This window comes from Sorex fumeus, unplaced genomic scaffold (genome assembly GCF_029834395.1).
Source record: "Sorex fumeus unplaced genomic scaffold, SorFum_2.1 ptg000058l, whole genome shotgun sequence".
In the NCBI taxonomy this organism is placed as follows: Eukaryota; Metazoa; Chordata; class Mammalia; order Eulipotyphla; family Soricidae; genus Sorex; species Sorex fumeus.
The window spans coordinates 1,278,985-1,351,073 of NW_026606115.1; the positions used below are offsets into that span (position 1 = coordinate 1,278,985).

General features: G+C 41.7%; 2 protein-coding genes across 2 annotated transcripts; one reads left to right on the plus strand and one right to left on the minus strand.

Moving 5' to 3' along the window:
* Nucleotides 1–5,846: 5,846 nt before the first annotated feature.
* LOC130034103 (A-kinase anchor protein 17B-like) lies at nt 5,847–34,436 on the plus strand. The gene is made up of 6 exons (XM_056125680.1): nt 5,847–5,888; nt 11,670–11,722; nt 26,283–27,053; nt 28,253–28,383; nt 30,532–30,793; nt 32,874–34,436. Exons 3-6 carry the CDS (start codon nt 26,301–26,303, stop codon nt 34,434–34,436), a joined length of 2,709 nt encoding a protein of 902 aa, XP_055981655.1. The 5' UTR covers nt 5,847–5,888; nt 11,670–11,722; nt 26,283–26,300.
* Nucleotides 34,437–40,239: 5,803 nt separating this feature from the next.
* Nucleotides 40,240–49,289, minus strand: PGRMC1 (progesterone receptor membrane component 1). Its single transcript, XM_056125746.1, has 3 exons — nt 48,886–49,289; nt 44,307–44,462; nt 40,240–40,661 (listed from the first exon to the last, which is right to left on the minus strand). The coding sequence occupies exons 1-3, from the start codon at nt 49,208–49,210 to the stop codon at nt 40,558–40,560; spliced, it is 585 nt and encodes a 194-aa protein (XP_055981721.1). The 5' UTR covers nt 49,211–49,289; the 3' UTR covers nt 40,240–40,557.
* Nucleotides 49,290–72,089: the final 22,800 nt, after the last annotated feature.

A 72,089-nucleotide genomic window follows, 5' to 3' on the forward strand; every position in this document is an offset into this window, starting at 1 on the left:
AAAAAAATGATGCAAAAAATGATGCAGCTGCTAGGGAAGATAATATAGAAATTATTAATAAATTCAGGGCCAATGGGCAAAGTTCTTGTCTTACATGCAGCCAACCTGGGTTGGATCCCTGGCACCCCCATATGATCCTCTGAGCACTGACAAGACTGATGCCTGAGTATAGCGGAAGGAGTCCTAAGCACCACCAGGTGTGACCCAAAAGCAAAAAAAATTAGGAATTCCTAACAAATTAACACAACTACCATAGAAACTAGCAATTCCATTTCCGAATGTATATCTGGAATTAATTTAAAGCAGTCTCAAAGATATAGCTGCACCCTATTTTGATAGCAGCACTATTCACAATAACTAGGAGGTGGAAGCAATCCAAATGACAGATGAATGAATAAGCAAAACATGGCATATACCTACAATAGAATATTATTCAGTCTTAAAAAGATAAGATAGGAGGACTGGCCCACAGGTGGAAGCTGTGGGGAGAAGGAGGAGAGGGCAGTTGGGATAGAGAAGGGACCACTATGACAATGACAATTGGAAGTGATCACTCTGGACAAGAATTGAGTGCTAAAAGTAGATAAAACTATATACATGATAACCTTCAGTACCTGCACCACAATCCATAATGACCAAAAGAAAAGATGGGAAGGGCAAGAGAGAGAGAGAGAGAGAGAGTAGGAGTAAGAGAAAGAGAGACATGTATCTCATAGAGGCAGACTGGGGGTGGGGTATGGATTGAGGAATATTGGAGACATTGGTGGTGGGAAAAATACACTGATTAAGGGACTGCTATTGGAACATTATATGACTGAAACCCAAACCCAGTCATGTACAACTTTGTAACTGTTATCTTTTGGTGCGATAGCAACAGCGGTAGGGCGTTTGCCTTGCACGCAGCCAACATGGCCGACCTGAGTTCGATCCCTAAGTCCCTCTCGGAGAGCCCGGCAAGCTACCGAGAGTATCTCGCCCGCACGGCAGAGCTTGGCAAGCTCCCCGTGACGTATTCGATATGCCAAACACAGTAACAACAAAGTCTCCAATGGAGACGTTACTGGGCCTGCTCAAGCAAATCAATGATCAACGGGAGGGCCTTTTATCTTTTGGTGATTTAATAAAAAATTTTTTTAAATAAGAGAAATACCATGCTTGGGCTGGAGTGATAGTACAGTGGGTAGGGCGTTTTCCTTGCATGCAGCCGACTGAAGTTCAATTCCCGGCGTCCCATATGATCCCCCAAGCACTGCCAGGAGTAATTCCTGAGTGCAGAGCCAGGACTAACCCCTGAGCATTGCTGGGTGTGACCCCCCAAAAAAGAAATACCATGCATGCTACATGGAAGTTTGCTAGGTGAAATAAGCCCAACACAAAAGACAAATATTTTGTGAATCCACCTAAGATATATCTAAACTAGTCAAATTCATTGACTTTAAAAGCAGAATGATGACTACAAAGGCCTGGGAAAGGAGAAAAAAAGAAAATTTGTTTGTCTTGCCATCTTGTAGAGGGGAAACTGAGTCTCAGAAGATTATGTCTTTCTTGATTCAAAATCAGGCAATCTGTTTTTAAATCCTACCATTGGAAAAACATTTCCATTTTTAAAAAATATCATGCATGCATAGATTTATGTAGAATAAGTACATTTTCCTACTATAAAAATATAAATAAAATGCACATACTCTTTTCTTTTTTTGTGATGCCAGAGATCTAACCTTGGGCCTCATATATACAAGACAAGTTTTTGACCTCTGGACCCATCCTCAACCAGTAAATGTTTATGTTCTTACTATAAATATATAATACAGGTTTATTAGGTGTGAAGGAAGAAAAAGCTAAAGTGAAAGGGAACTGTAATATTCAGTCCCACCAGTTATAGACCTGCCTGTGAACCTTTTGGTAGAGAGCCAATCAGTTTTGAATGCATATATGCACTTCTTTTAGTTTACTTGAGAATATAATGTATAGGTAAAGGTAAAGGCCCTCCCGTTGATCATCGATTTGCTCGAGCGGGCCCAGTAACGTCTCCATTGGAGACTTTGTTGTTACTGTGTTTGGCATATCGAATATGTCATGGGGAGCTTGCCAGGCTCTGCCGTGTGGGCGAGATACTCTCGGTAGCTTGCCGGGCTCTCCCAGAGGGGTGGAGGAATTGAACTCGGGTCGGCCATGTTGGCTGCATGCAAGGCAAACGCCCTACTGCTGTGCTATCGCTCCAGCCCTATAATGTATAGACAGTTTTGTATTCTGCTTTTCTTCCTCTCTCCATATAATACTTCCCTTTCAAAACATTTCTCCTCATGTCCTCATAGAGACTTTGGAGCTGGTAATGTGGGCTCCAAATTCATTTTAGAGATGAACTGAGTAATAAAATCCTTGGAAAAGAAAAGCATGGAAAAATTCACTGTCACTGTCCTCCCGTTGTTCATCGTTTTGCTCAAGATGGCCTAGTAACATTGTGAGACTTGTTACTGTGTTTGGCATATCAAATACGTCACGGAGAGCTTGCCAGGCTTTGCTGTGCGGGTGAGATGCTCTTGGTAGCTTGCTGGGTTCTCAGAGAGGGGCAGAGGAATCTAACTCGAGTTGGCTATGTCCACCATGTGCAAGGCAAACGCTCTACCCGCTGTGCTATCGCTCCAGCCCATGGAAAAACTATGAAAAGATAAAAGTATGTATTTGCAATGATTCAGAAAGAGCTTTCATTTGCTTATGTATGAACACAAAAGTTGAGCTTCATTTTTTTTACTTTGTTCTATATTTTATTATATTTTGCTCTTTTAATATTTGGACAATTTTGTAGGGTAAGTTTGTTAAGGGGACTGCGTCTATGGAACAGTAGAGCATTTTAGAAAATAGTTCCCAGAATCCAATTTTAGGAAAACCAAAAGTAGACTATTGCTGTTTTAAGCTACAAAAAAAAAAAACCAGAAAAGATATCACAATCACGTGTGCTAGAATATTAAACTGTTCGATTCAAAGTATAGAAATTATCTGAATTCCTTCTCATTTCACAGATGGAAAAATTGAACCTCAAAGAAATTTAAAACATCCTCTAGGTCACTTAGCTGCTGAAAGCAATGAGGACTATATCTAGGTCTCCTGGTTCCTAGAGTTCTATTTTATAAAACTTTGGAAGTCCTTTCAAGTTAATTAAATCTTGTAAGAACTCAGGGAAGTGGGTTAGTATTTTTTGACTTTCTAGCCATTTACTGAAAAGTTTATTTGATATCTGTCAGGCAAAACTGATTTTCCAAGTTTGATTAAATTGATTGAACAAGTTTTTAATCACTCCAACCCTCATCTTCCCCCCCCAAAAAAAACAAAACCCCAGACTATTAAATAGGCTTATCCTTTGGGGATAAGCTTTCTTGTACAACCAGTTTAAAGATCACCACTCCTCACCTGGCATCTTAAATGCCTTTTATATTAGGCATAAAGCCTGTGTTTTCTTAGTTAGATTAAGCAAACACTCATTAGTTGCAGCTCACTGCTTCTCTCAGTAAATGAATGGGGGAGGGGCAGAGCATCACCCCTAGACTTGCATAAATTACTAGCATGCATCTATTTGCCTGTTAGTGTTCCTTCCAAATGACTTCCTGAGATTGCAATCTTTTATCTGAACTCTTTGCTATATGGAATAAGCTGGAATTCACAATGGGTTTCTTTATGCAATTAATTGTGCTGATTATTATCTGAGAATAATGAAATAGTTTGCTAAAGCAACCTTTCATTAGGCTTGCACAGAAAACTCTAATTATTCAAGCCTGTGAGTTGGAATTTTTTAACTTGGAAATTCGAAGTGGGGAGTGGGGGGACTGGGGATGTAGTCTGATTGAGCTCATGCTTTGCATGTCTGAGGCCCTGGGTTTGATCCCCAGTAGACTTAATAAGATTAAATAATAGCACTGTGGCACTGTCCTACTGTTGTTCATCAATTTGCTGGGGCAGGCACCAGTAACGTCTCCATTGTAAGACTTGTTACTGTTTTTGGCATATTGAATACTTCACGATTAGCTTGCCAGGCTTTGCCGCGTGGGCATGATACTCTCGGTAGCTTGCTGGGCTCTCCGAGAGGGGCGGAGGAATCGAACTGGGGTCGGCCCAGGTCGGCTGCATGCAAGGCAAGCGCCCTACCCTCTGTGCTATCGCTCCAGCCCAAGATTAAATAATAGAATTATTAAATGAATGATTAAATACTGTAATAAATACATAAATACATACAAAATTTGAGTGGAAATACTCGAATTCCAGATCTACGGAGTTAGGAGCTCGGGGTTCTTGTCTTTTGCTTCTCAGACTTTCTTTTTCCTGGTATGTATGGCTCTCTGTTTTGGTACATCTTCAGAGTTTGTCCTTTTGAAAAAGTACATCTAATATGGAACTATTTACAGTCACCATAAAAATGCATGTCTCTACCAGTACTAGACACACAAAGTTCTGGGGATATATGAGTTCAATTAATGAGTCACTACCTCAGTTAATGATAGGTAAGAATGGGGAGTGTAGGAATCTGAGGTGTCAGAGACGGTCTTCCTTTGAGAAAAGACCGAAAGTACAGGTTAGCTAAAGTAGAAAGTCTTCTATAGTGAAGGTGAAATTACTAGAAATGAGGCTAAGCAGGTAAGGCCAGATCACCACTGGCATACACCTGCAACACCATGGTTTTTAGATCTTTTCTGGAAATCCAAGATAGACAGAAAGAGAACAGCAAAGCGAGAGATTGGAAGCTGGATGGACATTAAATTGGGGTATGGTGGTAGGGTTACACTTGTGTTTTAGAGGCAGCTCTGGCTTCCAGTGTAAAATGGATGAAAAGAGGTAATTGAGAGGACAGCCAGGAGGTGGAAGCCCAGAGGCAAAGTGCCCAGGGAAAGGAGGTCCTTTGGCATTGTGTGAATAGGGCCTGAGCATAGTACTGGGGAGGAACAGAGACAGAGGGATATTGAGTATAGGACAGAATGAGCAAGCACAAGCGGGCTCTGGCTCAGCTGGGTAAAAGAACGCATGAAATAAGCACAAACTCCTCCAGCAAAACCAACTGAAATTTACCAATCACGTAAAGATAGAACCTTGTGATAGCAGCTAGGTGAGAAATCTAATATGTATCAAACCTAATATGCATCAATACACTCCTGGAGGCGGTGTTGGGGGTCCTCCACGCAGTGCTCAAGATCAAACCTGGTTCTGGCACTGGAGAGCTAGCCCAGAGGTTCAAGAATTAAGCCTGGCACAAGGCTGATCCTGGTTCAATCCCCGACAAATTATATGGTCCCTCGAGCACCTTCCGGAGTAATCCCCGAGCAAAGAGCCAGGAGTAAACACTAAGCACCGCGGAGCATGACCTAAAACAAAAACAAAACAACAAAGCCAACCAACCAACCGGGGAGGGAGGGTGGTAGGCTGCATGCAAGGCCAGAGGCTTACTCTCTCTATTCTCTCTTGTTTTTAATAGCTGTTCATCGAAAATAAACAGGTTGCATGGAGTGGGAGTTGAAGAGACCGAGTAAATTGCAGCCTTGGAGTGGCTGTTCCTTCTTGCAGGATATGGGTGTTGGGGGAGCCTGGGATGGAATCGTCAGGAGCAACCGCGCACCGGGATAAACTTTGGCTGCAGTTTTGCCGCACAAGAGGGGCGGGGTTACTAGGTGGGGTTCTCGAGAGGACGCGATTGGCGCTGGGGGAATCTGAGGGGCGGGACTATTCCATTGTTGCTATTGGCCCTCGCAGCAAATTGAGGGACGGCCGCGGGCCGTGGGGGGGCGGAGCTGTTGAGGGGAGGCCATTGACTAGGTTAAAGCCCACCCAGGGGAGCCCGCCAAGAAGTAGGCTGACTGGGGAGCCCGAAGACAGCAGTGGGATCCGGGAACCCGGAGGCAGCAGAGGTGAGCTGGAGGGTCTTCACTGGAGGGGGCAGGGGAGGAAGGGCTGTCTGGGGCGTTGGCACCTGAGCGATCACCTGCATCTCTGACTTGGATGAGGTCTGGCCGCTTGTCTGCTCACAGTTCAACCCTTTTTACCAACTCTCGGGGAATGAAATCTGTGAACGTCCCGTAGCATCGACCGTTGGAACTGCTGCTGTTGGAAAGTACCACTGCTAGCAACGGCGACCGCGGTAGAGGTCGCGTCGTCGGGGGGACTCTCTCCCTCTGACACAGACGCCACAGAGACTGGAGCGGAGATAGCGGTTTGGTTTCTTATATTCGGCTCAGTGTCCTCCGCTGCGCTCACAAAGCAGGCAGCCGAGTCCAGCAGTGTTTCGGTCCCGACATAGGGAAACTTGGTACCAAGTCGACAGAATCGGCCCAGTGGGAATGAGGGAGGGGATACGGACAAGACTTGGGTGGCTCTGCCTGTGCTGAAAAGCCAGTCGTTTCCCCAGTGATGCGCCCTGGCTTTTCACCCTGAAAACGGTCACACAGCCTGCAGTCCTGCCACGCTAGGGGGAGCTCTGGCCGTCGGGTTAGTCAAGAGTCTCCTGAGTTTAGTCCAGGTTAGTCAAGTTAATTCGGGGTTAGTCAAGAGTCTTCAGATGGTAACTGTGGCATCCAGCTTTGAGTAACTTGAACGTGGCCTTTTGGGCTCAAGTCACGCACTTAGGGCGTTTCCCCGTCTTCAGTCTTGTCTGAAGGATTGAGTAAGCCCGTTTTCAGTCTTAACTAGGAGAGTGGGGCAGGCATCACTGTGAAAATGCAGCAGGGGCTGCAGGTAGGCCGAACTTGGGGTTGGGTGGCAACATAACAGAGTGTGGTGGTGCGGGCAGTGGGCAGGGGGAAGCAAGAGTCATCCTTTGTACCTTTGCTCTCCAATTTTTGACGATTTTATTTAAAGCCATGCCCTCTCCCCCATCCCCACCCCAGACCTTTTGCAAGAAGCTAACTCTGTGTCTGAGGATGGATTGAAAGAATGGATGCCAGCATGGGGCGGCCTAGTCTTAGGATTTTTCTTATCTGGGGTATCTTTTCTAGATCGTGAGGAAGGTCTCAAGCTTAGCCATTTCTTTCCGCCTACCATCCAACTGACTGCTTCTGGGTCTAACTTGGAAACATCGGTCACAGTCACGGTCACGGTCATGGTCACGCTTATTGAAAGTGTCCAAATGTATGCTTCGAGATTGTAGGACTCAATCTTCATATAAAAACACCAAAACCTTCTTTACAGGAATCAGAGAGATAGTATAGTGGATATAACACTAGCCTTGTTGGCACCTGACCCAGGTTTGATCCCCAGCATCCCCTTTTGTCCCCCGAGTTTGCCAGTAGTAACTCCCAGCACCACTGTGTGTGGCCCATAAAAACAACAATAATAACTTTTTAAAGCCTTGCAGGCACTTTCCGCTCTTACTCATACTGTGCACATCATTTTAAAAAAGACAAGTACAAGAGGCTTGCAAGAACTGGGGCTCCAAGGAGCAGGGAGAAGTCACACTTGTCAGATGGTGGTGTGGCTGATTGAAGAGGGGTGACACGGGTCTGGGAGGTGGCTGATGCTATCTTGACATTTGTCAGATGGCGGTGGGGCTGATTGAAGAGGGGTGACATGGTTCTGGAGCTGGCTGATGTTATCTTGACTCCTGTGATTAGTCACTGACTTTTCACTTACATTTAACCAAAGATTGTACCTTCAGTCTGGCCACTGGTCTGTCTTCTGGGCATGATTCATGTGGAAGAGCCTTTGCTCTTTACATGTTGAAAAGCCATTGCTTTCATGTACTATTTACAGCATTAGAATGAAAGATGTGGTGCAGAAATCTGGGGGTATGATGGTGACTATGGTAGTAGTGGTGATGAGAGACAGACCTATTTTCTACTTTTTTTTTCTTTTTGGGTCACACCGGGCGATGCCCAGGAGTTACTCCTGGCTTTGCACTCAGAAATTACTCCTGCTACTATGTAGCTGTTAGAAAAGATGAAGTCATGGAATTTACATACAAGTGGTACTACATGGAAAGTATCATGCTAAGTGAAATGAGTCAGAAGGAGAGGGACAGACATAGAAAGATTACACTCATCTGGGGAACATAAAGTAACAAAATAGGAGACTAACACCCAAGAATAACCCAGATAAGTACCAGGAGGTTTACTCCATGGCTTGGAGGCCAGCCACACATGCTGGGGGAAAAGGCAGCTCAGATAGAGAAGGGAGCCCCAAATAAAGGGTGTTGGGAGGATCCTCCCAGGATGGGAGATGCATGCTGAAAGTAGACTATAGACTGAACATGATTGCCACTCAATGCCTCTTTCGCAAACCACAGCACCCAAAAGGAGAGAGAGAACGAAAGAAAATGCCCTGCCACAGAGGCTGGGTGGGATGGGAGGGGGTAGGGGGGAGGGATACTGGGATCATTGGTGGTGGAGAATGGGAATTGGTGGAGGGATGGACATCAATCATTATATAACTGAAACCCAAGCACAAAAATTTGTAAGTCTACAACTGTACCTTATGGTGTTTCACTAATAAAATTTTTTTAAAAAATTACTCCTGGCAGTGCCCGGAGACCCTATGGGATGCTGGGAATCAAACCCGGGTTGGCTGGGTGCAAGGCAAACTCCCTACCAGCTATGCTATTGCTCCAGCCCATTTTCTACATTTTTCTGTGTGCATTAAATCATATCAAATAAAATTTAATCATAAGTAATATTAAATAACAGATTTTAGGTACTTGAAATAAAATTAAGATACTTTTTGCTTTAGTTTAAGTGATAGGGTTACAATAGTGTTAAAGTTTATGATGTTGATGTGTACAAAATCAGTGCACCCATCCTCATTGACATGCCTATGACCTCCCGCCTCTATTCCTGTGTCACATCTGATCCCATTTTCATTCCCGCACACCTTTGCCCCTACCTTTTGGTAATTAGTTTTGGAATCCAGGGCCAAGGGTTTGTCATTGTTCAATATTGCTTTTCCTTTGTTTGGGAGAGACTTGTTTTAAACATCTAGGTAATTCTACTGCTAAGATTGTCAATGTGTTTACCTTCCCAGAATACTTTCCCATCATTGCTAAGAGAGAACCCCATTTGCCAAGATTTTTCAGCATCAGGTTGCTGTTTCATTTTTATATTTAGGTGCTTCAAAATAATTTTTTTCCTCCAACCGAGGTTTGCTCAGGGATTACTCCTAGCTTTGTGCGCAGGGTTCACTACTAGCAGGGCTCAGGAGACCCAATGTGATGCTAGGGATCAAACCCAGATCAGTCACATGCAAGGCAAGAACCTACCCTCTGTATTATCTCTCTGGGCTTAGGTACTTTGTTTATGGCAAATATATCATTTGAGAATAATAGTCATGAAATATCCTATTCAGGAAAATTGCTGGGGAAAATGGCAATTGACATGACAAAATTTAAAAATCTAACCTTTCCTCATTGTGCCTGCTAAATTATTTTCCAAGTATATTACCAACTAAAATGCTAAAGACAAGAAAGTTTCTATAGTATAAAGAGCAAGAGCTACAACACAACAAAGTAGCAAATAATTTTAAACAAACTATACAATAATATTGAAATGCATAGTGATACTATTGCCAAACACAGTAACAACAAGTCTCACGATGGAGACGTTACTGGGCCTGCTCGAGAAAATCGATGAACAATGGGAGGACCGTGACTGTGACCGTGACCGTGACTATTGACAACACTGACATAAGAACCTTTGCAAACAGTAAATTGGGGTTTTCCACATAAATGAAACAATTTGCATGTATTTGTGTATGTGATGTGTGTACACATACATAGGTGCATGTGTGTAGAGAGTGATAAGCTCCATTGACTTTATGAGACTGTGTATTAGGGAGGATTTATGGATGAATTTTAAAAAATATATAGGGGGAAGTTCTGAAGATATAGAGCAAAGGGCTGGATCACACACTGGTGGAATATTGTGGTGTTACCCAGTTAATAATGTTACATAACGGGGCCGGAGGAATAGTATAGTGGGTAGGGCATTTGCCTTGTGTGTGGCCAAGCCAGGTTCAATAACTGGCACCTAATATAGTCTCTGGCCCACCAGAAGTAATTTCTGAGAGCATAGCTAGGAATAAACCCTGAGCACCACCAGGTGTGGCCCCAAAACCAAAGCATTTTTTAAAATAACGTTACAGCATGTTTTAAAAATAATGTTACATACTTGGAGGAAATGAGTATTTTGAGTGATAAAATACAGCATGAAATAAAATTTAATTGAAAGGAAGCATTCATGAGATGGGAACCCAAGTCTTTGTAAAGGGAATATTTTTGTTTGTTTGTGGTTTGGGAGTCACACCTGAGGATGCTCAGCAGTTATTCATGGCTCTGCCCTCAGGAATTACTCCTTGTGGTGCTCAGGGGACCATCCCCCTCCCCAACCTGCCTCTATGGCTCTATGTCAGGCACTTTCCTTCTCTCTTTCTCTCCCTACCTCTCTCTCCCTTCTTCTAGGGCTCCAGGTTGGACCTCATGTCCTATGGCCTCTAGAGTACAGCTGGATATAACCTTGATGCTCCTGGAGATAACCCTGATGGGGCCAACCCACATATGTACACACACAAAGAGATTAGAAATAACTACCTAAAAAGTAGCAGATTAAACTATTGATCTTGGGCCCAGAGAGAGCTAGCAAAATTGGATGAGCACATGCAAAGCATGCAGAGGTTCTGAATTTGGTCCTGACATTGCATGGTCCCTGAGCAGTTCCAGGATTAGTCTCCAAGCACCACTGAGTCTTGACCTCCCCCCCAAAAAAAACAATAATAGGGGCTGGAGTGATAGCACAGCTCGTAAGGTGTATGCCTTGCACGTGGCCAACCCGGGTTCAATTCCCAGCATCCCATATGGACCCCAAGCACCGCCAGGAGTAATTCCATAATTCCTGAGTGCATGAGCCAGGAGTAACCCCTGTGCATCGCCGGGTGTGACCCAAAAAGAAAAAAAATAATAAAAGGCTAAAAATGCTAACCTGGGGGCTGGAGCAACAGCATAGCAGGTACGGCATTTGCCTCGCACACGGCCAACCCAGGTTCGATTCCCAGCATCCCATATGGTCCCCCAAGCACTGCCAGTAGTAATTCCTGAGTGCATGAGCCAGGAGTAGCCCCTGTGCATCGCTGGGTGTGACCCAAAAAGCAAAAATAATTTCAATAGTACAGGGGTTAAGGTACTTGCCTTTCTTGCCTCCAACTCTAGTTTGATTACCCACACCTGATATCCCCTGAGCCCAAACCAGGAGTGATCTCTGAGAACAAAGTAAGCCCTGAATACCTATGGGTATGGCCCAAAAACTAAAAGAAAAAGTGATAATCTGTATTCCCCTGGAAGAATTTCATAGATATTAGATGGTAGAATCAGCCATTTCAGTATTGGCATTTGGGGTGCAGAGTTCCTCATTGTGCAGATCTATCCATTCAAGTGCAGTGTATGACAATACCCACTCCCACCCCCATGGCAGTGATGTCCTCTTCCAACCCTCTTAATTGTGACAAAACAATCAACTGTTCCTGGACCTGTCCTGATACTCTGGCACACTCGCAAAGCGCTGAAGCAGATTCTCAGAAATTCTACCACTGACTCACAGTGAGTGTGGAAAACTGGATCACTCCTCTGCTACCCAAAGTAACCAAGGCTTCCAATGGCAGGCACCATTTTCTGCCTCAGAATCCAAGTAATTGTCTTCATTTCTGTCTCTTCCCAGACTCAGTTCATTGAGAGTGACTCATTGCAGTAGCCCTCAGAAGATTTTGCTCGGTAGGTACCTCAATTGGTCCCAAAATTCACTGATTTAATATGAATAGCTCATGTGCCTGAAACAACAAACAAGTCTACATTATCATTTCACTCCGTTTTATGGGTCTTTTCCTTTTACTTCTTTTTTTCTTTTTTTTGTGTTTGAACCACACCTGGAGATGTTCAGGGGTTACTCCTGGCTCTGCACTCAGAAATCACTCCTGGTGGTGCTCAGAGAATCATCTGCTGTGCAGGTGCAGCTGGAGAGAGATTCAGGATGGAACAAAAACGTGAAGTCAAAAGAACTTGCTGAAAGACTCTCAGAAAAGAAGGAAGATTATTTGAACCTGAACATCTGGGTGGAGGGTGACCCTTTTTAGGAAAATGGGATCACTGAATGGGATCAAAGAGCAAGTCAGCGGGGCTAGAGCGATAGCACAGTGGATAGGGCATTTGCCTTGCACGTGGCTGACCCAGGTTCAATTCTCAGCATACCATATAGTCCCCCGAGCACCGCCAGGAGTAATTCCTGAGTTCAGAGCCAGGAGTGACGCCTGAGCATCGCCAGATGTGACTCCAAAAAAAAAAAAGCAGAAAAAAAGAACAAGTCGGAGGAGGAAGACAGGTTTGGAGGTAAAAATGAAAAGTTTAGGAATTCATTTATTTGGGTTTGGGGGCGATAGCTAGGGCTTCTGGGAGGCTTTTGGTGCTCAGGGGACTACACAATGCTGGGGATCAAAGATGGATGTCCTGCATGCAAAACTTGCTCTCCAGCTTGTTGAGCTATCTGTCTAGCCCTGAGAGTTTGGGGATTTAGTGACTGGCGGGTCTATCATGTTTCTCTTCCAAAGATTCCAGCTTGTAATATTGGGATGTGCTTGAAATATCACTGTGGAGACATGGACAAGGTAGTTGAATATCAGAGGGAAGGTTGGCTCAGGCTTTGACCTGTATTCCAGTAAATACAAATGAAAGTTATTTTGTTGGCACTATATACTAATTAAGTAGCAGAAATTTTGAAAAAAGAAATGATAATGGTCCAAAATGAGCAGCTCTGCCCACGTGTAAACAATGCTGATGGCTAGCTAAATGATCTTCCAGGAGATCAACTTTACAATATCTAATGAGCCACGCATTCTTATCCATTGGCATAGTAATATACTTTGAGGAAATAGAATTTTTATTTTAAATTAAGGACTGTGCAGAGATTTTTATCACAATGTTCTTTTTCATCCTAGTAGAATAGAAGTACTCTGGGGAAGAGCATTGCTCTTTTTTTAAAATATTTATTTATTGAATCAATGTGGGAAAAGTTACAAAGCTTTCAGGTTTAAGTCTCGGTCATACAATCATCAAACACCTTTCCTTCACCAGTACTCATTTTTCACCACCAAGAACCCCAATATACCCCCTCCCACCCTTCCCAATGCCTGTGAGGCAGATGAATTCTACTTTCTATATACTTTGATTACATTCATTATTTCGACAAAAGATGCAACATTATTGTTTAGAGTTTCCACCCAACAATCAGAACTGCTGAAAAGGCATTGTGAAATAATTTGTTTTCTATAGCTGGTTATGAGAACCAAATGATGTCGCACGACCACAATAGCAGCAGCACGATTTTGGATTTCTGATATTTTACTTATTAAGTCTGGAGGAATTTCTTCCAAGAGCCAGATAGTTATGAGATTGGTTTCTGTGGCTCTGGAGCCATGGTCGTGCCGGAGAGCCGCTTGTGGGGTGCAACTCGTGACCTCGGTAGGGCGTGAAGGACGATGATCATTGCTTTTAAAAATTAATCATTGGAAAATGTAAATCCTCAGGGGAGGGAATGTCTAACCAAATATGTATAAAGACACTATAGAATTTCATCATAAATCAGCTATAGGCATGGCAACAGGAATGTGACTTGACCATATCAATATCTGAAATTGTTATTAAACAGATGCAAAAAGCCAACATTATGGGCCCATAAGGACAAGCATGTTGTTTCTCCCAAAACTTCAATATTTCCTTTTTTTCTTTTTTTGTTTAGCCCTGGCATTGCTTTTTAAAAAATGCTTTGAAAGTTACTGAATCACCATGAATTACAAAGTTATTCAGGATTTAGTTTCAGGCATACAGGATCAAGCACATAGCCCTTTCCCCGTGTCCCTTTCCCTCCACCAATGTTTCCAGTTTCCCTCATGTCCCCTAGCCTGCCTCTATGGCAAACATTTTTTCTTTTTTTCCTTTTAGGCACTGTAGTTGCTGAAAGCTTAGCATGGATATCACTTTCCCTCCTTTTAGCACCCAGTTCTCATCCAGATTGAATACTTCCCTCTATCATTGTATGGCTTTTAACTGTGAACCTCTGTCTCAGGCAGATTACCCATCAGAACATTGCCGCACAGCAGTCTGTCGTGGAGAGTTGAAAACAAAGCTCCTCCAAATGTTCCCACCACTGATTTTGCAATAAGGTATTGGGTAATAGATAGTTTGTGAGGACTTGTATTCAAATAAGTTTACTTTGGGATTTTAGAAACATTGGGAAATACTGCTGCTCTCAGAAACTGCTGAGTAATGCACACTCCTATGTAAAGGCTGATTCCTCCTGTAGGTGGCAACTGTGAGCAGGAACCTTGCCATTGTCGGTCATTTTCTGATGGTGAAAATAAAATACTGAAGACTCCGAGATGTATATTTCCCCGAAATTGGAACAAGTGAGGCAAAAGTGCAGAAGTACGAGGTATTTAGTCACCTGGTCATTTTAAATCCTGATTGCTTCTTTAGAGGGAAGAAGAGAAAGCATAAGTCTCATAGCATTATAATAAACTGCTGCAAGTTAGAGTAAAAGAAGCAATATTCCACGGGACAGATAGATTGCTCCATAGGTGGACAAGGCTGCCTCATGAGCAAAGGGGAGAAGGCAGCTGGAATAGAGAAGGGATCACCAAGAAAAAGATGGCTGGAGGAATCAGTCGGGATGGGAGATGTGTGTAGAAAGTAGATAAAGGACCAAACATGATAACCTCTCAGGGTCTGTATTGCAAACCATAATGCCCAAAAGTAGAGAGAGATCATGGGGAATCATGTCTGCCATGGAGGCAGAAGGAGGGAGGGAAAAAGGGAGGTATACCAGGGATATTGGTGGTGGGGAATGTGCACTGGTGGAGGGACAGGTGTTTGGTCATTGTGTGATTGTAACCCAAACATGAAAGCTTATAACTATCTCACGGTGATTCAATAGAATTTTAAAAAAGCAGTATTCCTGAGAGGAAGGGTCTGGAGAGAGAAGACTTCTACAAGAGAAAAATTTCTGGTGTTACCAAAAGCACAAAGGCCAAAAGAGTGACCTGACAGATCCATTAACTACTTTGTTCATATTTGAAAAATGAGTTTCCTCCCTTGCGAGTCCTTACTAACCTACAGAGTTATAATAATCATATTGGCAGCAAAAGGCCTATCCAAAGCCTCCTATTATTAAGTCACTGTATTTTTTTCCAGTCTTGAGCCACATTCAGCAGTGCTCAGAGGCTACTCCCAGCTTGGTTCTTGGAGCTACTCCCAGCTCGGTCCTCCCAGCTCAGTACTTGGAGGTCACTTCCTGGTGGGGTTTAGGAAACGGAACATTGGCATCCTGCATGCAAAGCATGTGCTCCAACCCATTGAGTTATCTCCCTGGTTCCTAAATTACTATATTTTTGTTAATCTCAGAAACACTGCTTTCACAAAAATAATCCCATAAAGTAGATGTTAGTATGTTCTTTTAAAACTTAGCATCTTATTTTTATTTTATTTTTTTTTTGTTTGAGGAGCACATCCAGCAATGCTCAGAGGTTACTGCTGGCTCTACACTCAGAAACTATTTCTGGTGGTGCTTGAGGACAATATAGGAAGCCAGGGATCAAACACTTGTTGGCTACATGGATGACAAGCACCATACCTACTGCACTACTGCTCCTGCCCCCTAAAACTTAGCATTTTAAATGGTTTCTCCACCCCTTTAAGGATGATTTAACATTTTTTCAAGTCTTGAAAGAAATATCTTTATGATTTACTATTAATAACTGTTTGATTTATATGCCTATTTTAACTTGTTACCTATTTTATATACCTTTCTACCTGGGCTCACATAAAAAAAATTTGGTGAAAAGGGGTTGCAAGTGGACAAAGTTTAAGATACCCTCCTCTAGAGGCCAGGAGCAGTAGTGAGGTTAGGGTATGCCTTGGTTAGGGTATGCCTTTCAGAAAGTTGCCCCTGGTTCAATATCTGACACTACATAGTTCCTCAGCACTGCTGGGTGAGAGCCTCCCCCACCCCCAGCACTGTTGGAGTGACCCAGTTCATCCCTGACACTACAGTCCCTGAGCAACATGGCATACTAGGGTCCTCATATTTAACCTCTAATTGAGTTGGGGTTTTTTGTTGTTGCTGCTGTTGTTGTTTTGGGGCCACACCTGACAGTTCTCTGGGCTTACTCCTGGCTCTGCACTTAGGACTTAACACCTGGCGGGTTTTTGGGAGACCATATGGGATGTTAGGGGTCAAACCCGGATCATCAGCGTACACAGCAAGCACCATACTCACTGAACTATCTTTGAATGCACAAAGCTTGGGAGGCCCCTCTCAAGAAGCCTCGCTTTAATATAGGTAAACAAAGCCTACAAATTAAGTTGCCAAAGAGGCAAACTTGAATCTAGTTTTTTTCCCTGGTGCTCTGGACTTATTCCTGGCTATCTGCTCAGGGATCATTTTTTAAATTAGTGAATCACCATGAGGTACAGTTACAGGCTTACCAACTTTCGTGCTTGTGTTTCAGTCATACAATGATCGAGTACCCTCCCTCCACCAGTGCCCATTTCCCACCACCATTGGTCCCAGCATCCCTCCCACCACCCTCACCCCATCCCCTCCACCCTACCTCATCAGGGATCATTCTTGAAGGGGACCTGGGAACCCTATGTGGTGTCAGAGATCGAACAGGATTAGACAGAGTTAGTGCTTTAATGCAAGCCCACAATGACTAACTTTAATGTTACAAAGCCCAGAGAAAAAAACACAAGGGAGCAGCAGGAGCCAGATATGTGCTCTGTGGTAGAGAACTTCTTGCTGGTGTGAGGCCTTGGGTTCCAACCACTGCAAAAAAAAAGCCTAGTGAGATTTAGAAAGGCAGCCAAGATCTACTCCAAAAGAAAATATTGAGTTGTACAAATAGTCCTTTATTTTCCACTGTTTTAATAAAAACATGCCTCATTCAAATGGCCTTGTTAGCAGTCTGCCAGTAAAATATTTTGGAGAGTATAAAAGCAAGCAAGACTGAATGATGGATTCTTTTCCTTGTAACTGAATTGCTTTTAGAGTTTCTGAGTTATCTTTTCGATCTAAGCTGAGAGGTATCAGAGGAATCTATCTAATGTCTTCTGAAGTGAAAGGAAACCTGGGAATTATTTGAATGCAGAGCCCACGTAATTGATTCCATTTTCCACTTTAGATTAAAACATGCACTTTAGCACCAGAGATATTAAGTGGTTAAGTGCTGGCCTTGCACATAGCCAATCCTGCTTTAACCCCCAGCAACACATATGGTCCCAAAGCACCTCTAGGAGGAGCTTCTGAGCACTACAGGATGCGATGTCCAAATCCAACCCCAAATAAATAAATTAATTAAATGCACTTTATTTTTTTTAATTTTTTTTATTAAAAATTTTTTAATAGTGAGACATAATGAGGTACAGTTGCAGACTTACACATCTTTGTGCTTGGGTTTCAATCATACAATGATCAAATACCCATCCCTCCACCAGTGCCCATTTCCCACCACCACGGATCCCAGTATCCCTCCCACCGCCCATCCTACCCATCCCACCCTATCTCTGTGGCAGGGCATTCCCCTCTGTTCTCTCTCTCTCCTTTTGGGTGTTGTGGTTTGCAAAAGAAACATTGAGTGGCAATCATGTTTGGTCTATAGTCTACTTTCAGCATGCTTCTCGCATCCTGGGAAGATCCTCCCAACAACTTTATTTGGTGTTCCCCTCTTTATCTGAGCTCCCTTTTCCCCTAGTATGTGTGGTTGGCCTCCAGGTCATGGAGTAAAATTCCTGGTACTAATCTCGGCCATTCTTGGGTGTTAGTTTCCTATTTTGTTACTTTATGTTCCCCAGATGAATGCAATCTTTCTATGTCTATCCCTTTCTTTCTGAGTCATTTCGCTTAACATGATACTTTCCATGTAGTACCACTTGTATGTAAATTTCGTGACTTCGTCTTTTCTAACAGCTACATAGTACTCCATTGTGTAAATGTACCAAAGTTTCTTTAACCAGTCATCTGTTCTCGGGCACTTGGGTTTTTTCCAGATTCTGGCTATTGTAAAGAGTGCTGCAATAAACAGACAATTGCAGGTGTCACTTCGACTATACTTTTTTGCCTCTCTGGGATATATTCCCAGGAGTGGTATTGCTGGATCAAATGGGAGCTCAATTTCTAATTTTTTGAGAGTCATCCATACTGTTTTCCAAGAGGGCTGAACCAGTCGGCATTCCCACCAACAGTGAAGGAGTGTCCCTTTCTTACCACATCCGCGCCAACACCGGTTGCTTTTGTTCTTGTGGATATGGGCCAGTCTCTGCGGTGTGAAGTGATATCTCATTGTGGTTTTGATCTGCATCTCCCTGATGACTAATGATGTGGAACATTTTCTCATGTGCCTTTTAGCCATTCGGATTTCTTCTTTGTGAAAGTTTCTATTCATTTCATCTCCCCATTTTTTGATGGGGTTGAATGTTTTCTTTTTGTGGAGTTCAACCAGTACTTTGTATATCCTTGAAATTAACCCCTTATCAGATGTGTAGTTGGCAAATATCCTTTCCCATTTTGTAGACTGTCTTTGTATTTTGGTCACTGTTTCTTTTGAGGTGCAGAAGCTTCTTAGTTTAAGATAGTCCCATTTGTCTATCTCTGTTTTCACTTGCTTGGCCAGCGGTGTGACGTCTTTGAAGACACCATTAGCTTCTATGTCATGAAGGGTTTTGCCAACTTCTTCCTCAATGTAGCTTATAGATTTCGGTCTGATGTTGAGGTCTTTAATCCACTTAGATCTTACTTTTGTACATGGAGTTAGGCAGAGATCTGAGCCCATTTTTTTTTGCATGTAGCCATCCAGTTAATAAAACATGCACTTTAGATAGAAAATTGGCTCCATGGTAAAGTGCATGCTTTGCATTCTTGAGACCACCACTGCATGAAACAGACAAACAAAAATACAAATACTTTAGATTTGTGAGGATAGTTCTCTATCATTACACAGTCAAGGTTGCTACTAGGTTTAGAAGAAAGGAAGAGGAGGTGAACAGATGACTAGAGAAAGTAGCCACATTCTATGCAACTCTGCTAGAAATGTTCTGGCATTGGGAATATGTTAAGTGACATGCTTTGATAAAGTTATGTATACAAGATACTGCTGGAATGCATTGCATGTAAACAAGGCTGAATAACTGTAATTCTTTAAAGCCAGAGTAGTTCTCACTTGCTTCTGCAAAAGTGTTTCCATGAGTGCTGCTTTTATTTATTTTTATTTTATTTTGGTTTGGGGACTACATACTGTGGTGCTCAGGGCTTATTCCTGGCTCTGCACTCAGGGATCATTCCTGGTGGTGCTCAGAGGACCCTATGAACTTCCTGGGATTGAATCCAGGGCACCAGCATGCAAGGCAAGTGTCCTATACTTTGTATGGTTGGGCTTTGGCCCAGTGAGTGCTGATTTTAATCACAAAGTAATAAGAAAGACACAAGTTAGAGGAAGAGGTTGTATGGGAGCACACTGGAACATGAGAATAGTTTAAAATATTTATTAAATTAAATTTTTGATGACTTATGGAAAACATAGTTTTGAAATTCTTTGCTATCAGTATTTATTTTATCCTAGGATTTTTGTTGAGGAAAGCTTTGTTGAGGAAATTAACTGATGCATATGACATTGACTGGTGAAATGATGAGAAAATCTTGTACAAATTTTGCCATTACTCTCCAGTAAAGCACACACATTAAAAACAAATCTTAGAGGGCTAACTTGATTGCTCTAAAAATACATAACGGTGGTTAGGAAAATTGGAAATAATGGTGATGGGAAGGTGCAATGGTGATGGGATTGGTGTTGGAATATTGATTGTAATAAATCAACATAAAAAACTTTATAAAAAATAAATACATTTAAAAATTCAAAAAGAAGAAAATCCATTATAGCATCATTTCAACAATGCTACTTCATATGGGCTAGAGCGATAGCACAGCGGTAGGGCGTTTGCCTTGCACGCAGCCAACATGGCCAACCCGAGTTCGATTCCTCTGCCCCTATCGGAGAGCCCGGCAAGCTACCGAGAGTATCTCGCCTGCATGGCAGAGCCTGGCAAGCTCCCCGTGACGCATTCGATATGCCAGACACAGTAACAACAAAGTCTCCAATGGAGACGTTACTGGGCCCGCTCGAGCAAATCGATGATCAACGGGAGGGCCTTTATTTTATGGTAGATATATTTAATTAATACAATAAATTAATATAAATATCTTATATCTATGCATAAACACAATACTCCATCATACATTCCATTTAAAATAGATCAGGGTCAGGGCAATAGTATAATGGGTAGAAAACTTACCTTGCATGCGGTCGACCTAGGTTCAATCCCTGGCATCCCATATGGTCCTCAGAGCACCACTAGGATAGTTCTTAAGTGCAGAGTCAAGAGTAACTCCTGAGCACTGTTGGATGTGGCACAACTCCCCCCCCAAATAATTAATTTTGGCCTACATTTGTGTTTGAAACATGTTTACAAACAGGAATTGCATGGGGAGAAAAAAACATTTTAAGCCCATATTTAAGGGAAAAGTAGAACCTTTTCCACTTTAACCAGATTTAAGGATTAGCACATGTTTGCTAGTTGCAGAACTATCAAAATTTAAAAAAAGAAAGCACCTGTTAAAGTTGATTATTGGCTGTGACTATGAATATTTTTCCAGAAGCATCTGTCTGTTTTAGTTATAAAATAAATCAGTTATGACTTAAACAGTCTGCAGCTAGATCAGTGGTTGCATGGGGGAGGGGAGGTTAACAAGGGGGTTTTAGAAAACTCTTGGAGATGAAAGATACTGAGGGTCTCCGAAGCAGTACTCAGGGGGTCTGGGGTCACTCTTTACAATGCTTTACAATGGGCTACCAGAGCTATCCTGGGAACCATAAAAAGCCAGCTTTCAAACTAGGGTTTCTATACAAGGCAGATACTCTAGCCCTTGAGCCATCTTCCCAACCCCTCTGCATCTTGAGGTTGGTGTTAGTTTTACATGTGTATCTGCACAGGTCAGAAGTTAGCAAAATGTACACTTTAGGTACATCTGCAACCTAGTGTGCTATAAAAGGTGGTTTGTAGTATATAGATTATGAACCAATAAATCAGATTTGTAAAACACCTTTGCAGCCGCTGGAGTGGCAAGCACTGAGGTGGCCAAGTGGTACTATTTTGATATTCCAGGCTTCAGCTATGACTCACAAATGTTGCTTTTGGGTCCTCAGATGGATGCCCATGGACATTGATAGGGAGGGAAGGCAGATTTGGCTGTGGTGTGTGTGTGTGGGGGGGAATCACATTGTAATAATTATTGGATTTGTAATACTCTGTTTGACCTTGAGTAAGTTGTTATCAGCAGTTGTGAGATGCCTCGTGTTAATGGTTTATTATCACTGAGCTGTTCCTTTTTTTTTTTTTTGGTTTTTGGGTCACACCGGCGATGCTCAGGGGTTACTCCTGGCTCATGCACTCAGGAATTGCTCCTGGCGGTGCTTGGGGGACCATATGGGGTGCTGAGAATCGAACCTGTGTCGGTCATGTTGGCTGCGTGCAAGGCAAACACCCTACCCGCTGTGCTATCGGTCCAGCCCCGAGCTGTTCCTTTTTAATTCAAAAAGATAGCATACAACTAACTAGTGCTTCTTGTAAACATTCAAAGATGAAAAGAAGAAGTCTACAAAGTAAAAAGGAAAGTCATTTTTTCTCCTCTACTGCAGTCCATTTTAAATTGGACATTTTACATTTTTGAAAATATTCTTAACAATTTAGCAGCCACCTTTTCAGACTGTATATAAAGAAGGGTCATGTGTGGTGCGAGTTTATTTTATAGCTTTTACTAATTTATGATGTCATTTTTTGCAGAACAAAATCAGGCTGCACGTTTTAATTCTGCTGCTTGATTTTTATTTTTCCTTAAAAATATGGGCGGGGTGAGAGACAGTATAGGAATTAAGGTGTTTGCCTTTCACATGGCTTACTCTGGTTCGATCCTGCATAGGATCCCCCAAGCATTGCCAGGAGTGACCCTTGAGAGCCAGGAGTAAGCCCTGAGCACAATCAGATATGGCTCAGTCCACTCCAAAATAACAAAAGAAAAATATCAATAAGGGCTGGGAGTGTGTTTCAATAGTAGAGTAGAAAACTTGCATACATGAAGCCCTGGCTCAATTCTAGTACTGTAAAACTGTTGCTCAGTCTCTCAGTCACTTGTGTCTGATATCACTTATATCTATCACCTGTCCATCCATCACCTATCATTTATATATACATATATGTCTGTTGATCTGTCTTCTATGATATCTATATCTGTCTCTTTATCATCTATTTTCTGTGGCTCTACCATTTATCCTTTATCACCTGCATATCATCTAGCATGTCTGTCCATCACCTATCTCTGTCATCTGTCTTTTCATCATCTACTCTATCATAATCTATTATCTGTCTGTAATCTGTATGTCTATCTATCCTATAAATTTATTTACTCTCAATCATTTATAACCTACCTGTCAATATATCTATGTGCCTACTATCTGTCTCTAATATATATATCTAATATATATAATATAATATGTGTCTCTAATATATATATGTGCCTATTATCTGTCTCTAATATCAATCATCTGACATTCCATCTAACTTTCTATCTATACATATGTTATCAACTTGTCACCTATAATCATCTGTCATCTACCAGTCACCTAATATCTTTCATCTATCTCCCTATATATATTAGTATATCTGTCTGTTCATCTATAATCTTTGTATATGTCTAGCTATATCATCTATCATCTTTTTCTTTACCAACTGTCTTTTGCTGTATATCTGTCATCAGTCTCTCATCTATCTGCTTACCAGTTGGTCTATCCATTTTCTCTGTTTACTTTCAATCTCCATCACTTGTCAACCTGTGTGTTTGTTATTCTATCTAATATCTAATGTCTATCATCTGTTTCTCATATAACTGCATACATATGCCTTTCTATCAATATATTATAATCCATGTATCTATATTTTGATGTATCTATATGTATCTATCCTTCATATTTTTAGTAAAACAAATAGTCTTATTAAAAGAAATTTAGAGATGTGATAGGAGAGAAAGAGAGATACATGTTCAAAAGAGAGCACGGGGCTTTGGCATATTGGAAAAAGCATAAGAAAGAGAAATATGTGTTTGTTCAAGAGAGAAGTAGGAAGAGCAGATAATGGTTTTTGGGAAAAATTCATACACAATTTCTCCAAATTGTCTTAGCCTGGAATTCTCTGCCTACATGAAAAACACACAGCAGAAATGCTATTTGTGCTTCTATGTTTATTATTGTCATGCTTTAGAATAGCTTCCCCCCTTCAGTTCTCCCTGTTTTTGCTCTGATGATCAGAGATTGCACACATGTAGTTGTGATATGCTGTCCAGTAGGGCCACATCTTTTGGTGCTTGGGACCTACCAGAACTAAAGCATATGGGGCTCAGGGATCCACAAGATTCTGAGGGGTCTGTAGGTAGCATTCCACCTGACAGTGCTTGGGGTGTGGTTAGGTACCCTTTGCTCACTGAGAACATCTTGCTGACTACTGTAGTTACCTGATGTATTCATCTAAGTTGAAATTTCTATCTTTTAGTTTTGGTATGAGACGGACATAGTAGCTAGTTTTTTCTTGATTTCTTTGTTAATTTGGTTTTTGTGTCACACCCAGTTATTCAGGGCTTCCTCTTGGCTCTGTGGTGCCGGGCACTGAGCCTAGTACTGCAGCATGCATGGCAAACGCCCTATACACTGAACTGTCTTTCTGGACCAGCAGCTAGTTTTTTTTTTATCTTTTTATTAAGGTACTATGATGTCTAAAGTTATTCATAGTTTTAAAAATATTCCCCAAATGCAGTACATCAAACAAAATAGTCTTTGACTCAGATGCCACGCCACTGGCCGAGCAAGTGAAAACAGAGATAAATAAATGGGACTATCTTAAACTAAGAAGCTTCTGCACCTCCAAAGAAACAGTGACCAAAATACAAAGACAGTCTACAGAATGGGAAAGGATATTCACCGAATACACATCTGACAAGGGGTTGATATCCAGGATATACAAAATACTGGTTAAACTCCACAAGAAGAAAACATCCAACCCCATCCAAAAATGGGGCAATGAAATGAACAGAAACTTTCTCAAAGAAGAAATCCGAATGGCAAAAAAGCACATGAGAAAATGCTCTACATCATTAATCATCAGGGAGATGCAGATCAAAACCACAATGAGATACCATCTCACACCTCAGAGACTGGCCCACATTCAAAAGAACAAAAGCAACCGATGCTGGCGTGGATGTGGCGAGAAAGGGACACTCCTTCACTGTTGGTGGGAATGTCCACTGGTTCAGCCCTTCTGGAAAACAGTATGGACGATTCTCAAAAAATTAGAAATTGAGCTCCCATTTGACCCAGCAATACCACTCCTGGGAATATATCCCAGAGAGGCAAAAATGTATAGTCGAAGTGACATCTGCACTTGTTTGTTCATTGCAGCCCTCTTTACAATAGCCAGAAACTGGAAGAAACCTGAATGCCCAAGAACAGATGACTGGTTAAAGAAACTTTGGTACATCTACACAATGGAGTACTATGTAGCTCTTAGAAAAGATGAAGTCATGAAATTTACATACAAGTGGTACAATATGGAAAGTATCATGCTAAGCGAAATGAGTCAGAAAGAGAGGGATAGACATAGAAAGATTGCATTCATCTGGGGGATATAAAGTAACAAAGTATGAGATTAATACCCAAGAATAGCTGAGATCAGCACCAGGAGGATTACTCCATAACTTAGAGGCCAGCCGGGTATCCTAGAGGAAAGGGCTATTCAGATAGAGAAGGGAGCACCAAATAAAGGATGTTTGGAGGATCCTCCCAGGAGGGGAGATGCATGTCGAAAGTAGACTATGGACTGAACATGTTTGCCACTCAATGCCTCTTTTGCAGACCACAACACCCAAAAGGAGAGAGAGAACACAGGGGATTGCCCTGCCACAGAGACGGGGGGATGGGGGGATGGGGGTGGGAGGGATATTATCCATGGTGGTGGAAAATGGGCACTGGTGGAGGGATGGGTATCTGATCATTGTATAATTGAAACCAAAGCACAAAAAATTGTAAATCTACAACTTTAAAAAAATAAAATAAAATAAAGGGGGAAAAAAAAAAGGAAAAAAAAAAATAGTCTTTGACTCATTTCTTTTCAAATTATATTAGAACATTTTATTACATTTCAGGAAAGCAGGGAGGGAGGATCTGGGTGCATTATAGAAATCGGTTTCATTGGGTAGCAATTGCCTATGGGAGCACAAAAGACATCTACTTAATCTCCAAAAAGGTGATAATTTTATTTGTGAATTTAATCTCAAGTAGAAGAAATTAAAGTCAGATAACATCTATTTTGATTGGTCATACTTTGAACTGACTGAAAACAAATCTATTGAAAGTTTTATTTAATCAGTGAAACCTTTTGTTAAAACTGCTTGACAAAGAATCTGAGCAATAATACAGCAGGAAGGGCATTTGCTTTGCACATGGCCAATCAATCTTCTATCCCCGGCACCCCATATGATCCCCCAAGCCCACTAGTAAGTGCAGAGTCAGGGGTAATCCCTGAGCACTGCCAGGTGATCCCCAAATTAAAAACAAATAAATAACTGCTTGACAGAAACACAGTACAGTTTCTGAATGAGTCATTTGTTTTCCTGAATCTGTCTCTATTTCCCCAACTACAAAACAGCACATTGCTACACACAGGTTGTTTCACAACTCCAATGAAATAAGGACTACTACACCAATAAATAATTCTCATAGCTTTTGTTTCTTGAGAACTTTTTTTTTGCTTTTGGGTCACACCTGGCAATGCACAGGGGTTACTCCTGGCTCTGCACTCAGGAACTACTCCTGGTGGTGCTCAGGGGACCATCTGGGATGCTGGGAATCGAACACAGGTCAGCCATGTGCAAGAAAAACACCCTATCTGCTGTGCTATCATTACAGACCAAGAGAACTTTTGTATACAAGACACTGTTCTAGGAATCCCATGTCTATGTGCTAATTCAATGCTTTCAGAAATCCTACCATATATTCAAAAGCACATGAAACAAATGTAAACTATTATCTTGATTCTCCCATAGGATACTTTCTCAAGTCAGGTGAGCAGCACTCCAGTTTTAAACCAGTGTGTTGTGCCATTTCTATGAACATGTTCTCTTTTGCTCTCTAAGGTCTCTCTGGGTTTTATCATGATGATCACAGTGGTGTATGATAACTCTGAGGCCACTGAGCTCTGTGCAGCTCAACACCTCTACCTCAAGCCTATCGCCAAATTGATGATCAAGGTCTTGCTTCCAGAGAGCACTGAAACTATGAGACATTTTTCTAACTGGGAAATTCTTGACCAGTTGAAGAGCTTGATTTGTCCTGACCAATTCACCACTGTTCGACTCTCCAAGAGTACGAAGGACTTCATTCGATTTGAGGGGGAGGCTGAGACATTAAGTTTGGTACAGATCCTCAAGGCCAAGTTACATGGTAAAATCATCAAGCTAAGTGGTCTGAAAACAGAGTTAAAAGTTGTGGCTACAGATGCCCAAGGTGAGTGGGAACACTTCTCCAAGGAGAAGGAGGCTTTCTCCAGTGATGAGGGTGAAGACCAGGATCAAAACACGAGCCCAGATTCCATTTATTTTGAAGGCTTGCCCTGCAAGTGGTTTGCCCCTAAAGGTTCTAGTGGGGAGAAGCCATGTGAAGAGATCCTCCGGGTTGTTTTCGAAAGTTTTGGGAAGATCAAGAATGTGGATATCCCTATGCTCGACCCTTACAGAGAGGTAATGACTGGCGAAAGCTTTGGAAGTTTCAGTTTGGGCTTGCAGACTTTTGAGGCTTTTGTCCAATATCAAGAATCAACTGACTTTCTAAAAGCAATGGAATCTCTTCATGGAATGAAGCTGATGCTGAAAGGAGATGATGGAAAAGCTCTGGCATGTAACATTAAGGTAAGATGTAACCTCTTTTCTTTAATGTGAGCCTTCACATGAATTTGGACTTGTAGGTTAAGTAGCTTCCTACATATGAGTGAGAATGAGTGAGTGAGTGAATTCATGTGTGATCTGTGAATCCAGTTATGTTAGCAACTAGAATGACCGCCCACATACCATGGTGCAGCATTTAAAAAGTGCATTACCTGTGATATGGGAATGAGTGTTAAATGTTTAAAATGCATCACCAGTGAGATGAGACCAGTCCAGTCTTAGTATCCCCACCCTATCACAGACCCCACCCAGAAAGGTGACTATAATCAGGAATGTGTGGTTTATTGTTTTCATACAGACATATTGGAATCACTACTACTGTGTGTGTTTAGCAAATTTATTTATAGTGTCTAGATTTTATATATAAAAAGGAGAGGGAGAGATGTACAAAGTAGTTTTATATCCACTGTACTCAGATCTTGTGTCAGCTTTCCAGAATCTTGCTCCTATACCCTCTCCTTCACTTTGAGGCTATTTTAGCCTGTTTTTTGCTTAACAAATAAATTCTTTCAGTTGATCTTTATAACAAAGCAATGAGTGGTAAGATAACCACGTGTCTCAGAGCCTGTATGGATGATACACTCTGCTGACAAGATGGTCTTGGTAAGTACCTCTGAGAATTCTGCCAAAGAATACTTGGAAGTGCATAGGACTGTTGGCTAGGGACTGAGAAGCACAAGTAACAAGCATGAGTAAGTAAATGGAAGGTGTCAAATGATGGCAAACTCTTGATCTTGGATTATAGAAATGGGAATGCTAAAGAAGTATGGGAATGGAGGTAGTGAACGAGGAAATAGATTGATGATAACATAAGGGCATTGGTGAAGGGTTCTGTGCAGTTCAGTGGTAAAGCGGTGAGGTAACTATGTAAATCAAAACTGTAAGAGTCAGCACTATTGTAACCATGTGACCCAAACAACTCAGTTTGAGTAATTTACTGAATAAAGTTTTAAAAATGAGTTTGCTAAGGAGGCAGACTGGGGAGAGGGAGGAAATATAGGATAGGACTGTATGGGTACTCTGGTGATAGAAAAAAGATACTTTAATTAGATTTTCTTTCAAAATTGTGTGTATATTTTATCTATCTCTCTGATTTGGGACACATCTAGTTGGCTGTCACAGTTTTCTAATGAAACATTAAAAAAATTTGTTGGGGGGAGCAGGTTATGTTTGATATGACCAAACACTTCAGTGAAGGAGCAATACAGAGGAGAAATCAAGAACGGTTAAAACTACAGGAGGTTGAGGAAGAAAGAAAAAAAGAAAAGAAGAGAGAAGAGGCAGAGGCTGAAAGGTGAGGCCATTTAGTAAATGGGGTTGTCTTTTTCGTTTTGATCAATGAACATTTATTTCCCTTTAAATGAATGTCTTGATTTATTAGGTAATGCTGGGGTGCAGGCAGGAATTGGTGAAGATGAAAATCTCTACTGAAACCTCTGGTGGGTCAAACAATTATGCTGTTACTAAACCCAAATGACAGAAACAGTTTCAAACAAGATGCTTAACAAAATGGTATACTTGCCAGGGAATCAAGGAATAAAGGATATAGCCAAATTAAGACATCTAGGAAGAAATGATCTTTAATAGTGAAAATCTTCGCCTAGCAATGAGTATCTTTCATGTGCATATCACTTTTTTTAGCAGGGCGGGGGTGGTGCTGGTGGTGGAAGCATTATAGCTATTATTCAAGGTCACATTTGGCCAGAATTTTGGCCCAATCAGGCAACTATTACCCAAATTTTCAGGTTGCACATGCTGTCCAGGTAAGTCTCAAGCTTTTTGTCAAAACAATTACTCAAAATAATTATCCTTCTTTTCTTTTCTTTCTGCTTTCATCGGAAATTAACCAAAGTGGTTTTAAATGTCAGAAAAAAAAATCCAAAAAAGCATCCTCATTCTTCGAAGACAGGATGTTTTTATGGTTGTGTGTTAGGTTGCTATGTACCAAGGAATAGTTCTCACACTACTATTTTCCCAGTGCCTTGGCTTACCTTTCTTTGCCAATGTAAAGTTAGCTTACAGAATATTTTGATGCTCAGCGAAAGGAAATCATAATAAAAGCTGAGTCCCTGCTATTGGTTTGAGAAAGTGGGGCCCAGAGATCCTTCTTTTGAATTCCGTAGACTTCTTTTTTATCATACACTGTCTTTATCTCTCTTTTATTTTTCATTTAGGCATCATGATCTACAAAGCTGTTAAGAACAGAGTTTCAAGCATTTGATGGTCCAACTCCAAACCCACCAACAGTGTAGTACTCCTCCACCAATGACCCAAGATTCCCTCCCTCTCCCTCTCCTGCTTCCTTAGCAAACTCATTTTAAAAAAAAAACTTTATTCAGTAAATACTCAAACTGAGTTGTTTGGGCCACATGGTTACATTAGTGTTGATTCTTACAGCTTTGATTTACATAGTTACCTCACCTCTTCACCACTGAACTGCCCAGGATCCTTCGCCAATGCCCTTATGTTATCACCAGTCCATCTCCTCATTCCCCACCTCCACTCTCATCTTTTCTTAGTATTCTCATTTCTATAACCCAAAATCAAGAGTTTGCCATCATTTGACACCTTCCATTTCCTTATCTTGTTACTCTATGTACCAAGAGTATTTAGTATTTGTCCTCTCTCTAACTTATTTCACTTAACACGACACCCTCCAGTCCCATTTAGGTTGTAGCAATCTGCTTGATTTCACCTTTTATTATGGCTACATATAGTATTCCATGTAAGCTACAACTTCTTTATCCATCTGCCAGAAGTTGGACTTTGGGGTTGTTTCCATATCCTGGCTATTTGTACTAAGTGCTGCTCATATATCTGTCCAAATTCAATGTTTTAGCATTTTAGGGGGTAGATGCCAAGAAGTGATACCTCTGAGTCATATGGAAGCTCAATTCCTATTTTTTGAAGAACTCTCTTTTCTATAGGGGCTGAACCTTACAACATTCCCGTCAGCAATGAGTGAGGGTATCTGTATACCACACCCTCACCATTTGTTAAATCTATTGTTTAATGCATCGAATTGAGCTTCTTAATCCATGTCTTTCTTACTTTACTATGAATCACAGAGTTATTGTTTTTATCATAAATTGTCAGTGCCAGACCCTGGGGTTGGCAGTCACATATTCCTGAAAACCTAAATGTTATGTCCTGGCCAGCCAACTGGGGAGGACTGGGGTAGTAAATGTCCACTACAGGCCCAGATTGCTGTCTAACTTTTCCATTTGTGACAGGCCACATATATGATGGTTGTTCCAATAGGCTTTGTCCTAAAGTTTGGTATGTAGTGTGTGATCTCTTCCAGGTGTTTGTACATGGCTTCTCTGACATTTGTACCAGGTCCAAATCATCTAATGATGCATTTCTCAGAACTTATCCCTGTTGTTAAGTGGCACATGACTATAAATACCTTTGGAAGATTTGACTCTTGATCATTGTCTAGAAAAAGAAAAGAGGAGAGGAAAGTCCTAGAAAAGAAGAAGAAGGCCAGGGTCCGGAAACGAAGCCTGGAAGAGAAGGAGAGAAACCGTCTGAGCAAACCAGACAGAGCCAAAGCAGAGATACCTCAGGAACCCAACTCTTCTGAAGAGTGGGAGGAGAGGAAGTACCTGCTGACTCAGAGGCGGGTAGAGGCCTTTCGTTTGCTCCAGATACTCCTAAGAAAAATTTCAGGAACACTCTTTCCCAGTCCTCCTTTGGTCTTGGTAGGTACTGATGGTTCTGAAACACCTCTTTTCCATTCGAGTAGTCTAGGAAAATGGACCCTATGAAAGACCCATCACATTGGCTGGTACTTCTTTCCTATAGACTGCTCTCTTCTAACCCAAGTTATGGGTTACATAAGGGCACCTCAAATTTCCGATGGAGTGTTACCTAATCTTTTCCTTCACAAACACATACACACACACTGTATGTGTCTCTAACATTTTCAGGATGGAATTATCCTGGGCAGTATAACTAGCATTGCTTATTTTTAGTGTTTTGTTTTGTTTTTGGTGTTTGGCCCTGGTGGTAGTCAGGAGCTACACTTAGCTCTGTGCTTGAGGATTGCTCATGGAGATGCTCAGACGACCATGTGGTGCCAAGGATCAAACCAGGTCCGCTGCATGCAAAGCAAGTGTCTTCAGCCTATTGATCCATCTCTCCAGCCAGAGTTGTTATTTTTTGAAGTTCCTATTAGACATAGAAGAAAATGCTAAGAAGTAGAGACAGACAGGTTGACTGCTAGATTTGTAGTTTCCCAGTTGAGACCAGATAGATGGCTCAAAGGCGTAGAACTTATGTTTCACATACAGAGGCCCAAATTTTATCCCTAGAACAACATAGACCCCCCCCAAGCACCACCAGGGTGGCCCAAGTTGACCCAAGCAGTTCTAAATGACTGGTCAGACTGAATATAACTGGGAATGTACCCCAAGAATCCCCAAGAATTACTGTTTGGGAGCTGCCCCCTCCACAATAAAAAACCCTCTGCAGTCTTTGTCTATTCATCTACAACAGGTTTGTTTGAGAAGGGAGAGGCTTCAAAATGGAACAAGCTCTTGTTAATTTAATCTTAAACTATTTGCTAAAGAATTGCTCACATTGCAGAACAACTGTTTTGTTTGGAGTGTTTCAGTTTGGTCATTTCTTCACCGCCCCCTCCCTCTTATCTCCTAAAGACAAGGAACGAATAACCACTGTGTCAGAGTTCCTTTTTTATATATTTGCAACCTTGCACTTAGTATGGATCATTGCATTGAGTGCAACAGGGATGGGGAAAATCCCATATCCACTTTTAGAATAAGGTAGCTGGATCTTCTTTACCATTGCCTTAATGACCACAGAAGGTGATTCCTTTCCAATAGTTTGCCTCTCCAATGTGCGTAATTCTTGCCACATTGTCCCACAGGTCCCTTATACTCATTTTGCATGGACCCACCTGTGAACCAAGGTAATAGGTAAACACTACTACTTGTGTAGGGCACACTCTCCCAGCAGCACAAGGTCTGTGGGAAGCACCTTTCATCTGCCCTGTGCTAGGGCCCAGCAGATAACCTCAAAGTTTCAGCTGTTGTCATACTTTACCCTGATGTATCATCTCGCATGTTTCTTCTAGTTTGTTTTCTTTGGAACCACACCTGCTGGTACTCAGGGCTTACTGCTGACTCTGCACTCAGGAATCACTTCTCTAGGGCTTATATGGGGTGCTGGGATCAAACTTGGGTAGGCTGTGTGCAAGTAAATGCCCTATCCGCTGTAATTATCTCTTCACCTGTCTCTTGCTTGTTTCTGTGGTCAGTGACAGGCAGTTCAGAGACACTCATCAGTGAGCCCTAGGAAGAGACTGGAATACAAAAGCAAGGCTTGTTCTTTTAAACCAGTTGATCCTTTTTGACACACATTTCACCCACCAATCATTTCTTGATTGAGAATTTTCTGGGAGGGTAAGAGACCATTTCTTACTTCCTTTTCATAACCTTCACCATAGTACAATGCCTGGTACAGTCGTTAGATTCATCAGGGAGTAGATGAATGTCTCAAACCCCATAAGCTTGAAGGCAGGTAAAACTCAGTGCCTTCTAATTTATGATTGGACTCTGTAGTAGAAGTGACATTTAGAAGTGATATTCAACTAAGGCATTTAATTTTGTACCTGCTGCTTCCTCGGTATAGATCCTCATTTGGAGCTGTCCCTGAGGTAGTTTACAATATCTTAAGTATAATACTAGAAACACTGATTTTCTTTGAAATGTGTCAATTGGTTGGTATTTTATGTGCTGTTTTTAACCTTTTTCTTTAAAGGGACCCACACATCTTAACTCTCAAGAAGCCCATTTTGCAGGTCCCAAGACCAATAGTGTTCTTGAGCACACACTGGACACTTGGGAGAATAAAGAGTTACATCTTCCATATCTTCCAAAGCAGAACAAAATACCTAAAGACCATGTTGCCAAATTAGGAAAAAAACAGAAAAAGAAAATAATGGTTGAGGTACATAAATCTTCCCACCAAGTTGGGGGGAGAAGAGGAAGATATACACCTAGCAAAGAGACAATGAGAAACATAGTAACTAACAGACACAATCACAATTTTCTCACTGACCAAGAGTCACTGGAGATTAAACTAATCCACCATAATTTTCTTGAAGAAGAAGACCTTAATAAAATCTTATTTGAACAAGATCATAGCAAGAAATTGAAGGTCTACGAAACGGATGAATTTACTAACTATTTATTAAACCATTATCAAAGTCCAAGTTATACCCGTATCTGCCTTGAACCAAGTTATACAGGTTATCAGTGGAAGAGAATTGTCCACAGCACAAAAGATGGATTTCAAATTAAGTTGAACAAATTTGATTCTTATTCAACCAATTGCAGATCAGTGCAAAATGTGCAAGGAGAAAAACAAGTTCAAAAGTTTGATTCAAAAATAAAGAGTTCTACTCAGAGTCCTGTGCATACATCACAGAAGAGAGGAAAATGGGGGCATTCTAAAGAAAGTGCTATGGGATTCCATTGCAAGGAAATAGAGAGTGAAGCTGATCATCTTTTGCCACTAACCAAGGAGAATGGCCATCTTTTGGAAAAGCCCTATGCCAATGAGGTAAAAAAATTCAGATCCACAAGAGAAAGCCCTGTTTCTTCAAAGGGCAGGCCAACAAACATAAACTTTGAATTGAAAGATTTCCTTGAAGAAATTAGTAGTGATTCTGAATACTTTAGTGAAAAAGAAGAGAAGAAAGGGAGTTCCATGGGCACTTATCAGAGCTTCCTCAAAAAGGACTTTCCTGATATTAATAAATTCAATCCTCATTATCAAGAAAAGAGGTCAAATCAGAGGTACTTGTGTTCAGATAGGAAGTATGATTGTGAAGAACCTGTGGAACACAATTTTAGACAACCAGTCAGGAGGGTTAATTATAAAATGGCAGGCACATGGTGTGACAATACCAAGTATTTCAAGAGAGGTGGAGTTTACAAATGCAGAAAGAGAGTAATGCCAGTCATTAACTGTATGTTTTATGAAGGTAACTGCTGGGAATCCAATTCCAGTAATTTATTTCATGGCAACATGAGGAAAAGGAGGAGGTCTCAAGTTAACACATGTAACGAATACATGACATACAAACTCCCATACATGTCAAAAACATCATACATATATAATAATGCTTTCTATGTAGGGAATTTCCCTAAAAGAAAAGAGATTCCGTGGCAGTCGGAATATAACAAGGATGTAGGGTTTCAACAGTCTGTGAATCCTTATTATATGCTTAATGATGATTGTAATGTTCAACATAACACTGATAACTACGCTGACAATAGAAATGACTACAACAGATTGTTTTATTTGAAAAATGTTTAGAATGTTTCAGCCGGAACAACGAACAACTTTCAAGAACATGTAAAACCAAATATAGTTGTAAAATTATATAGCAACAACAAAACAAGAGAGAGATAATTAAATGTTTGGGCAACATCAAATGCAAAACATTATTTCTCTTGCCAAACTATAGTATATAGATTAAAATTATTGTGGTCTGTTAACAGGCTTTGGAAATAAAAACTATGCTAATTCTAAATCTTGGTAAACTTAATGCTTGCAAATGTGTTTGTCTAAGATCAGACACTTATACAGTTGAACTGCAATGTTAATTTGGTGCCTGAGAAAGGGCCAATTTACATTGAGAGGAGTTGAGCTACCTCTCGATAATTCATTAACTGTCTTGATGTCATCTGGTATAATTTATTTCCGAACAGGGTAGCAGTGAGAAGCTTTTTACATGTATGTTTATTCAATCAGAAATACTGTCCAGCAACAAACTTGCTTGTTATCTAGAAACATAAGTAAATAGAAAACAACAACAACACACAAGAGTCTTCTTCATGATGTTAGAATATCATGAACATCCACCACAAGAAAATAGAATATTATTAATACATTAGCAATACCCAGAATTGACATTTAAGAAAGTTTTAAAATAAGAATCTAAAAGAAATAGAAATTTATTTGGATAGTGGACAATTAGCACCATTTTAAAAGAACACCATGTCATTCCATCATAGAAAAGCAATAATATTAAAGTGGAATAACTGGCAAGATTTGCAAAAGAAAATGTCAAAAGATCCTGGCTACCGATAAGAAATGGTTATATGATCTTTTCACTTGGAGTTGGATAACATCAGTTTGTAAAAAGCTAATGACTGTCCCCAATTTTGTATTTTGACTTTTACAAAACTAGAATAAGTGCTGCCTCCATCCTTGATAATGCCATGGAGTTTCGAGTGGAGGGCAAAGCCCACATTTTTCTAGCTAGACAAATGCTATGTCTACAGGATTTGTAAAATAACATAAGCACTGTATCTTTTTATCTGCCGTTGGACCTCTCGAACATGTTTATTAATGGAGATATTTTATAGACTTATACAGACTTACATCTTGATGTATATCTCACTGGATATGGCCTTATAATGGGGATTTCAGGGGAAGGAAGTGGACTTTTTCTCCCCCCAAATGAAGCTCTAATACCTGTCAATTGCAGGCATCAATGAGATTAGATTGCCTGCTGCAGGATAAAGTGATTTTAATCTACAGAAGTAGGTAGGAGAAGCAGCCTTTTCATAAAACATAATTTCTTTTGAGTCATCTTAACTTGCTATTTTGTATAGGAGGGTTGGTGGCTAGAGCCGATGTAAGCTGCCAGTTAGTGGGTTGCCTGCAATGACAAGATATCTCATGCTCATAAGCAGTCTCTTGAGCAATGTGATATCTGAAGGGGCCACAAGGTGAGTGACAAATCATTTCATTGATCTAATCTAAGCAAGGTATACCAATATATATACATATGCAAAGGTTTAGAAAATGAAAGTATTCTAGCAGATAATTTATTGCATGGCAACCATGAATAATCTGTTGAGTTTCTTATATTCGAGTCCACTCCTAAACCAGTGTCTTGAGTTTGGCTGGGCAAATCTAAAGAGTTATACAGGGAGAGTGCCTTTTCTCCTCAATTGACACACATTGTTTATTCATGTCTAAAGTACTATCATCCAGAGTGGTCTTGTTAACTACTAATGTTAAACTGGCTGAGATCTCCCTAGAGACATCATATGAAGTTACGATACAACACTAAGAGCTTGTAATTTGTCAGACAACTTATGGTAACTCTGTCTTATGAGACGCTCCTTTTTGTCTTGCATTCCATGTCAGTGAACAAAAGAAAGATATGGGTTTGCAACAATGCTGGTCTGAAAAAAACAATTTCAATTTATTCTGTAATTTTACCATTTTCATTTACATAGTTTTAGGGATGTAAAACACTTTTGCTGCCCAGTAACTGGTGATACAAAAAATAAATTGCAGAATACAGCATGTGAAATTTTTTGTGTGTAATGGAAATGGTGTTCAGTCATTTCTATGTAACATTTTCTCTATTTTTTACTGAATAATATCTTGGGGCCGATCAAAAGTAAACTTACGCATTCTGTGTTTACTTTCTGCACTTTCTGTACAACCTTTTTATGTCTTGTGGTAATGCAGTCCAGATTTGAGTAAACTTTCTTTGTGTATATCTTGAATGAGGAAGAACAATTTATCCTCTGTTTTTTAATATGGCTCAGTAAGAAAGTGAGCTAGAAGCAAAAATATCATAGTCATGTTCTATTAATCAATATTACTTCTCTTTGTCATGCTGTTAAGTATTTTCCATCTTTTTCTCTGTTCCTATTAAAAAGAACTTGAACTTTAAACTCTGTCTTTTGAAAGAAGTGTTTCAGTTTGGGGGATATGTATACTGCTTCACTAATATTGCTTTAATAAACTAAAATTTTGTTAATTGTTATGCAATTTGTTTGCATTTCCCAAGTAGAAAGCTAAGCAAGCTAGCACTTTTGAAAACGAGATTCAAATGTGTTTTCATTGCTATAAAATTTTTAAAATGTTAGCTTAAATAAATGCTGGTTATTCCACTCAAGATATGCCTATCTGTATGTAGTAGCTGCTTTGCACTGTTGTTGCTAATCATTTTTCTCTTGGGCATTGTAAAAGAATTATTTAATTCTCAGATACAATCAAAATAAATTCTTATATTGAATGTAGTCTATTCATTTCCTGCACACATTGCCTAACATGTTGCCCATCTACAACATTTTCTATGAAGATAGTCATGTCCAGTTTTAATATTGCCTCTATGCAACCATCTCCCTTTATGAGGTTCGTTTGTGTGAACTGATTATTCAGAACTCATGAGACCAGTTCTGTTTTCACTTTGGTTCCATTGAAATTGTGAATTTAGATAGAAAACTGTCCTCCATTGAGAAAAGGGTTTAGTAGTGCTGTTACCAGGTAGTGACTGACAGGTGCTCTATGGAGTTACATCTGATCTATTATTCCCAAATAAGTGTGAATGTGACTTGTGAACTCTAGTCAGAGAAGCTAAGGGACCATACTTTTGGTCTTTGATGATCTAAGAGTTAAATGTATTTTCAAAGGAAATAAATGTACAGCAAACTGACTGTAAGTAGCTCATAAGAAAGGCAGACAGTGCCTTAAAGTACAATATAGGAATATGAGCCCTTCAGAGCTGAAAGGATACTGGTTGGGTTCAAAGAGCTTTTTGAATTAGCCAGGACTGTCTGGATGCTTGGTGTGAGACTAGGATTTCTGTGTTTGGCCCTGTGAATAAAAGTGACCCCGTGCAGAGAAGTCGCAGATAGGAATGCTGCTTCTGATCCATCGATACAGGTAGTGAGAAGAAAACGTCTGCATGGGCTGGATGAAAGCAGGTTTTAACCACTCAGGACATTTTCCTCTTGGCAGCAGACAAGCCTGGGGAATTGTAAATGGAGTAGCCTAATCTTCACATGGAAATGAGATTTCAGACTGGAAAGGTGGCCTAGCCTCCCTCTCCCCCACTTCCTTTCCTAAGCTTAAGATTTAACAAGCTGTTCAGTCCAAACAGGCAACTTGATTCCTTTGTTGAATGAAGAAGACTTATGTGGGAGGGGCGCTGGGTGGGGCTGGAAGGGCACATTTAAAACCAAGAAAGCAGGCAATAGGATTTGATATAATCTAATAGAAAAGGAAAACTGGGAGGCTTCTTTGGTATAGAGTCCCTTTTCTGTTCTACAAGATAGGGCAAAACACCAAAAATTCAGACTAACATTATACAACCAACTGCATATGCAGATCTGATGTTCTCTTTCTGTCATGAAGTGAAATAACTTTGTTATTTCAGATCCCTGAATACTTTCATGAATAAATGACACCTTAAAACAAAACCACAGCATGATCATTCCCAGCTATCATTATCAAACTGGTCTCTTCTCTATCTTACCTACCGGGTTAAAAGTTGGCAAAGGGATATTCCTGATAACCTTACAGTATTGATACTGCAAACCACAATGCCCCAAAGGAGAGAGATAGAAAGAGAAGTGCCTTGCCATAGAGGCAGGCATGGGGTGGGGGTTGTGATAGGAGGGAATCAGGGACACTGGAAATGTGCACTGGTGGAGGAATGGGTGTTGCAATACTGTATCCAATCATGAACAGCTTTGTAAGGGTCTCTCTTTGTAAGTGATTGAATAAAAAATGTTTTAAAAAAGTTAAAAAAGAATCCACAGCTAGTACAGTTGCCCCTTCATAATCTTGCTACAGATCTCAATGCCTAGTCTACCTCGTTTATCAAGTTCTGACATAAGAGCCAGAATTGGAAGTCACAAAAAATTCTGAGCTGTGAGTGGGGCTCAGTAATAGTAAGTATTGCCTTACATTGCGTGAGACAGTGGGGTTGATACTCAGCACAATTTGCTAAATTAATCCACTATTTTCTTGGTAGGGGGTGGGAGTCAGCACGGAGAGAATATCCCAATGGTGTTCAGGGGCTACTCCTGTTACAGTGCTCTGAATCCCACACCCCAATGTAGTCCTAGGGCTCTAACTCAGGGTTCCCCTTGTAGATCCAGTCCTTTGCGCTAACTTCCTGGTCTTCACTAATTCTTAACATTACAAGTTATTACCTGGGCTGGAGCGATAGCACAGCGGGTAGGGCGTTCGCCTTACCAAGCGGCCAACATGGCCGACCCGAGTTCGATTCCTCCGCCCCTCTCCGAGAGCCCGGCAAGCTACCGAAAGTATTCGATATGCCAGACACAGTAACAAGTTATTACCTAGTGTGAGAAGTCTATGAACTTTTACTCATGGAGTTGTTTTGAATACCAACTCAACCCCACCCCCCAAAAAAAATCACTTCAGATGTAAAACAGCCTTTTAATTATGTTAAAATCTGGTTCCTTAGATTTAGTCTTAAGAAACAAAACACCCACCACATTGTTGGGTATAACCATTTTATTAACTGACCAAAGCACTTAATTTTGTTTTCTGATTTGAGGTAAAACCATTAAACACGGTTCACAACAAAATACACTAACTACAATTAAAAGAGTTTGAAACTGCACTAGTTGTTCATTTAATACTTTTACAAACTCATACAACTGTATAGTCTACTTAAGCTAAGTTTGTTAACCAAAAGACTGATAGCAAAGACCTAGACACTTTACTACTATTGTAGTGGCTATAAGCTTTGTAACACCAGAGGAACTGTCACCTTATGAATAAATGTTAAAAACCTCTTGCCTAGTGAAGTGGATGGGTTCCTCATTCTTTAGCAGTATGCACAATGCACAAAGGCTCCTGGGGGAGCAAACACACCTGTTCCCCATTCCTGTTTCACCTGCCCTTCCACCTCTCATGGCTAGTAACCACAGTCCCACACCTTGTACATGGGGATGGGGAAGACAGTTCTACCAACTTCTTTTAAGTGAGCCAGGTGATTTTTTCCCAAAGCTTGCTTTCGAAGGTTCATATTTGGTTTCCAGTCTCCCTGCAAATGACTGTTCACAAGGGCATTCATGTGTCCAAAGGACAACAAAGCAATTGAGACACCCACTAAACTAAGTTTCTCTCAACTGAGCCCAGCTTGGAGAGTCACTGTCTCACTGCACAGTCCTCCTTAATCAATACTAAAGCTCGAGAACACTGCAGATTTTCCTTAGAGGTAGAAAACACCAGAAATCATGCAGTGAGGTCAATTGAGAAATAAGGGATTTGCTGTCTCTAGGGAGCATCATGAAGTTAATCCTTGGGATTTCGCACATTAAAACTTTAAAAAAAAAACTGGTTTGGGGGACTGGTCATACCGGAAAAACCAATTCCAATTCCACCTGCACTCACTACAGATAGAAGAAAAAAGTTAATAGCATCTGTATGTCACCCCTGTAGTTCACTTTCTGGCTCCTTGTCACACAAGATTATCATGCAGTCTAGACAGAAGTTAATTTTATCAGGGACACTAGTGATGTTCATTCAAAAATCTTACAGCAGGTTCAAAACTTCTCTAAATATTGAAATCACCATGTTTTAAAGACAGACTGGAATGTTACAAATGATTCTGCAAAATACAAAAATAGATATGCTTCCACAGAATGCTTTAATCATTTTTCCTTGCATTCTCCTCTTTTGGTTCTTCATCATCTGAGTACACGGTGGGTTTCTCCCCCTCCTTCAGCAGTTTGCCCACGTGATGATACTTGACTAGACGGAGAGAAAGAAAACACCAATAATCATTCTCAAGCTTTGTTAAGAAGCCCTGCCACCTTTTCATATTATTGCATTTATCCTACAATCGATGCCATGGTGTGACAGGCTTCTGGAGGGATTAAAAGGAAGGATTAACAGCACAGTTTTTGCCAATAAGAAATTAGAGAGTTTTGTTCAGACGGCAGCAATATAAAACAATCAGCAAAATGGAACAGTGAGCATAAAGGTAAGGGAAAAAAGGGTTGTGATCTTGGACAAGAGAGTGGAGCAGAGTGAGGGTTCCTTAAGGGTTGGAAAGACAGGCATTTGGGAAGTGTGAAGGATTTGGGGGAAGATTTCCAGAAAGGAGAAATGTTGTGCAAAGGCATACAAGAGAGCTGAAACTTACCTAGGGAGCAATAAAGAGACAAAGTGGGTAAGAGGAGAGCGAGGTATTAAGGGTGATTCAGCAGCATGGGGAAATGTGAAGTAGGTGGAAAGCCAGCTTGAGGAGTTTGTAGTGGCAAAGGGCACTGACGATTTACAATAAAGGGATGGCAGAGTAAAACCAAGCTTTAGCAACAACCGTATCATTGTGGTATCAGGCAGGTTATAGTAAGAAGCCATCCGAAGCAGGGCAAACAGGATGCATCTCTGGGGCTCCAGAGCCAGGAGCAGGGATTGAGATGAGAAAGGGGAAGGAAGCGAGTTGCTGGAAAGGAAAAGTAGAAGCATGAGCTAGGAAAGGAAAAAAAACTGAAGGGGCCCTGAACAGAAATAGGGGCTGTGGAGAGGGAGCCACCCTGGAGGGAAGCAGGCCAGGAGATACACATCAGGAATGAGACAAGAATGAGATGTGAGGTTAGTATTGGCTGGTCCCTGGCAACTCAGAGCAAGGATGTTCAAACCACTTGGGGAGGGAAGGGTGTGACTCATATTAAGAAGACTTGGAGAAGAAATGAAGTGGGGTTTGGAGACAAGTTGCCTGAGAGTGAAGGGAAGTAATGTTAAGAGAGTTGAGGGTAGTGGTTTTCAACTGCTACACTATAGCTCTAGGAGATGGAGATATTATGCTCTGACAAGGGGGAAAGCTCTGTATGGCTACAGGCAGTGGTAAAGGAGCAGGAGAGCCAAGGAATGCTGAACAGATTTGTCAAGAATTCAAAGCAGATTTTTAACAGATAGGAGAAGGGACTAAATGAGCAAACCATTATCACTAATGACTATATTCTGACCACCATGTGACTGCAGGATTAAGAATCTCAATGTTAGGGCTGGAGCAGTAGCACAGCAGGTAAGGTGTTTGCCTTGCTCGCAGCCGATCCAGGTCCGATTCCCAGCATCGCTTATGGTCCCCTGAGCACCGCCAAGAGTAATTCCTGAGTGAGTGCAAAGCCAGGAGTAACCAGGTATGAGTCCAAAAGCAAAAAGAATCTCAATGTCAGGGCTGGAGTGACAGTACAGCAGTTATGCACTTGCCTTGCACGGCGCCAACCTGAGTTCAATCCCCAGCACCCCATATTCCTGATCCTCCCCTGAGAGCATCCCAGTTAAATTTATTAGAGATAAAGAAATTTGATATGTGTGTGGTATTTGGACATAATTATCCCCAAAACTCCTTCACTGTTAATCTGTGATTCCAGCTGAGCTGCATCCAACATTTAATCTGCGTCCAATGTTTAATGCTCAGCGCCCTCATCACCAAAATGGAGATGATGAGCTAATTAGCTAGTCTCCAAAAGTCTTGCTGGGGATGGAGTGAGCTTGTACTCAACAAGTCCTTGGACATACCTCCCGCAGGGGAGACACACCAACTCTTCTCCTGATCCTTTCTGTCCATTCTGTCCATTTGTGATTCTCCAAAGACTGCCTACACTCAATTTCAGGGAGTATTTCTTTTCTTTGTTTGTTTTTAAAAAATTTTTATTAATGAAACACCATGAGGTACAGTTGTAGACTTAAAAATTTTTGTGCTTGGGTTTCAGTTATTCAATGATCAAGTACCCATCCTTCCACCAGTGCCGATTTTCCACCACCACGGGTCCCAGTATCCCTCCTACCCCCCATCACCCCCCCATCCCACCCTGTCTCTGTGTTAGGGCATTCCCTTTTCTTCTCTCTCTCTCCACCAGAAGTAATTTTTGAGTGCAGAGCCAGGAGTAAGTCCTGAGCACCATCGGGTGTGGACCAAAAACAAAACAAAACAAAAATCTCAATGCCTCCTGAGCACTACCAGGAGTAATTCCTGAGCATTGCTGGGTGTGGCCTCCAAACTAAACCAAACAAAACAGAATCTCAATGTCAGAGGCTATGAGTCTCCTCTTTCAGAACATGGGTGGGAATTAAGAGTAACTAACCTGTCCAACCAGGTAACTGGAGCTGCCTTTGTGTGAAATAATCATCAGGAACAATTGAAACTTCCCTTTGTGAACATATTACAAAGGTCCCTAAGGTACCTGGGATCGTGTAAGACAAATAAAAGCTGAGCGGTAGCTGAGAAACCTGCCTTAAGGGAATCCATACCAGCAATGAACTGAGGTATCTCAGTAGCCTTTGGGGGCAATGATTAGTTTAAGGGGAGGGCTAGGGTTTTACCCCACTGAGGTAGGCAAGTCCCTAGAAAATAAATTTTAGTAAGTTACGGTGATAACTCATTGGTTACATATTGGAGAATCTATTCCTACAGTCATCCTTCCCATGCAGAACAGGGATTATTATGTTAGCTAGTTCAACAGTGTTTTCAAAGTAAAAGACAATGCCAATCAAATTGAAAGCTACACTTAGTCTGGGATCCAAACTCTAAAGGTAGAGCCATATCTGGCTAATTATTAATCCAGAAAGAAGTCTCTCTGATATCAGCATTATTTAAAAAAAAAGCTTGGATCGCTCCCCCTCCCCCTCAATACCATTACTGAACTCATTGTGAAGAGCAGCAAATAGCAACACTTTAAATGAAGATTCTTCTCTAAAGAAATGGTCAGGGCCCTTAAACAACATTTCATCTCATCACTCAATGCTTGACAGTGAAACCAGCACTGCACCAACAATGACTTGGAAGATATGGGTTTCAGTTAAGTCCCACTCATCAGTTCTCAAAAGTTGAACTGAACTCCTAGACACTGTAGATGCCAGGTCAAATTTTCTGCTCACTTTTCAAAAAATGGAGACATCATTCTTATGGGATAGAAGATAAATATTGCTTGTACATGAGGCCTACAGCTTGGTTCACTGAGATAGCTAGAGAAGTTGCTTTATAAAATACGAGTTTTCTATTCTTCTACAGATAAATGGGTTGCTTTTAGAAATCAAGCACTGTAGGAGGGCTGGTAAAAATACCAGTCTGTAGCCACTATGGTCACTCTCCTTTCCCCACCCACCAAGCACCCTATTCGAGTGTGTTTAATCTATGCAACCCTCTCAAAAATTGGAAAACAAAACCTCAAACCTAAGCTTCCATAGAGAGCTAACTTGGTACACAATCATGGCCAAGTGACTCAGCACTGCTGCAATTACTTTAAGTCATGCACTTGATCCGCCCAAGATCCGGAGAGCCTATCAGAATGCTCCTAAGTTTCAAGCTGCTTAGTAATAACTATTGTCCTGCCACGAATCACTTTACTGGTAGAAATTTGATCCAGACACAATTTGAAATATGCTTACAAGTGAACTGAGAGTCCCAGTCACTCAGGGTCTCCTGCTGGGCAGGAGTGAGGTCGGAAAGGTCATCATACTCATCCTTCAGTACTTCTTTATCCAGGCAGAAGGTGGCAAGTCCTCTGGATGCGTCTCTTCCGGCAAAGACCCCATAGGGCCCCTCTTTAAAAACAAAACAGAAAAACAAAGACTCGTGTGTTATTAGGTGGTCGACTTCTCTGGTTCATACACAGAAAACAGCTTCCTAGCCAACACATTCCTCTTTGGAATGAGTAACTTCCATTCTGAAACCATAAGTGGTACTGTCATTTGATCCTCATCTACTGGATGCAGAGAGATCTGCTATCATTAAAACTAAGATCTGGAATCATACTAGGTGTCCAACATCAGGTAAGTGGCTCATGAAGATGCAGTATATATATACACAATAGAATACTACATAGCTATAAGGAATGATGAACTCACGCAATTTTGTGTCAACATGGATCAAACTGGAAGACATCATATTAAATAAGTCAAAAGAAGGATAAAATAGGATGATATTACAGATATGTGGTATTTAGAAAAACTGGATGAAGGAATGCAATATTTTAAAGGGGGGTACCCAGATCAACATTGTTCCCAGAGTATAGGGGGAAGGAAAAGAAAAAAAGTTGAGAAGCAATGGGGGATAGGTCAGGGGATTGAGGTACAAAGGTGGTAGTTAAGGAATGATAGAGCCAAATGTCCAAACCACAGAGTCAACAACACTGAAATCAAGAGTCCCAAACTTTAATTGAATTTAGCAAGATGTCTGTTAAGAAGGCATGCCAAGGGGGGGGCAGATATAGTAGGGAATATGGGAATATTGATGGAGGGAACTTGACACTGGTGGTGGTGTTAAGATTGGTACTCCAACACTGTGTCTTAAACTATGAATAACTTTGTAAACCACATTGTGTCAATTAAAAAAAATCAAACTTTTAAATAAGTCAACTAAATCAAGAGCTCAAGATTATCATGTAGCTCCTGTGAATTTCTAACAGCAAAAAGCCCAGTTCCATCCATGAGTGACTATCTTCTGTGGTAGTTGTACAGACTGATCCAAGATAATACTGAGTCCATAGGTCAGAATTCAACTTTGGGACATTGAACCTGGAAGCTTGGCTCTGTAGTCTACATACTCGGTCTACTCCAGTGAAAGTTGATAATTTACTGAACACCAAGGCATACATGAAGATGCTTCCCTACAAATGTCTTTTGAGAGGTCTTCATGCGTCAAATATATCATATAGAGATCTTTGGCTACTAGACCGTGTTAAACATTAACATGTGGCATCTGCTGTAGTCTTTTTTATAAGAGTATCTAATGAATCAGAAAGCTATCCACATGTTACATAATCTTCTGTCAATAAAGAGATGTCACAGAGAAGACCAGCTCTGTCACTGGTCTGTGGTAGCCATGAAGACTGAAAAACGCTGATAATTTCAGGGGGGGAAAGACTAACGAATCAATGGACCAAAATACCTCTATAAAATGTTACAATTTATATTATACAGGGAATTTCTGTTACAGGGAGAGATGAATCATTCTGGAGGTAAAGATGATATTTAGACATTTAAATATTGCACAATGAGAAGAATCCAGTGTACTTTAAACAATGTGCCGTTTCCCCAAAGACAGATTGAGTATGTAACCCTGGCATTAGAGTTTGTAGGTAATCACCATGCCAAGTATGAGAATGGATCAAGTTTCAATATACTTAGTTACCTGAAACCTCAATCCAGGGAATTTTTTTCCTTTCCTTTTTTTGTTCTTTCTCTTTTACCAACTAGGCGAAATATATGATCAACTTTTAAAGGCAAGTAAGGTTGAGAAGAAATGGTTTCTTTTGGTTGTAGATGTAGTGCTGCAGATGGAACTGAGGGTCTCAGGAATCAAGGGGTAGTGCTCTGCAACACAGCCATATCACTGAACACCAAAATGGTTACTCTTTACCAACAACATATACTACCAAGTGAACCAGAAGTTAAAAAAAACTTGGGGTTTCACAAATACATATATTTAGTGGACATTGTAGCATCTAGTGCTTGAAAATAGGCTAGCTGTGCTAGTTTTGGATCTACCATGTCTGAAATTATGACCACAGAACACTTAAACACACTCTCAAGGGAGCATAAAGTCTGGAAAAGGGAGAGGGAATGTCTCTGGACAGTGTTCACTGTAATATATATTCAAGCCCGGCAAGCTACCGAGAGTATCTCGCCCGCAAGGCAAAGCCTGGCAAGCTACCCGTGACGTACTCAATATGCCAAACACAGTAACAAGTCTCACAATGTTACTGGGCCCACTGGAGCAAATCGATAAACAACGGGAGGACAGTGATTGTATACTCAAGAGAAGGTAAGCTTTGTGAGCAGAAATATTTGTCCAATTTAGTCACTGTTATATTCTTATTTCCCACCTCGTGCCAGGCTTAGAATAATGGGCATTTAAATAACTCATTTTTTTTTGGCTTTTTGGGTCACACCCGGTGATGCACAGGGGTTACTCCTGGCTCATGCACTCAGGAATTACTCCTGGCAGTGCTCGGGGGACCATATGAGATGCTGGGAATCAAACCCGGGTCGGCAACGAGCAAGGCAAACACCCTACCACTGTGCTATCACTCCAGCCCCAAAATAACTCATTTTTAAGGCATCCTTTCTAGCATGAAGCATCCTCTTCACAGTGTCCTCAAAGACTCACAGGATGATGGTTCAGGTCATGGAACTGAGATCCCACAATGGGAATCCTTATCATTTTCCAAAGGCATAGTAATGCCCAGACAGCCAATTTTTACACAAGTTCACACCAGTGATCCAACCAGGACTAGAACGCTGGAGGTCTGACTCATTTGGTAAATCTGTGCACAGGCCTAACCTCCCTTCTCAAGGTCTCTGCAAACCACAATATGATGATACATGTGTTCTGACTATGGTATAACTCCATATCTACATAAGTATTTACATGCTCATGTTTATTGGCAGCGCTTCTAGGTGACAAACAATACAGGTGCATGCTTCAAATCCAGTCATATGCCTACAGAAAGTAGATCTACTGACCTCAAGAAAAACCTGCTAGGTGGACTTAAGAACCTTAATACATCTGGTTTTGATTCTTTGGACGGAGAGGAGTGAAACACAGCAAGACTGGGTATGACTGGCCTTCTAAATGCCTCTCTCCACGAAGGTTGGTGTGTGGGGGAAAAGAAAGCCCAGGTTAAGTGGACACATTCTAGAGCTCCCTGGATTTTTTTTAGAGTCCACATTGAAGGAGGTGAAAATCTCTTTTCTTCAAATGTTCTCTCAGATAGGTCTATCCAAACTGGCTACTTCTCAAATTCATGTGGTGGATCCCTGCTAAAAGATGACAAATTTCTGGAAATAATCCCCCAAAAAACACTATATAAATAGGTAGTATCTGGTAGTTGGGCCCCAATATCTGTATTTCTCTCTCAGTGGCATCCTGATTTTGCTTCTCAGTCAGGCTTGGAAATGGGTCTTTGAGGCCCCTTCCTGCTTGCCCCCTGAAACGGCTCAGCAGTCCTCTAACTACTACTTTCTTTCTGGTAAGTTTTTCCTGCAGTCCCCACACCAAGCACTCTTCCCTAGTCCCCCTTTTGTTTCCCAGGATCCAAAAAATTGGGGGTTGGGAGGGTCATCTCATCCTTCCACTCCTGCCATAGACCAAAATGTCAAAAGCATTACCTTCTCATCTTGCCACAATCTCACTGTCTGCCCCTTCCAGCTTAAAGCCTCCTCCAACCCCTCCCAACCGCCCCCCGTGGAACCTCCCACCTTATACTCTGCCACAGAAGTCGCGCGCACACATACCAACAGATGCCACGCATATACCTGACACACGCCACGTTTCCAATGCGCGTGCCCGGCCAGCACGTATAGGGAACACGCACGCACATCCCTCACCTCTTTGCAGGATACTTCTACCTGCGGCCCATGCAGTCTCCGCCCTCCCCCCCCCCCCCATGAAATGCACGCACGCGCACACGCGCGCGCACACACACACGCGCGCGCGCACACACACTCACACACACACGCACGCACACTCTTCCACTGCTACCCCCAGCCCCGGCGTCATCAGCCTTAGCGTCTCCTCCGCCTCTGGACCTCCCTCCTCCGGCTTCCCGGCCCTGGTCTCCAGTGAGACGCCTTCGTTCCCTTTTCCCGATCGAATCCACTCCCCTTCCCTGGAGCCCCTAACCCCGGCACCCCTGTACTCTGCGGTGTCCCTCTTCCCAGCTTCGCTGGGTTCCTCCCCTCCCGCCTCCAGGCGGTAATGCCAGAAGTCTTTTTGCTCCACCCGCCCGCCCGGCGCTGGCGGCACAGACCCGGGATCGGTTCCCTTCCACTGGCCCGCGGTCCCCGGGGGCTGCCTCTCGCCCCCGGCCCGTTCTCCCTGGCTCGCCTCTATTCTTCTTCCCCTGTGTGGGGGAGACCCCGCTCCCCTACCCCGGTGTTTCCAGGTCCCAGCCACCAGCGCAACCCTTCTTTTGTCTTTGCGCCCCCCTGGGGAGTAGCGGGGGGGGGGAGGTTTCCTCCATACCCGGCCCGTAGAACTTGCGGCCCTTGGTCACGTCGAACACCTTGCCGTTGATGGCCATAAGGATGCGAGGGTCCTGGACACCGTCGTAGCGCCGCAGTTCGGCAGGGGTGAAGTCGCGCCGCTTCAGGCGGGGCAGTTGGGGCGGCTCGTCGTCGTCGCCGTCGCCAGCCGCAGGCTGGTCCCCGCGCACGATCTTGTAGAGCAGGAAGATGCAGAGGCCGAGCAGCAGCAGGTTGAGCGGCGACGTGAAGATCTCGTTCAGCAGCCCGCCACCTTCCAGCTCGCCTGCCTCCGCGCTTGTCGCCGCCACATCCTCGGCAGCCATGATCTCCAGAGCAAAGGTTGGGCGGGCTGGGACAGTCTCCGGAACTGGCGGCTTTCTCCTCCCTCTCAGAGAGCAAGTGGCGCGCTGAGCTCGGCGGCCCCGACTAGGCGACGAGAGGCGGGGCTGTGGGCGGGGCCTTAAAACCACGCCTCTCCCGACAGCTAAAGCGATGGGATTGGCTGGGCTCCCGGCCACGCCCTCTTAAGGGTCTTTGCTCATTCTGGCCCAGCCCAGCTCGGCTACCCCGCCTCGCCTCGGACTCGTGGCTCTCCTCCCCCGCAGCCCTGCGGGTCCAGAGCTTGGAGCCCACCCCTCAGGCCTACCTGGGAGACCCACTCCTACTCTAGCCTCGCACCATCCTCAAGTCAGCACAGCTACGCAGTACGCAGCTCTCCTCCAAACGCCCCTTTACCCCTAGCGCAGATACCCCCTAGCAGAGTCGGGCCTTTTCTGGGCTCTGGGTGACACCCTCCTTCCACCACCTGATGCGCGCCCAGCATCCGTTCTATTGCTCTGGCTTCAGACTTCTTCCAGCCTCTCATTCTGACGTCTTTTTCCCCCTTTTCTTGCTCTGGCATTGGCCGAAACCATAAGGTGGTTTCAGGAGCTCCTTTTCTACCTTAGAGACCTAGAGAACCCATTTTCACCCTAAGCATCCCCATTTATTATCCTAGATGACGCTTCCCCAATTCTTCTCCCCAACAAGAAGGACAGACCCCCAAGGGATAGCTGAAGTCAACGCATACCGGCCCTGACTGAATCAGTCACCTGGTTACTTTGAGTTCATTCTAGAGAACCGAAAATCATTTATTGCAACCACAACCCCAAGGCACCAGCAAAGCAATGTTCTGTCATGCATATTTCTCCCTGGCAGTAATGACCAAAGTTTCTTTCCGGGACTGATTTCTTCTCTTTGAAGTGTGTCTAGACGTAGCCCCCACAGTAACACTTGCTTGAGCCCAGACTGAGTGGGAGTTGAGAAGATCTTAAGTATTTTATTACGCATTGCATGAGCTAATTGGCTGCAGGGGGCAGGCTCTGGTGCCCTTTGGAGCTCTAATCTGGCCTCCCTGTTACTGAGGCAGAAGAAGGGGAGCAGGAGAAAGAGTAAATACAGAGAGTGGGGAAATAATTCAAGCCAAGCCATGCATGCATCTAAAGCCCAGAGCAGTATTTTTCCATCTAGAGTTCTCTTTGCTTGCACAGAATTTTCTCCCCCTCCCAATACGCAGGAGACTCGAGAGAATTGGTTTCTTACCTCAGATTTCTAAAAATTCTAGCACAAACAGCTTCCATCCCTGCCCCCACCCTATCTTCTTAAATATTTTAAAAGGGCATCTGAGCTGAACAATCTTTAAATCGAGCCCACACATTTTTTTTCACAGATCTAAATTTAGGATGAGCTGAAATGGCCCTTCCAGATCTCTTGTCAAACCTCTTCAATTTAATCAAGTAAAGAGATTCATACTGGGGGCACTACAATTTAGTTGGTATCTAATCACCTTAAAATACACACACAGGCTCTATGACCAATATGTAAAAGACCCAACAAACTTGTGAAAAATATTTTTATCAGCATATAATGGGACAAGGTTTATTGTCTTTTAAATGCATCTTCTAATTGATAGGGAAAATAGTAAAGTGCTAGAAATAGGTAATTTAGAAAAGTGGGAATACCAGTGATGAATAAATATAAAGAATGTTGTGTTACTAGTAGTGAAAAATGAAAAGTCCACTGTCTCCTACAACTATCTTATTTGAAAGAGTAAGATAGGCTGACTAGCAATAGTGTTGGTGTTCTTATACAGAGTTAGGGGAAAGTAGAAATTAGCAGAACCTGTTATCAATAGAAACGGCGTCTATTCATTGATCACATCAAGAAATCTACACTTTTTGTAATGTTTTCTTTGGGGAACACATACTGGGGTACTGTAGTTACTTCGGTCTCAGTGCCCATAGGTAGGAGCAGTGCTTGGGAATTTTGAGATGCTAGATATCAAATCTGGGTGTCATGCAAAATGTGCTCCAGTTCTTGGGCCTATGTACCTAGTCATGAAATCTACTTCTTGTGTATGTGGTTTTTTAAAATTTGGTTCTTGGCCCATACCTGGACGTGCTCAAGGCTTATTCCAAGCTTTATGCTCAGGGATCACTTCTGGTTGTGCTCAGGAGACCATAGATGGTGCCAGGGGTGAAATTGGGGTAAGCCACAAGGAACACAAACACCTTAACCCATGTACTATCTCTCTGGCTCTGAACTATATTTTTCATTTCCGTAATTCCATCTCTAGGAATCAATTCCAAAGAACTATTTAACATTCTATTAACTATTTAACTATTTAAACAAAGATATTTTATTTCTAAGATGCTTATTAGAGGACGATATTTTAATATTGGAAAATGGAAATAACCTAAGTGGTAAACTTAAAGAAATGGTGAAGTAATCCACTTGGACTTTGAGGTGTGGCAAAACCATAAAATGTCATGTGCTAGGATCATCCAAGTATTATGAGGGGTGCCAGAAGAGATAGTACTGGGGTAAGATGCTTGCATTGCATGTGGCTGACCTGTGTTCATCACCAGCATCACAGTTCCACATCCCCTGATCCTTGCTAGGAGTGATCCCTGAGCAGAGATCCAGGAGTCAAACTTGGGCACAGTGGGGTATGACCCCAAGGTCCTAAAAACAAACAGAAAACCCCCTAACATCAGGAGGGTTTGAGAGCTAGCTCTAGTCACAGAGCATATGTTTAGCATATCAGAGGCCCTGAGTTCAGTACCCAAATCACTCTCTATGACATACTTGCCTCTTCTTCAGGTTTGTGTGTAGCTTCTATTAAAAGAAAACCAAAAATGGGGCTATACAGATAGTACAGTGGGTGAGGCCCTTACCTTGCATGCAGCCAACCCAGGTTTGATCCCCAACATCTTACATGGTCCCCGGAGCCTGCCAGGGGTGATTCCTGAGTGTAGATTCAAGAGTTACACCCTGAGTGGCCCAAAAACAAACAAGAAAAAAAAACCAAAAATATTATCATGACAAGGAAAAATGTCTTAAGAGAGAAAAACAGGATATAAAGCTATATACAGTATGAATTCAACTTGGTAAAAAAACAGGTTTCCTGTGAGGAAACATAACTGTTATGATCATTAGTTTCTTCTTCCACTTTTCTACATTTTTATAATGATGCCATGTCACTTTTAGCCTCAGAAAAATGTGGTTTATTGGTTTTCTGATAAAAGAAGGTAAAGGGGGAATGCATGTTGAATTTGACAAACTTAATAGATATAAGATTATAAAAACAAACTCATTTCTTCTCAACTTCCTCAACAATCTTCAAATCAGGCTCACAATTTCACTGTGTGGTTTGGATAGCCCTGCAGATGCCTGGAACCACACACACACACATGTGGTTTTGTTTTAAAATAATTCTGAAAGGATTAATTTATAAACAATAGAACAAACAAGCAATCAGATTTTTTTTCTAAAAGAGAGCAGCAGAATAAAGAAATAATAAAGAGCAGGTTATTGGCTTCCACTTAGATAACTACTTTTAGATATTTTAAAAGTCACATTTATTTAAGGTTATAAAATGCAAATTATGGAAAGATATAAAAGGTGAATTTAAGTACCTCTCCTCACCCTCTTCTCAGAGATAACTACTTTTAAAACTGGGGGGAACATTAGATAAAGTCAAATACCATGTAATATCTCTTATATGATCAAGAGAACGGAATGGTGGTTCCAGGAGCTGGAGAAGTAAGAATGGGGGGAAATAGGAACATTTTAAAGTAGATACACTGGAGAGCTAGCTAATCTTAAGTAGATGTTTTAGACATTTAACACATAATCCAGTGATTATTTATAATAAATCTGTGTTATAACTGTTAGAGACGAGATCTGTGAACTTAGTGACTAGATCTGTATTTCCCAGTGGGTGATAAGGGGGAGGGGGCTGGAACAATATATGTGTGTATGGGGCAATATGATGCAATTCGGAGAAGGGTGCTCTTACTTTCTTCTCTCATAAAAGTTAAATTTCCAGGGGGCACATGATAATTTTACCACCCCAAAAAAGGTGGTGATAGACCAAATAAGTTGGGCCCCTCTAAAATAGATCTTAGGACGTTTTGGGTATTTAGGCCATACCTGACAGTGCTCAGGGATTCCTCCTGGCGGGGTTTGGGGGACCACATGTAGTTGTCAGTGATCAAAGCTGGGTCTGCCTGTGCAAGACAACTGCCTAGCCCATTGTGCTATCTTTCTGCCTTGTGGGCTAGATCTTGATGATGACCACCACCAGGAGAAATCACTGTGATAGGACCAAGTTGTTAGATATGGCAACACTGGCAATCATCTTGCAATATAAATCAACAACAAATGTGTTGTTAACCTGAAACTTACACAAAAGTTAGATGTTGTGTCTGAAGTGATAGTACAGCGGGAATGGCACTTGCCTTACACTTGGCTGACCCAGATTCGATCCCCAGAACCCCATATGGTCTCCAAGCACTGCCAGGAGTATTTCCTGAGTGAAAAGCCAGGAGAGATCCCTGAGAATCACCCAGTGTGTCCCCAAAACAAACCAAAAAAGTTAGATTTTAAGTATGCACTGTAGCACTGTTCTCCCATTGTTCATCGATTTGCTCAAGCGGGTCCAGTAACGTCTCCATTGTGAGACTTCTTGTTACTGTGTTTGGTATATTGAATACATCACGGGTAGCTTGCCAGGTTTTGCCATGAGGGGAAGTACTCTCGGTAGCTTGCTGGGCTTTCAGAGAGGGGCGGAGGAATCGAACTCGGGTCTGCCACGTGCAAAGCAAACGCCCTACCGCTGTGCTATTGCTCCAGCCCAGATGTTAAGTAAATCAAGAAGAAAATAGCAAGAGGGCAGAGAGTACAGAGGTTAATGTAATTGCTTTGCACATGGCTGACCCCAGTTTGAGCCATACCTGATGATAGAGGGGTTACTCCAGCCGCTGCACTCAAGAATTATTCTTTGTGGTGCAATGGGGATTTATGGGATACTAGGGATCAAATACAGGTTAGACACATGCAAGGCAAGTACCCTGCCCACACTCTCTGGCCCACTGCTGACCCCAGTTTGATCCCGCATTCCACATATAGTCCCAGAGCTTTATCAGGAATTATCCCTGAGCACAGAGCCTGCAGTTAGCCCTGATCACAGTATTTTTGCTACATCTCTATATTCTTCAGGAGAGAGGGATAGAATCAAGGAAGCCCTGCTACGTACAGCGGGTATAACATGTATAATTTCATGCCCCAAAGGGCCAGGGATGGTGCTCCAGGAGAGAGTATGCTTCCTATGCGTGGTGCCTTGGGTTGGCTATGTGGCACTGAAAAATAAGAAATAAAAATAAGGCCCTAGAAGTGGAAACATTTGACAATATAAATGTTTTTAAAAAAAAACATAATTGGATTATGATTGAGTCCAGAATTCTCATTTAAGCTTCTTTTTTATAGATCATTTACAGGCTTTAGATACTAGTGAACTCTTTATTGGGCAGCATGGGGCAATGCTCAGGAGTTATTCCTGGCTCTGCACTCAGAAGTTACTCTCCACACTCAGGAATTATCCTGGCAGTGCTCTGGGCACCATATGGTGTGCTGGGGATTGAGCCCGGGGGGTGGGGGGGAGGCTGTGTGCAAGACAAACACATTATCTGCTGCACTATCATTCCAGCCAGTATAAATGCTTTTAAATCAGGTGTGGTGTTAAGTAGACAATCTATTAAGGTACATTGCAGTGTAGAGACTGTTGAAGAAAAGCGCTGATCATTCTAGCTCATGTCTCAATGCTCTGTGGAAAGTTCTCATTCAGAGTGGCAGTACTCAAGGTGGCCCTAACTCACAAGCCCTTTCCAGAACAAAAGAATTGCATTATGCATGGGGTGGCTTGGGGCTTCAAACCAATGACCAAAGCCTATGTAGTTTCCCTGAAGACTGCTTATTTCTGAAGCTATGTCTTAAGTCTTTTCATGTTTCCAAACTTCCTTCCTCCCTTATTTTCAAAGGGTTTTAAAATAATAGAACATGTGGAAGAAATGAAACTCAGCTACGGAATAGAGAGTCCCTGGAGGAAACAGACTCAAGATATTGCCAAGAGAAGAGTGAGTGGTGGAAACAGACTCAAGATCTTGCCAAGAGAAGAGTGAGCTGAGGCAGTAAGTGGGAGGGTGGCAGCAGAGAGAAGGGACCTTGGGGTAAAGGTGCAGGGATACTGATGCACTGGTAGTGGGTGTGTTAGAGCAGCACTGCAAGTGTAAAACCACATGATATACTTTGTTTCAAAGCATGATACCTCAATAAATTTACTTATTTTAAAGGGGAAAAAATTCTACAAAGTTACAAAAGAAAAGTGCACTTAAAAAAGAAAGAAAAATAGAAAAGTTGACTGATTGACCAAAAATGTGTGAGAAGCTATTCAATTTCATGAGTAGAGTAATCAAATACCTTAAAAAAATAACAACGATCTACCATTTTTACTATGCCAGTTCCTGGAGTGCTCTTTTTGTATTTTGTTTCTGGAAGCTTTTAAAGAATGTTAATGTCTAGTACTGGCAATCAGACAGCAAAAGAACCTTTCTGACATAATACTAGCAAGAGTGAAATTTCTGAAGAAGAAATTTGTTTTGTCCACTAATGTGTTCTAAGGCCCTGGACTATGTTTGGCATCTAATAGGTGCTCAATAAGCATTCACCGAGCTAAATGATTTTGTGAGTACAGGCTTTCTTGACTGTTCTTGGGCAATGCAAAACAAAGGCTCTAAGTTATTTGAAACTTGTGATCAAGGGATATAACTTCTGAACGTTTTTCCTAGGGAAATACTCAGTTGTGAATAGCGATTACTATAGGAAAAAATAAGAAAGCATAAGGTAGCCCAAAAAGGAGACTATATAAGCATCCAAGATGCATTTCATCATCCTCAGAGTAAAGACCTGAAGTCCTCTTTCTTGGTGAGCTACAAGGCCTTACATGATTTGCACTGTTTTACCTACTCTTAGTTTTAGGAGTTTAGAACCATATTTCCTATCTCTTTTGCTCACTCTACTTCAGTTACAACAGGCTCCTTGTTGTCCCTAAAACTACCAAGCAGATTTAAATGTACAGCCTCTGTATTTCCAAATCTTTTTGCTGGATTGCTCTTCCCCAGATGTCCTCATGGAGTATTTCTTTCCTACATCCATGTCTCAAACCTGCCCCCCCCCCGCGATGGACTCCCTAGCCCCCTTCCCAGTTTTAATTTTTCCATCTCACTCCTGTTTCCTAACACATAATGCAATTTCCTCACTCTGTTTGCTTGTTTCCTATGACTTGAGTATAAGATATATGAGAAGAGGTTTTTTCATTTACTTTGTTTCAGTAGCCCCTGTATTGGTGGCTAGCATAATGTAAGTGCTCAATAAATATCTGTGGTCTTAAAAAGCTTTAAATTGGATGCCCGTGATCTATCTTATATATATACATGCACAGAGATATGATATGATATAAATACACCTAAAATTAGCTACAATAATTTATTGGTTGTGAGACTCTGGAAGACTTTTATTTTGTTTTGTTTTTGAGTCACACCTGACACTGCTCAAGGATTACTCCTGACTACATTAGGGATAATTCCTGGCTGTACTTGTGGGACTATATGGCATGTGGGGATTGAACCTAGGTTGGCCACATACAAGGCAAGTGCCCTACCTGCAGTATTATCACTCCAGCTCCTGACCCTGGGGAATTTTTGCTTCCTTTTTTGATCTGGTGAGAATGCTAATTCTATTATTCTAAAAGGTAGTGCATTCAATATGTCACTTCATGATACTTCAGTCAATGATGCAGTCAGAGATGCAGCCAGTGATAGAGCACTTACACATGTGAGATCCTACGTTTCATCCCTGGCACTCCCTCAAAAGACAGACTGCATATATGACAGTGATGAAAATAAGCTATAGGTCCTAGATGTACAGAATCACTGTAGCACTGTGCTCCTGTTGTTCATCGATTTGCTCAAGCGGGCACCAGTAACCAGTAACCAGTAATGGAGATCATTGTGAGACTTGTTACTGTTTTTGGCATGTCGAATACACCACGGGGAGCTTGTCAGAGTCTGCCGTGTGAGTGGGATACTCTCAGTAGCTTGCCAGGCTCTCTGAAAGGGACGGAAGAATCAAACCCAGGTTGGCTGCGTGCAAGGCAAACACCCTACCCACTGTGCTATCGCTCCAGTCCAGATGTACAGTAGGCTATAATATCCTTGTTGTGTCACTATGCTCATGAGATTTGTGTGACTGACTGGCTTAATGACGCATGTCTCACAACATATTCTAATCAAGTGATGCCTGTCTGTACAAAGTTCAAGCAGTGAAAGAATAAAAATCAAAGCTTCAAGGTTGCCAACACTGTCTTGAGTAATAGAAGTATTTGTATCCACGTTAACATTTTATTATAAGAGCTGGAGTGGGTAAGGTGTCTGCCTTGTATACAGATGAACAGGTCCTATCCCAATCCCTGGAATCCCATATGGTTCCCTGAGTACTTACAGGAGTAATTTCTGAGTGCAAAATCAGGATTAACCCCTGAGCATCGATAGGTATGGCCAAATAACAAAAAACTAATATAGTTTAGGCAACATAGTTAGATAGAGCTAAAGTTTAAGGTATCTATACACAAAGACATAGCCTCTGCCACTGCCAAAATACCCAAAACCCTCTAGTACTTTCTCTATGCCATTCCCTAATCTGCCTCTTCATTCTCTTCATTATCTCTCTTCCTTGTTTTAGATGACCAAAATTGAGTTTTGCAATTTTATCTGAGTTTTTAAATCCAAGGCGAAGTGTTTGTCATTCTTTTATACTGTCTGTGAGATCATCCAGCATTTGTCCTTCTCCTTCTAACTTATTTTTCTTAACATGATAACCTCCAGTTCCATCCAAGTTGCAGTGAACTGTATGATATTCTATTGTGTATATGTCTCTACTTATTTATCCATTCATCTGTCCTTAGACATTTGGGCTTTTCCCATCTTTTGGCCATTGTACTGAGTGTGGCAATGAACAGAGATGTGCATATATCTTTTTTGAATTAAAATGCTTTTTGTTTGGGGGACTAGAAACCAAGAAGCATAATTTCTGAATTGGACTGAACATTTAAAAATCCAGACACTAAGGTAGGCAGTGCTTGGCAGTGAGATTTTCAAGAGAATTCAAAGCTGCTAGCCTGTCTCTATGTCATTGTCCAGCCCTTGTTGAGCCACAGCTCTATGTATAGCTCTGTGGTACGTGCCAGGAATGCAAAACCTCTCACCCTATGTACACTGTTGAAGGTAAAGGTGTTGGAACATTGTATAACTGAAGTCCAATCATGAACAACTTTATAACTGGGTATCTCACAGTGATTCAATAAAAAAATAATAAAATGAAGGCAATCCAGCAAGGGCTCCAACATGAAAAGAGAGTCAAAATTTGTAGAGGCTGTTGTCAGGATATAGTAAAGGGGAGACAGGCAAAGGAGAGGTCCCTACAGATGGTAATATTTGAACTATTTAAAAAGTTTGCAACAATTCTAAGAAGAAGGGGAGGGAATGTGAATTTCCTAGGTATACTAATTGTTCTCAAACTTCAGTAAAACTCGGAAAAATCTACCAAGAGTCTCTTTCTTGGGCAGTCGACATACAAGGGAAACCGTGCTTGCCTCTCATGCAACCAACCCTGGCTCAGCTTCTGGTACCATATAGAGTCCTTCCAAGCACCACCAGGAGTGACCTTGGAGCACAGATCCAGTAACAACCCTTGAGGATTTGTGTGGCCTCAGTCCCCTGCAGTAACCATATATAGGGATGGATTCTAAAGATTCTGACCCAGTACAGTAACACTAAAATAAAGCCAGAAAATCTGCATCTTTCCTAAATCTAATTTTGTCTGAGCACTTAATATGTGCTGGGCATATGATAAGTGAGATTAAGATGAATACCAGGTGATAGCACTTGTATGTGGAATGTAAAAAACTAATTTATAAGAACAGAATAAAATGGTGATTGTCAGAGGTGGGCAGGTGGAAGATAGGATAGAAATAGGTTTGAGCCCAAACTTGCCACAAGTCATAATCACGTCCTAGTATAGTGAATATATACACAACAACATTGTATACAGTCATCAAACTCCTAAAAGTCTTAAACTTATTTCTACCCCTCAAATGCTATAACAGTTTATGAAATTGACCGAACTGTTCATTGCCACCATTATGGCAATCTTACTATAATATAAAACTTATCAAATCAACATATGCTTCTTCAATTTATATATGTCATGTCTATTTCCAATCGAAATGATGAAATCTTTTTTTGAGATGCACTCAGGTATTCTGCCTTACTTCCCGGGAGGCATATAGTGATCATATTCCCTGTTCACAGCTGGAGAAGCTTCAGTGTAGAAAAGTTGAGGATCTTACTATGGCACCACAACTCTTAAGCAGTTGGTAGGGGCCGGAGGGATAGCACAATGGGTAAGGCACTTGCCTTGCATGTGGCCAACCCAGATTCCATCCCCGGCATCCCATATAGTCCCCTGAGCACTGCCAAGAGTGATTACTGAATGCAGATCCAGGAGTAACTCCTGAGCATCGTTAGGTGTGTCCCAAAACAAAAAAACAAATTAAAAAATGGCCAGAAGAAGCAGTTGGTCTGGCTCCATTGCTTGCCTATTTTCAGTGGGCTTTTTTCTCCTCTCTGTTTCAATAAGTGAAACAGTTCACTGTTTGAAAAAGTATACAAGCTGCTAGGTGATTCCAATCCAAGAAAGAAATCCTTTGGGAGAGGGAATCATTTGAGGAAAGTCCCAGAATGCAAAACAGTGGGTCCCATTCTTGAAAAATGTTTTAATGGAAGCACAAAATACACTCCCAGGTCCTTACCAAGACTTACTGAACTACAGTGGGTGGCGGACTATGCAAATTGTACCCTATTTCAAGACCCAAACAATCATAACAATCATTGCTCCAGCTTCTCAGCTGTTAGAGTTGATGGCTAACAATTTGCACCCAAAATCCTCTTCATGAGTTTCCTCTGGGCTAAACAGTCCTTACTGACGTTTGAGAGATAGTACAGCAGGTAAGGCATTTGCCTTCCATGTGTCTGACTCCAGTTCAATCCCCAACACCTCATATGTTCCCCTGAGAGCTACCAGGAGTGACTCCTGAGCACAGAACCAGGAGTAATCTCTGAAGATAGCTATGCATGGCTTAACCTCCACACCCCCTAACAAGAGTCCTTCTTACCTAAACTTAAGTCACATGCTTCTCCAGGCAGACTGCAGGTAATAAATGGTTTATATGGCGATTTCAAGCCTGCCTGTAACTGAAGAGTACTCTGGGGCCATCCTAGTCTCTGGGTTTCCTGTGGGATTAGCTGAGTCTGTGTTGTGACTGCACCCTAACTGAACTTCTCTCCTAATAGTCCTGCTTGAGTAGGCCCCAAGAGCATTCTCCAGTAGATTTTATATGTTCTCCTCCATCACAGAATCTGTTTCTCTGGGAGTCTAACCTCAGATTCTAACATTTCGTGATAGGCCTCAGCTTCCTGTCCACCTGTGTCTACTTCTTCCTTACCCTCAACTTCCCAACTATGCCAAAGTAAGGAATGGACTAGCCACAAACACTGCTAATCTGTGAAATGATTCATTACTATAAAGATTTTATGTTGATTGCCTCATTTCTGTCTCAAAAAGTGTTGTTTTATTATCATCCCTTTTAATTTTTAAAAAAATTTTTTTTGCTTTTTGGGTCACACCCAGCAATGCTCAGGGATTACTTCTGGATCTGCACTGAGGAATTACTCCTGGCAGTGTTGGGGGACCATATGTGATGCTGGAGATTGAACCTGGGTCTGCCGCGTGCAAGACAAACACCCTACCCACTGTACTATTGCTCCGACTCCAATTATCATCCCTTTTTGAATAGATAAGGAAATGAATCCAGAGAATGATGAAATCCCTTGCTCTTAGTCGTATGGTTAGCAAGCAGAAGCAGAACTAGGTTTTAAATGCAGAAGTCTAGCTTCAGAGCTATTGCTTTAAATGAAAGCATTTTGCTTTTTAAAACGATTATTAAAAGGTGGCAATATTGAGGAGGGGTGGACATCGGAGCAGGGACATCAATATAGAGCTTAATTGTAAGGGAAAATGAGAGCTTAAATAAAGATTGTGAGAGTGGGCCAAATGATCAGGGAAAATGTGTTTGTGGGTATTTTTTTGTGGGGGAGGTGTTTGGACCTTAGTGGAGCTGAGGGCTTACTCTTGGCTCAATGCTCAGTGATCACTACTGACAGAGCTAGTGGGACTGACTAAATATGGTGCAAGGGATAGAATTGTCAACTGCATGCAGGCAAGCACCTTATCCCCTGTATTATCTCTCCAGCCCTGAGAGCATGTTACATTATAAAGTTGGTTGGGGAAATATTTAAGATTCCTCCTGTACCTCTTCCATTCCCTCTACATACAATGTATACCCCAAACCTTTGAGAGGGTGAGTCCATGGATGGCACAGCATTCATCAAAAGGAGCTACACAGAGAGGAAATCATATATAGAAACGAACGACCTGTATTAGGATGGAGTTGTATCTTAAAGCATTGTTCAGGGGCTGTAGCAATAGCACAGCGGGTAGGGCATTTGCCTTGCACCACAGCCAACACGGGTTCGATTCCCAGCATCCCATATGGTCCCCTGAGCACAGCCAAGAGTAATTTCTGAGTGCATGAGCCACGAGTAACCTCTGTGCATCGCGGGTGTGACCCAAAAAGAAAAAAATTAAAGCACTGTTCCTTGAACAGCACTCTTGGCATTGAGGTCTGGGAGATGGATCAAAGGTCTGAAACTCATGCTTTGCATTCAAGAGGTTTGGGTTCTGTACCCACTACTCAATTATTCCCCAGCACTTCCAGGACTGATCCAGTAACACTGCACCAAGACTAACCCCTAAGACAGCCACATGTGGCCTAAAAGAAGAATGAAAGAAACGAATGAAGAAGGAATGGAGAAAGGAAGGAAGGAAGGAAGGAAGGAAGGAAGGAAGGAAGGAAGGAAGGAAGGAAGGAAGAGAATCCACCAGTATTTTAGACCTATTGAATCACAAATTGCTATTTTAGGAAGACCCCCCTCAGGATGATTACTCTCTACCTTCATATCTGAAAAGCATCAGGAATAAGGAATTCCTTGGAGGAAATATCCATTAATGGTTCTAATTGGGTATTTGGGCTTGAGGTTTAGGGTGAAAGCCTGTACTGGAGGGATAAAGACAGGCGGTAAAAGCCTGTGAATCAGATTACCAGAGTCATAAAGGTCAGAGGTCTCTTTAAAGCTCATTGTGCAATGTGCAAAACTGAGGTTGAAAATTGTTGGCCTCATACACTAGAGTTGGCTCAAATGCATGTTTATTTGACCCTTATGTTATGTTAAAATTTAAAATATTAGCTGTAAACACTCAACCCAAAGATAATTACACAAAAACACACATTGTGGGCTTCTCTTTAAATATGAGACAATCTGGTCTTGCAGTTCTGGTGCCAGTAATTGGCCAGCTGCTGCTTTTAGAGAGCACAACTAAAGAAGGTCCACTTTCCCATACTGTGTGCTCCAACACAGAAACATAACACTGATCTTTTATCATAAATGTTCTATTTTCATTCAAGTAAACAGTTTTTGTACCCAAATGATTTGAAATGAAAGATAAAGAGAAATAATGGAACCTCAATAAAAAGAGGCAGCTGGAAGAGAACATATTTATTTTTGAATCTATTGTTCCAAAGTAACAATTCTTGCCATGTTCGTATTATTTTTCATAGAAACCGTGCCCAGTTGTCATGGGGAGTGAGGGCAGAGATCACTTCCAATCATGGTCAGTTACATGGTGTAGAACACATAGTTCAGTATCATGGTTCAATGTTCAGTACTAGGAGACCGCTCAGTGAGACCCTGGTGGTTTTTGATATGTTGCTTATAGAAGCTAATCTATAGCTTGACAGTTGTATAGAGAAAGAGAGGGGCAATATTGACTCAGTGGAGATGGACTCACCAACAGAAAGAATTCACCAAGGAGATTGAGAATAAAACTTCCAGTCTGGGAAAATGACTGGCAACAAATGATCTGGCGGGAGCAAGGAGTGAAACAGGTTTCAGAAAGCAGAGGTCCCAGTGTTGATTGCAGCAGGATCAAGTCAGATGACTTTAGTTTTCAGAGTCAGTTGGGCTAGGCTGTTAGGAAATTCTGGATTGCCTGTGCCTGAGTCCTTTTATCATGGTATGAGAAAGGGCAAAGCCTGCTCCTAGTGACACAGGGAGTGAATGGGCTGTGAACTTGGTTCTCAAACAGTAGGCTAAACATAGGGGTCTGCAAGGACAGAGGGAAGTTATATTTCTCACTTCAATTTTTTTTCTTAAAAAATTGCAATAGATTTCACCACAGTGACATAGCAAGTAGGTGTTTAGAGCTTGAACATAGAGGAGAGGGGATATTAATCAAGCCTGTGGCTGGAAGTAAGATAGGAGAGGATGAAATCAAAAGGACAAATGGAGAGCTCCTACATTTTACCTTGACCTTTCCTAAGAGAGTGAAAATTGTCGATGAGGGAATGAGAGAAGAATTCAACCAGCTGCCTCATTGTTTGCCTCATTGTAGAAGGCAAGGTCAGCAGCTAGAGGAGTAGAGTGGAGAGGGAGAGAGGAAGAGCAGGACTTGAATGCTGGCCAAGGTTAATATTTTCATCATTCCCTCCATAGGGGCTTTTAGAAAAAGGAGAAATACAGGTATTATGTTGCCTAGGAAACGCAGTGGTTTGCTAAAGCAATAGCAGGTTGTTTTTAAATCTCATTAACTCATTCCTTTCCATTCTCTGCTCAAAGAAAAATTTCCAGCAATGGAAAAAGCAGAGAAATTTCTATTTTGAGGAATGGGCCGTGTTCATCTTTTGTTACCTAGGGGAAGTAAGATGGAATGAGCAGCCCTGAGGCAAGAGACCAAAATAAAATGAAAGAAATCATCAAATAACTGGCAGGCAGTAAAATGTTAAAGAGAAAATTTTCCTAACGCTTTGTGCATTGGTGCACGTGCATGTGCGTGCATGAGCACGCATACGTGTGTGTGTGTGTGCGCGCACACACACACACAAACACACATACTCCATACCTTCGCAAGCATACAGCTGTGATTCCATTGCCCCACAGACCATAAAAATCAAGGGATAAAGTGCAAGAATTTTTTCTGCCTTGATATTTTCCCCCCTTTGTGGCAGGATAATCTGATTAACCCTCTCCTGTTTTCTCTGCTCTAGTTCATCATTAAATACACTGTATATTTTCTCTCCCTTACTCAGTCATGTCACCAAGGGTATCCAGGGCTTATGAGAGCTGGGTGAGGGGAGGTGGAACTAGACTTGACTTGTTCCAGAAAAAGAATAAGGGGCTTTATTTTTGTTGTTGTTTTCTTTGGGGGAGGTATACCTAACAGTTCTTATAGCTTACTCCTGACTTTGTGCTCTGGGATCGCTTCTGGCAGGGCTCAGGGGACCATATGAGATCAAACCAAAGTCAGCTGCATACAATGTAAGTGCTCTACCTGCTGTATTATCTCTCCAGTGCAACAGGTCTTTTTTTAAATAGTCTAGCTTATGGAGAGCTTGGAACTGCATTGTCTGAGTGGACGCCTTTGGGGTGGAGGAATGTGGTACACTCCTGTACCCGCAAAGCACAGATGCATATGTCTGAGGCCGGTAGTGTCTGAGTGCCTGAGTTCAATGACACAATCCTCAACACAACAAAGAAGTATGAAGCTCGAAGTGTGGACATTCTACGATGTCTTCCTCGAACTAATGCTGGTTCATTCTTATGGGGGTCACTTGGGCCACACCTGGGTGTGTTTAAGGGTTACTCTTGGCTCTGCACACAGGGAAAACTCCTGGTGGGATCAGAAGGCCTTATGGGATGCCTGAAATCAAACCCAGGTCAACAACATCCAAGTCAAGCACTCTGCCCCCTGTACTATTTCTTTGGTTCCCTTATAGATCATTGTATGACTGAAACGCAAGCACGAAAGTTTGTAAGTCTGTAACTGTACCTCACAGTGATTCACTAATAAAGAATTTTTTAAAAATAAAAAAAACTTACCTAGGTTTAAGGCCATCAGGGTCCACCTTCTGAGCACAGGAACTAAGGTCCAATAAGACTTTCACCTGGCACAAGCAACAGACACAGAGAAGGCTGGACCCCGCCACCCCGCCCCCGAAAGAAGCTCCAGCAGGAGGAAAAGGCCAGGAAAGGAATTTCAAAGAAGATCATTGACCATTCCCAACTCAAAACCCTAGCAATAAACTTTTACCTAGGAAGAAGCTCCATATGGGGGCAGGTTGGAAAAACCATATAAAAACCACCTTGAACAAAGGAAGGGCTCGTATATGCTGCCCAAACCCATGTGCTGCTTGTGCCCACGTGGCCAATCTCCAGTATCTTCTCACTTGAGATGTGTATTTTTATGCTTTCATAACTAATGTTCAGATATGTGAAGGGGCTCTCTCTGCCTTGGGAAAAGCTTGAATTCTCTCTTGAGCTCTCTTTCAGTTTCTCTCCCTCCTTCCCCTTCCTAAAAACCTCGAAATAAAATCTGTTTTTACTTCATTGCTTGTCTACTCCTGAAATTCTTTTCTGCGAGGTGGGACAAGAACCCTGAACCCCTGGGTAAAGCCTAGGACTGACTTTCTTTTCCTGCAAAGAGCAAATCCTAGCTCCAATCTGAGTCCGTGGTTCCCTGAGAAATCTAATTGCAGGGATCATCTCCCCAACCTAGAAGACCAAGCAGACATCAGGTGTGGCTTGACAGCCACCTCGTGGGACTGGCAGGTCTCTGGCCCATGCCGTGCAGGGACTCATCTGACTTTATCAGTCCTAGTCTTTTCAGCTTGTCCTGGGGTGTCAGAGGTGGATTTGGAAAAAGTGACTGTTTCTCTTCTCTCCACCTCACATAAGCCACCGTGGGGTCACCAACTTCAGTAGTAGAGGTAAATGTTTGCCTTGCAATTGGTTGACCCCGGTTTGATTCCTGAACATCACTGGGTGAGGCCCTCAAACTCACAATAATTAATTAATTAAGAAGAAAGTACAATATAGGCATACAAGCATCCATTTTATTTGTGTATAGTAGCAATAAACAATCAAAAATTGAAATGATAAAGATACCATTTATAATGGTGTTGAAGCTATGAAATACTTAGTAACAAAAATGAGATTCAATTGCCCATACTGTCCAGAAAAATCATTGTAAACCGTTCACCCTGGTCTCGTGCCTGAGCCATACCTGATGTCAAGAGGCATCAGCATGATTGGCTGGTCCCAACAGAACATTTTATTTCATCCCTGTATTAGTGTGCAGTGGTAAAAGACATAAACCTGCTTAGTCTGTAAAGGGACAAACACGAGGAAAAAAGCGCTGGCAAAATTATCTCAAGAGCTGGAAGAAGACTTTCCAAATATTCTACAGCTAAATGAGCACTTGAGAGGTGCCCGAAACTCTTCCTCCCCCTTTCACCACCCCCACACAGCACTGGGTATGCAGAAGATGCAGAGTCAGCACTATCAACGCCTTTAACTGTGTCCCCCCAAACCCCTCCCCATATCCAGGATCTCTTTGTGAAAATACCAGTACATTGGGTTGGGTTGCTACCTTTATTGAAATTGCCTGTATTGCAACTGTCTATTGACTCTAATTTTGTTATTCCTCTCTCCTCAAATACACACAACGCACAAAACAACACCAGTCAGTACTTTTATATATAGAATACCTGGATTCCTATACAATTCCTGGATTAGGAAATGTATAGTAGTAAAGAGGGGATACCTATATCACCCATGACCCCAGTGTTTATAAAGGAGAAGGACAGAGAAGGAAAGCCATCAAGGAAGAAGAAAACGGGAAGTAATGGATTAACAGGCATCAGGGCTTCAGTTGTACAGTTGACATGGGTGAGTGGCATAGCCATATATCCAAAACACAGATTCTAGAACACAGAAAACAAAAGATCTAAGCTGTAACCACTGGAATTTTGTAATGTGCTTGTCAAGCTGACAGGTGGAGGATGGACATGGGTTTGGGGTGGCAAGGGAATATGCGAACACTGGTGGATGCAGGTTATATGCCTAAAACTCAACTATCAATAAATAAGTTTGTAAATCACAGTTCTTTGATTGAATAAAACTTGTTAAAAATAATTGTGTTCAATAATTCTTTAAATAAAAATTGTTTAAAAAATTGTGTGCAACAGAGACTCAAAGTCAAAGGATGGAAAACAACCCTGCAAGCAAAGAACCTCATCAAAAAAGCTAGTGTGGCCTTACTAGTATCGGACAACATAAATTCAGGTTGAAAAGGATTAGAAGGGACAGTGAAAGTCATTTTTTATTAATCAAGGGATATGTACAGCAGGAAGAAATCACATTCCTAAAGGCATACGTACCCAATGAGGGACCAGCCAAATACCTACAACAACTGCTAACAGACCTTAAGAAGGACATTGCAAGCAACACAATAGTAGTTGGAGACTTCAACACTGCCTTATCACCCCTGGCTAGATCAAGAAGTTTAAAACTCAGCAAGGAAATAATGGCTCTGAAGGACGAAATAGAAGACAGAGGGCTAATAGATCTATACGGGACTTTATACGCCCCCCCCCAAAAAAAGAATACACATTCTTTTGCAGTGCACATGGAACATTTTCCTTAATAGGAAAATGCGTTGGGCCACAAAGCATACCTCAATAGAATCAGGAAGATAGACATTCTATCAACTATCTTCTCAGATCATAATGCACTGAAGATAGAAGTTAATCATGTACAGTTGCAGAAAACCAAATCAAACACCTGGAAATTAAACAACTTGATGTTGAAAAACGAGTGCGCCAGGAAAGAAATCAAGGAAGAAATCAAGAGATACCTGGAATCAAATGAGAATGAAGACACGCGCTACCAGAACCTATGGGATGCAACTAAAGCCATGTTAAGGGGAAAATTTATAGCTCTGCAAGAATTTCTCAGGAAGGAAGAAAGGGCCCACATAAATAACTTGACTTAACAGCTCAAGATCTTAGAAAAGGACCAACAAAAGGAGCCCAAACCAGGCAGAAGGAAAGAGATCATTAAGCTTAGAGCAGAAATCAACGACATGGAAACCCAAAAAACAATCCGAATGATCAATGAAACCAAGAGCTGGCTCTTCAAGAAAATAAAAAAGATAGATAAACCACGAGCAAGACTCACAAAAAAGAGAGGGAGAGAACCCTAATAAACTGAATCGGAAATGAGAAGGGGGATATCACAACAAAAACCAAAGAAATTCAAAAGATCATTAGAGATTGCTTTGAAAGTCTGTATGACACAAAACAAGAGAACCTAGAAAAATGGATAAATTCTTGGATCCCTATAATCTCCCAAGACTGAATAAAGAAGATATAGAATACCTGAATAGTCCTATTAATATCAAGGAAATTGAAACTGTAATCAAAAGTCTTCCCAAAAACAAAAGCCCAGGTCCAGATGAATTCACTAGTGAATTTTTCCAAACATTTAAAGAGGACCTATTGCCAGTTCTTCTCAAGCTCTTCTAGGAAATTGAAGAAACAGAAACTCTCCCAGTTTCTATGAAGCTATGTCTCTCTAATACCAAAAGGAACAAAGACACCACAAGAAAAGAAAACTACAGGCCAATATACCTGATGAACACAGATGCGAGGATTCGCAACAAAATACTAGCAAACAGAATTCAACAACTCATCAAAAAGATCATACACCATGACCAAGTGGGATTCATCCCGGGGATGCAAGAATGGTTTAATATTCGGAAATCAATCAACATAATCCATCATATCAACAAAAGAAACGATAAAAACCATATGATCATATCAATAGATGCAGAGAAAGCATTTGACAAGATCCATCACCCATTTATGATGAAAACCTTCACCAAAATGGGTATAGCAGGGACTTTCCTCAATATAGTTAAAACCATCTACCACAAGCCTATGGTAAGCATCACCCTCAATGGGGAAAAACTAATAGCCTTCCCTCTAAGATCAGGGATGAGATAAGGATGCCCACTCTCTCCACTGCTGTTCAATATAATACTGGAAGTACTTGCAATACCGTTTAGGAAAGGAAAAGATATTAAGGGCATTCAGGTAGGAAAGGAAGAAATCAAGCTCTCACTATTAGCAGATGATGATACTATACTTAGAGAACCCTAAAACCTCTACCAAAAACTCCTAGAAACAATAGACTTGTATAGTAAAGTTGCAGGCTATCAAATCAATACCCAAAAGTCCATGGCTTTCCTATATGCAAATAGTGAAAGAGAAGAAAGTGACATGAAGAAAACAAACCCGTTTACAATTGTGCCCCAGAAAATCAAGTACCTAGGAATCAGCTTAACTAAGGAGGTAAAAGACCTATGCAAAGAAAACTACAAAATGCTACTTCAAGAAATAAAAGAGGACACGAGGAAATGGAAAGACATCCCCTGTTCATGGCTCAGGAGAATTAACATTGTCAAAATGGCAATACTCCCTAAAGCATTGTACAAATCCATGCAATCCCTATAACAATACCCATGCCATTCTTTAAAGAATGGAGCAAACACTCCTGAAATTCATATGGAACAATAAGCACCCACGAATAGCTAAAGCAATACCTGGGAAAAAGAAAATGGGAGGAATCAACCTCCCCAATCTCAAACTCTACTTTGTAGTAGCAGTAATAATTAAAACAGCATGGTACTGGAACAAAGGCAGAGTTGCAGACCAATGGAACAGGGTTGAATATGCTGACACCTCCCCCAAAATATATGATCATCTAATCTGTGATAAAGAAGCAAGAAATGTGAAGTGGAGCAAGGAAAGCCTCTTTAACAAATTCTTCTGGCAAAACTGGACAGCTACATGCAAAAAATGGGCTCAGATCTCTACCTAACATCATGTACAAAAGTAAGATTAAAATGGATTAAAGACATCAAATCGGAATCCATAAGGTACATTGAAGACAAAGATGGCACAATCCTCCATGACATTGAAGCTAACGGTATCTTCAAAGATGACATATAACTGGCCAAGCAAGTGAAAACAGAGATAAACAAATGGGACTATCTTAAACTAAGAAGCTTCTGCACCTCAAAAGAAACAGTGACCAAAATACAAAGACAGTCTACAGAATGGGAAAGGCTATTTTCCCAATATCCATGCTACAAGGGGTTGATATCAAGGATATACAATGTACTGGTTTAACTCCACAAGAAGAAAACATCCAACCCCATCAAAAATGGGGCAACGAAATGAACAGAAAGTTTCTCAAATAAGAAATCTGAATGGCAAAAAGGCACATGAGAAAATGCTCTACATCATTAATCGTCAGGGAGATGCAGATCAAAACAACAATGAGATATCATCTCACACCACAGAAACTGGCCCACATCCAAAAGAACAAAAGCAACTGGTTTTGGCGCCAATGTGGGGAGAAAGGGACCCTCCTTCACTGCTGGTGGTAATGCCGACTGGTTCAGCCCTTTTGGAAAACAGTATGGGCGATTCTCAAAAAATTAGAAATTGAGCTCCCATTTGACCCAACAATACCACTCCTGGGAATATATCCTAGAAAGGCAAAAAAGTACAGTCGAAATGACATCTGCACTTCTATGTTCATTGCTGCACTAGTTCACAATAGCCAAAATTTGGAAAAAACCCGAATGCCCGAGAACAGATGACTGGTTAAAGAAACTTTGGTCTATCTACACAATGGAATACTATGAAGCTGTTAGAAAAGATGAAGTCATGAAATTTACATACAAGTGGTTCTACATGGAAAATATCATGCTAAGTGAAATGAGCCATAAAGAGAGGGACAGACATTGAAAGACTGCACTCATCTGGGGAATATAAAGTAACAGAATGGGAGTCAAACACCCAAGAATAGTTGAGATAAGTACCAGGAGGTCTGCTCCACAACTTGGAAGCCGTTAGCACATGCTGGGCGGGGAGGGGAAGCAGCTCAGATAGAGAAGGGAACACCAAGTAAAGGATGTTTGGAGGACTCACTTGGGATGCAAGATATATGCTGAAAGTAGAGTATAGACCAAACAAGATGGACACTCAATACCTGTATTGAAAACTATAACACCGTAAAGGAAAGAGTGAGCAAAAGGGAATGCCCTGCCACAGAGGCTGGGTGCGGTGGGCAGGATGGGGTGGGGGGGTTGGAGAGCTATGGGGATCATTGGTGGTGGAGAATGGGCACTGGTGGAGGGATGGGTACTTGATCATTGTATTACTTAAACCCAAGCAAGAAAGTTTGTAAGTTTACAACTATACCTCATGGTATTTCACTAATTTAAAAAATTGTGTATGCAACAATTTTTTTAAAAAAAACTGTATATGCAAAGCGCGGGGGCAGGAGACTCTGCACTGTTCTCTTCCGGGAGCGGGGTTTTATAGTCTCTGAGTCTTGGCTGTTGATGGGATTACACGGCGCCAGGGGGTCAGTTGGTGGGTGTGACCCCTGCCTACTGGAATTTGGAGGATCTGGGTGGAGGATGCTCAGCCCTGATCTGAGTAGGCTTGGAGATCTTGGAGGGGAGCGGGTTAAGTTTCCCTCCCCACTCCGACCAGGGCTCCGGCAGCCGAAGACCTCCAGAACCAGTCACCACCATGCTGAGACCACTCTCCGCACACACAAAGGTACCGGCAGAGGATCAAAGGCATGCAGGTCCCGGGACAGATCTCCAAGCCTACTCGGATCAGGGCTGAGCATCCTCCACCCAGATTCTCCAAATTCTAGTAGGCAGGGGTCACAC

Excerpts from the sequence above, each read along its gene's own strand:
- PGRMC1 (XM_056125746.1), bottom strand. The coding sequence starts at position 49,210 with ATGGCTGCCGAGGATGTGGCGGCGACAAGCGCGGAGGCAGGCGAGCTG. Across the intron at positions 44,463-48,885 it reads CCGCAAGTTCTACGGGCCGG|AGGGGCCCTATGGGGTCTTT; the intron begins GTATGGAGGAAA and ends TTGTTTTTAAAG. Across the intron at positions 40,662-44,306 it reads CTGGGACTCTCAGTTCACTT|TCAAGTATCATCACGTGGGC; the intron begins GTAAGCATATTT and ends CTCTCCGTCTAG.
- LOC130034103 (XM_056125680.1), top strand. The coding sequence starts at position 26,301 with ATGATGATCACAGTGGTGTATGATAACTCTGAGGCCACTGAGCTCTGT. Across the intron at positions 27,054-28,252 it reads CTCTGGCATGTAACATTAAG|GTTATGTTTGATATGACCAA; the intron begins GTAAGATGTAAC and ends TGGGGGGAGCAG. Across the intron at positions 30,794-32,873 it reads CCAGTCCTCCTTTGGTCTTG|GGACCCACACATCTTAACTC; the intron begins GTAGGTACTGAT and ends TTTTCTTTAAAG.